Here is a 72089-nt window from a genome sequence, read left to right as displayed (position 1 = left end):
CACGTAGTTCTACGTCAGAAAGATCCCTCTTATAATAACACTGGTCTGAGTAGTGTATGATAGTCCCTCAGGGTATGTTAGTTAGGCAAATTGGAAAAATGTGGATGGGGCTCGGTATAGTAGAGCAGTAAACTTAAAACGGAAGGGTAAAACTTACACACTAGCACGAATATAAATGATAAGCGTACGTTACTTCAATAGTGATACTGCCAATAATACGAAGTGCGGCGTTATCACTGTCAGTGCGAATAAAGTATTTCTTGTGATAAAATAAACAGTGAAAAGCTGATTTAACACTCAAAACTAGACGGCTCATGTGATGTTAAAATGTGTCAACTTTTCAATGAATGCATTTACTAGTGCCCGCTATCGCATAGAGACTGCATTTCACTAAAGTGCATCACTGCATCAGCTGCTATCGATCCTGATACCCGTTGCAACTGCTACGCTATCCGTAGCCATGCCACAGCTGTGGCCGCTATAAGCTGCCATTGGTATTCGCTGTCCCAACATCAGCTGGCCCAGCTGCTATCGATGCTGAGATCCGCTGCAATTAATGCGCTATCAGTTTCCATGCCAGAGCTGTGGCCGCTATCCGCTATCGCTGGTATTCACTGCACTGCTACTGCTTCTGCTAAGGGAGGACTACAGTAGTCTAGAACTATTATAAGCGGCTTCGCCTGAAACAGGTGCTTATATAGGTCAAATAGCATATTTTAAATTGCAAGGTATATGATACTGTCGACCGTGCTTGGGAAGCAATCATATAACGACCAATCAGAGGTCGAATTTTTCGTTTTGACAAGGCTTGACTATTTTCAATGGTAAAATAGTTTGAATAATAAAATTACAATTATCTTCATTTGGGAAGAATCTTAGAAGATTTTCCAATCTATTGCTGCAAGAACGGAGAATATACATCGAATACTAACCGATTTATTAGCATTTGAAATTGGACATATTTTTCACTTTTTTCGGTTTTAGATTTACATTTCACTTCCCTATGTATCCGTACTTCCGGAGAGAATTATTCTGCTTCATAATATTCGTGCATTTTGTTTTCTTCTTCTGTTAGCTTGAATAGCTATAGAAACAAATGTTAGCAGCGCGAAAGATGTGTCCTTAGATTCGAAGGCTTCGAACAAGCGGTTTCAACGATAAATTTCCAGCCTGACGACAAAAACATTTTCTACTAAAACTGTGCGTCACCCATCTCATGCTTCAGCCCAGAGTGGCAAGAGTGGCCTTAGAAATTTCTGTTCTGTTCGTTTGAATTGTTCTAGTGTTACCTACCGTTTAGTAAGGCTGGCGCAAGATTATTTTGGAGAAACCGCTCCTACATCACAACACCTATGTTCATCTCATCGCTTTTATTTAATTGTCCAGTTTACCGTCGAATTTAACAACTTTTTTCCAAATTGAAACTTTCGACCACTCGACTATATCTAAAGTCGGTAAACGGCTGATGTCACTTGACACCCTAGTGTGGTCATCCACCTCTGTTCAGCATCTCCTATTCCAACCTCCAACAAGGTGCCGACCGGGATACGAGTAACCCCCAGTAGAAACTTTGGTTGTATGCTAACTAGGAAGGGGAGGGGAGGGGGTCGTACGTGGCTATCTTCTAATGTTAAGGGTTGCGTACAACAGCGTCTGACCCGGATCTGGCGGCTGAAGCATGAAAAGCGGTGCCTCAACAGCTATATCCAAGACGGTAGTTCCGTCGCGAGGCTAGGTGTCGCAGCCCTAGTAAGGTAGCATACCGAATCTAAAGTACTGCGAACAATCCAGGTAATATGAAATAGCGATCGGGAAAGGATTATTGGAAACTCGGTACTTGGAATGAAGGACTCTACTCGATCCGGCACGGGCAGGTATCCTTGCTGTGGAGAGCTGTGGAGGGTGAATTTGGAGGTCGCAGCTATCCAGGAGGTGCGGTGGCCAAAACTCCTATAGTCGAAACTTCATTTGAGTACCACATCTACTTTTAGCGGTGTAAAAGTAGAAAGAGTAGTCGGTTTCATGCTACTTGGAAAACACACTGTGTCATCAGATGGAGGCTGATCAGTAACCGTATATGCGTGTTGAAGATTGAAGACAATTTTTTCAATTACAGCCTAATCAATGTGCACCCACCGACTAATGATAAACCTGATGACGAAAAGGAGGAGGAGTTCCATGATCTCCTTGAGAAAACATACAATGAGCTCCCAGAACATGACATCAAGATCGTAATCCGGCAGGAGGAATTCTTCTGCTCCGTAATTGGTAGAGAAAGCTTCCACTCTACCACGAATGATGATTGCCTGAAGCTTATTATTTTCGCTGCAGCCAGAGAAATGGCTATCTGTAGCACTCACTTTTCGTTAGCACACCTGGATGCACCCAAATGGGGTAGCCTGCGCACAGATCGATCATGTTCTGATCGATGGTTGGTTGCCACTTTTCAGACGTTACAGACGTAAGATCGTTCAGAGGACCAAGCGTTGACTCGGATCACTATCTCGTGGTATTCAAGATCCGTGCCCGGTTTTCCGACGTATTGGAATCAAGAATAACAAGAAAGAGATGGCTGCAGAGCACTCGCATTGAGCAATTTGGAGGAGACCTGAACGAACAGTGGAGACATATTCACAATACGATTCGTACCACAGTGCGAGAAGTATTAGGTACAGCTGCGACAACCACGCCAACAAGTGGTTTGAGGCTGAGTGCCAACAAGCGACGGATGAAAAGAACCGCGCTAGAGGTCACATGTTGGCTACGGCTGCGATACATCTGAGCATAGGTAGATATCGAGCAGCTAGAGCCGCTGAAAAAAGACTCCATCGCCGATAGAAACGTCAGCATTGGGAGCGTTCTACAAAAAGATTAACGGAATCAGGACTCGAAACGTGTCTGCTCCTGTCATGTGCAACGATAGAGATTACCGATAATTAGAGGTGTCTAGGCATTGGAGGCCACATTTTAATATGCTGTTGAACGGTGAGGAAGAAAGAGCTGTCGGAAGGAGAAGTATTGACTTTGAGAATGATAGACAAGCTGTGAATCCACCAACCATGGACGAGGTTAGGAAAGCAGTTGAAGAGCTGCAGAACTGCAAGGCAGCTGGGAAGGACGGCACTCCCGCCGGATTTTTCAAAGTTGGGAGCGAACAGCTTTACCGTGCCATTCATCGGATCATAATAAAAGTATGATGAAGAATTGTCCTCGGATTGAATTAAGGGTGTCCGATCTACTGAAAAAAGCCACCGCCTGGACTGTAGCAACCATCGGGGCATAACTCTCCTCAATACCGTCTTCGTCTACTCTTCCGCATCCTGTTGCATCGACTGAGGCCGTTGTAGGAAATCTTTGTTGACGAATACCAATGGGGTTTCAAGGGGTAGGGGGGGGGGGTTGATCTACCTTGGATTTTAAATTATATTCCGAGAATTCAACTTGCAGACTTCAAGGCAGCGTACGACTTAGTTAAGAGAAATGAGGTATGGCAGATGAAAACTAATTAGTCTCATTCGTGTCACCCTTAAAGGTTCCACATCAAGCGTCAGGGTAGCCGTCGAGACATCGTACGCTTTCGTGACTTTGGATAGTTTAAAGCAAGGTTAGAGGCTGTCAAACTTATTGTTCAACATCGCATTAGAAGGCACTATACGGTGAGCTGGAGTGCAAAGAAGCAGCACCATCATGGGAAGTTTCACATGCTCCAAGGTTTTGCGGACGATATCCACATCATTTGTATTAACCGTATAGCGGTGGGAGAGGCCTCTGGTCTTCTCAGAAGACAAGCTGCGAGAATTGGGCTTGTCATAAACTCTGCCCAAGACCGAGTGATATGGCGAGGTATTCTTGATTCGGAACTGGATCGATAAATCGGTCTATTGCCGCAAAAGTAAAATTAAAGTAAGTTAACTTTAAAAAAAGAAAAATATGATGATAAATTAAATAAATAAGAACGATGAGGTGCATGTAGGTGTTGAGAAGAACAAATTGTTCACAATGTACTTTTATCACTGGAAAAATTGGCGTGTATCGTCACGAATTGATTTTACGCCAGCACCTTAAAAACCCTCAACACTCTCATTGGGGCATCGGAAAACCATTCGTAACGTGCAGTCAAGGCGTGATTGAACGTTACTGCGAAAATCGAACGGTAGTAAAACTGCAATCAGAAAGGATGTTCTATTAATGATCAGGATCACAACCGTATTGTTAAAGCGTTTACGCGGAATCCCAATGCTTCGGGCAGAGATGTGGCCAAAAAGTTGAACTTGTCCAAGTCTTTCGTTCAGAAAGTCAAGAACCGGCAGAGAATGCAAACGGACAAAGTGCAGTAGGCTCCATATCGTGACGTACTGCAATGTTACGGGCCAAAAAACTGTACATCCAGATGCTGACGAAGTCTCATCATCTCGTTGAACCTAGAAATAATATATTTTGAATCTGTTGGTTTTTTTTGAATGCTAATCACGATGTACTGCTATGGTGAGCATTTTTTATAAATTACACAAAAAACGCCACACATAAAATTGTCGTACTAGCTAGCTTTTTATTGCTAAACGTGAAACAAAATTTAAATTTTTGGGAGAAAATACAAAACTTAATGTCGGTTATCAGCAGATTCGACATATGACATTTTTATGATAACTGGTTGAGAGATTTGTTCGATTTTTATAGTTGTTTAAAATTATTTTGAAAAGAAATAACATTAGATTTGATACACGGTAAAAACCATTTTTTGCCTTTCTCCTAGAAAGGTATAGCAATCACTGGAAAAACCAAAGGTATAAAAGTGCTCCAAAGTGTTAATCTCGTATATCAATCGACTTAGTTTGACGAGCTGAGCATTTTCTGTATGTGTGTGTGTGTGTGTATGTGTGTGTGTAACGCTCTCCCAATTTCACTCGATTTTCTCAGAGGCTGGACCGATTTTAATGAAATTAATTGCAAATGAGAGGTCTAGTTGCCCCATAAGACACTATTGAATTTCATTGCAATCGGATTTTTAGTTTAGAGGTTATGTTCAAAAATGTGAAAATCACGAAACATCATTATCTCAGAAACTACTCAACCGATTTTAACAAAATTGGTTTTAAATGAACGAACTACTTAAAAACCCTTTAACTTTTGAGTTTCATGAAGATTGAACATGCGGTTCAGAAGTTATTTAAAGAAACGTGTCCTGGAGAGTGTTTAATCTCACTCATGTTTCTCAGAGATGGCTGAACCGATTTTCATAAAATCAGTGTTAAATGGAAGGTCTAGTTACCCCATAAGACGCTATTGATTTCTTTTGCAATCAGACTATTACTTTGCCTGTTATGTTTAAAAATGTGAAATCTAGCTATGAAAAGGAACATATTCCGAAGACTACTCAAACTCACTCACTTTTCTCAGAGATGGCTGAACCGATTTTCACGTAATAAGTGTCAAATGAAACGTCTAGCTGCCTCATAACACCCTATTGAATTTCATTGTAATCGGTCTGTTACTTTGTCTGTAATGTATCAAAATATGAAAATCACGAAACTTCATTATCTCACAAAGTACACAACCGATTTGACCAATATTGGTATCAAATGAACGGGCTAGTTGAAGGTAAATTGATGAATTTTATCATGATTAAACACGTGGTTCAAAAATTGTGAAAAGAAACATGTTCCGGTGACTTTTCAAATTCATTCGTTTTCCCAAAAATGGCTGGACTAAATTCAACAATCTGAGTATCAAATGAAAAGTTTGGCTTTCCTATAGGTTCCCATTTTATTTGACTATAATCGTATATTTATTCCAACCGTTATGTATTAAATTATAAAATTAACGAAAGTCAATTATCTCAATGATCACACGACTTATTTGAACATATCTAGTGTCATTTGAACAGGTTGCCTCTCAAACTTACAAGTAAGAAATTTCATAGCAATTTGATATGTGGTTCAAAAGTTATTAAAAGAACCGAAATTCAAAGACTATTTAAAACTGTAACTGCTTTGATATGGCCTCAACAAAATTTAAATTTGGTATTGTGCTATTCGTACGTTCCCGGTACTGCTCGTGATTGAAGTGTACAAAATTCTTCTTCAGCACGAATATTTTACTACTAATTAATAATTTTTTTAACTTTTTGCCTTTCATTTAGAAAGGTTTGCAATCACTTGCAAAACCGAAGATATGAAAGTACTCCAAAGGGCCGAATGGCATATGTCACTCGACTCAGTTCGACGAGCTGAGCATTTTCTGTATGTGTGTGTGTGTGTGTGTGTGTATGTGCAGATTTTTATTTTCACTCACTTTTCTCAGAGATGGCTGGACCGATTTTAATGAAATTATATGCAAATGAAAGTTCTAGTTGCCATTGTAATTGGATTTTTATTTTAGAGGTTATGTTTGAAAATGTAAAAATCACGAAACATCAATATCTCAGAAACCACACAACCGATTTCAATAAAATTGGTATCAAATGAACGGGCTATTTTAAAATCCCTTAACTTTTGAGTTTTATCTAGATTGAACATGTGGTTCAAAAGTTATGAAAAGAAACGTCTTCTGAGAACTGTTTAATTTCACTAGTGTTCCTCAGAGATGGCTGGACCGATTTCCACAAAACCAGTGTCATATGAAAGGTCTAGTTACCCCATAAGACCCTATTGATTTTTTTGCAATCGGACTATTACTTTGCCTGTTATGTTTAAAAATGTGAAATCTAGCTATGAAAAGAAACATATTCCGAAGAATACATAAGCTCACTCACTTTTCTCAGAGATGGCTTAACCGATTTTCACCAAATAAGTGTCAAATGAAAGGTCTAGCTGACTCATAACACCCTATTGAATTATACTGTAATCGAACTGTAACTTCGTCTGTAATGTACCGAATTGTGAAAATCACGAAACTTCATTATCTCAGAACTGAGGGTTAACTGATGAATTATAATTTACCACGTGGTTTCAAAGTTTGGCTGCGCTATACGTTCCCATTTCATTTGATTATAATCGAACTAAGCAACCGTTATGTATTAAATTGTTAATAAAACAACGAAATTCTATTATCTCAAAGATTACAAGACTTAATTGAACATAACTAGTGTCATACGAACGAGTCATCTCTCAAACTTACAAATTACAAACTTCATAACTATTTGATATGTGGTTCAAAAGTTACGGAAAGAAAAGAAATTCAAAGGCTATTTAAAACTATACCTGCTTTGATCAATATATGTGGCCACAATATAATTTAAATGTGGTATCGTACCATTTGAATGTTCCCGGTATCGCTCATTACTTTTATTCCGCTATTTATTGAACATTTACATTACGTCAAATTTCATATTTAATACTTATATTACAACATCATTATTTTAGAGCCCAAAAAGTGAATACACATTTATTGGATTGAAGCGTTCATGTAAATCTACCGACCGATAGGTGGATTAATTTATTTATGGTGCAGAAGGCTTTAGTTGATAAAGATATTGTTTTGTGCTACTCTAAATTTATTAGAATTTTCAATATTTTTTGACAAAATTTTGCGTACTGCAACAGGCTTTAGAACATATCCTTAGTGTGATTATCATATTTTCCCATTTTCAAGCTGGCATAGTTTTTGGTACCTCTGTCTTCAAAGTATTTTGAATACCAAGCCCATCAAACTTGTAGTATTAGTCACTGTTCTAATCGCTCAGCGTCGCAATATTGGACCTCGACTGCTTGGCTGGATGGGCCATTCTCATCGCGACCGGAAATGTACCACATCATCCGTACACATCTATATTGCTTCATTAAATTTATGATCGCCGCAAATCCACCGAATAATAAATGAAGATAGCGTTATTCATTTTTATTCACCAGTGCTCCCACTTGCCGAAACAAAAAAAGTCGTTCTGCCTAATACCGCCAGTATCGGTACAACGGATCCAGAGCATCTATCGTATTTGCCAGCAAGCAGTTGGTGAGATGCGCTGTATGCTTGCTGCCTAATGCATAAGCCAGAGTGTACCTACCAGCATCAACAGCAGCGGCCAAAAAAAATTAATGTCCCCAGGGCGAAATACGCGCAACACAACGTCGGTATACGCAAACACACTGGCCCAAAAGGTTGATTTGCAACTGGGCCGGCACACGGTGCGTTCTGTTCCTGGTCCGATCTGCCGCAACGCAACGCAACCGAACGGAACCAGGCGGAATGAAAAATTAAGCTCAAATCCTTGCTTTTTGCCCATGCGGATAGAGAGCCAGTTTTTCGTCGCATATTGCTGCAATGTTATTGGTGCGGTGGGATGTCATGTTTTATGCTTATGATGATATGGATATCGGGTGGTTTGCTGCTACTCTCTCTCTCTACCTCTCCGTGCAAATACTGGTAGATAACCGGACCGCTTAGGTTGGAGTTGCAGTGCAGCTGCTGCCGCAGTTTCAAATGTTGGTCGTTTGGAAAAGTTGTGTGCATGGTATGGCTGGGGATCTTCTAACTGCCGGCCGGGACGACCAACGCAACGATGGGATGCCAGCCACGGGTCAGCAGCGATGGGACTAAGAATTATGGCTCGCCGAAATAGTCCTCGAATTCACGACGCGGTTCAAAAGTTATGACTGCCTGGGGAGCCGCGAGCGTAAGCGAAAATGGTCATAATCATTATGCCGTCATGTGGTCGCGGTTGTCGTTATCATACGTACCTACCTTCCCGCTAGCAGAACGCACACGGGACTGGAGTAGGAGGAGGAGTAGGAGGCGCTGGGAGTGGGAACATCATTACTTACTGTTATTATTGTTATAAGCAACATCTAAACTCTTAACGCATCATGTTTATGGACTGCAGGGCGAACGAGGGGATATCCTGTTGGCCCGTGTGCAGTGCAGCCAACAGGAAATCTGTGCGTTGATCTAATCCATCCGTAGGGATGCTCGTTTTTGACCGAATGAAAATTATTTTCCAATGCATGGTCATAATGTCCCCTCTCCTAATCGGATCACACTAACACTAAGTTGTAAATAATTTAAAAATTGTTTCATAATTGCTTATGTAATAGAAAAATTGATGAAAGTGATAAAAAGCAAATTTGTTGAATGTTGAATGATTTTAGTATTATCAGATGAAAGATTTGGTTTTCGTGCCACGTCGACTTGACGTTAGCAACACCTTTTCAAAATACAATGAAACATGTGAATGTGGAGTTTTTTTTTATAAATCTCTATATCTGAATAATGACAAAAAATAGAGAAATTTTTGGAAAGATTTTAGGAAATTATCTCAATACTCATTTGAAAATGTTGAAGAAACTAATTTTGTGATGCAACTAAAAAAATTGATTTCAAAATCATATCAAATGTTGCAAATGCTGAAAACAATGGTACATTTGATTTGATCTTAAATTCAATAATAAATAACTGAAATACACGCAATAGTTTTTGTTCCTATACTATCTGAGAAAAACTTTACTATATTTGCTGTCAGCGATGTTCAAATCAGAGAAACTTCAGACTTTCAAATCGCATCTGATTTCCACAGTATAGTTCCGCTGGAACATCTCCAATCCTAGAGAAAAAAATGGCCGCTTGGCAATAGCAATAGGGGAGGAATATAGCAGCAACGCATTCGTTACTTTGCCAGCTCAGCTCCGTTGTAAGGCTCTCTCTCTCTCTCGCAACGCGCAATCGGGCCGTGTTAAGGGGCATCGTAAAACTGTGCGTTTACATCCACTGGGGGAGTGATCATTTGGCATGGAAACGAATAATATTGGAATCGTAAATCAAAACAATTTGCGACGGGGCCGGTGCGCGGTCCGGACAACACGTCGTGTTTCCAGTGGCGTCAGGAACTGAAATTGACCACCATCCAGCCATACGGGTGGTACCGCTTGGAATGTGGTGAGGTTAGAAGTGGTGGATGGAGGGGTGGTAAGCAATGATACCGCCGAGTGTCATCTCGGCGGAAATAACATAACAGCAACGGCAGCAGCAGTATACATCGCGATATGGAAGACGATACTCGGCAGCATCGCATAGCACGAGTAAGTCGTATAACCAAACTAAATGGCGTCATAACTATTCCTGGCGCCGGAAGCGAAAAATCATAATTTCTCATACTGCTTCGAAGGATATATTGTTTATATCTTTGTTTTTACGACCGTTTGTTTTTCCAGCGACGACGACGACGGGCCAACGGCAGTGGTGCTAGTTTAGTTTGGAGGGAAAGGTTTTATTATTACAATATAGCATCTTTATTTCGGTCGCTGTCATGGCGCAGGACTTGGCCGATAAATCCTGGCAGTTCTGCTACACATGTCTCCATTGGTCGATATATCAACTGCTTTGGGAAATAGATCTCTATTTATGAAATATTACTAAAAGCATACCATAAATGTTTACGGTTTGTTCGGTACTACCTACCAGCGCTTTCATATGATGGCCAATTTTCCTCATCCTTTCAAAGCACACCATTCTGTGCGATATAGGGAAAGGCGAAAGGACCTAGAAAATCGCTGAGCAATAAACGATTATATACCAGAATAGAATCTGATAAATAAATAAACCCCTTAGCGTTGGTAGTAGCAGCAGCAGCATACCTTTGGAATGAGGCCAGAGGCTGTGTCAGCATGGCAAGGCAAAACAAGGCAAGAATATATCCCAGGAGACAATATCGAACGTGCTGTAACATCCCCTTTGGATATGTACCTCTGCATGCACGTTTGTGTGTATGTGTGTGGGTATCCGTGACCATCCGAAACTCGCTGTATGTAGTTATGCTACCGATGTTCAACGTCAGGGCAGGCATGTAGTCGTCCACGGAGAAGCTGAAAACTTTGTATGCCGTGCCGACTGAACAGAACGGGCGGAGTGCGGTCGTGCCGCTGTGTGTTTCCTCGGAACCGGGAGGCGCAGCATAAAACAGAAAGTACCCGCCTCCGGGCTATTTTCCTACATATATCGCCACTTTCTGGGCCGCGCACGTATGTTCCGTTCCTAATGCCGTAACGGTGTATTCGTGAGTGAGTCTGTTTGCGCGCGTATGTGGGTTTCGCATTGGATCAAGGATTTGTCCTTCTCCGGGAGGCTGCAGCTGTGTACATTCCGGTCGAGGGTTTATTTGTAATACTGTATAAAAGGACCCTGGACTGCCAGGCGGAATGACAATGTTGCTACCGAGAAACATTCGAAACATCGTTCTACTTTGTGCCATAGAAAGCTTTATACGTGTTTTCGGATGCGAACAAGCGCTGATGGAAGCGAAGGCTCTTGCTAGTATGGAGGACAAAATGACAACGGTGCCTTTATTGAATACTAGTTGAACATTCCCGGCGATGCTCGGGATCAAAGGCTTCAAAGATAGATTTTTTTTATATTTCATTGCTGCATTAGCTCAACTCACTTCGAAAATATAATTTACATCTTATACTTCATCATCACTTTAAGTAGGGTGTCGAACGTCTTCGTCAGTGGTTTCCTTCGGACCTTTTTTGCATAAGATTGCGCCAGTAAAACTACCGAAGAAAACCACTGACGAAGACGTTCGATACCCTACTTCAATATTCTGAGAACGTGCAGAACGGAAATATCCATATTGGATTGTTTTTTGTGATTTTGGGCTGATTAACAGAAACTGGAAGTCACCATTTTGGATTTCAAAATGACGTATGGAGTTCCATTTTCGAAAGTATTAAAATTGTTGGCCAAATATCACTTTAGAAGTCATAAATTTGCATGTTTCATGTAGTTTTGTGAATAATATATCAAATTTAGTAATCAGATACTTATTATTTTTCTTCAAATGTCTTTTCTGAACGTTAACAAACATTTTAATGAAAAAAAAAATTGTGTCATCGCTATAAAATGACGTATGGAGGTCTACTTTCGGAAGTATTGAAATTGTTGGCCATATATCACTTTAGGTTATTTTCCTGAAACCGGAAGTCGCCATTTTTTAATCCACAAAACTTTGTAGAAAATAAGAAAATAAAAGATTTTTAATGCTTAAGCTGCCTCTTAATCGATATTCAAACAAATGAATCGTAACCGTTCCTGCAGCTAAATGTGAGTTCTAGTTTGAATTATCGCAAAAAAAGTAAAACAGTAAGATTAAGAGCTGAATGCATTTCTGGTTAAAAGCTCTCTAATAAAAATCAAATTCAAATTCAAAAGTACAAAAGTAAATCGAATGCCGTAAAATGTAACTATTCACAAAACTACGAAAACATCAGAAATGTAAAATGTTCATGCTCGAGACATGGGTTATTCTGCAAAAAAAAATTGTAGATAAAAGAACAACGAACATTTTATTGCAAAAAAAAACAAATCATTGAATTTTGATTCAGAGTCGAATTGCGCATAAAAAGTCAAAGTTTCGCATGGAATCGTATAAAAACGTATAAATTAAAAAAAAAATATTTTTCGGCGATTTTCTGTATTCTGTATGCTGTATGTGGTCCTCGTGGCTCTGTGGTTAGCGATGTCGATTGGCTCCCACACGGTTGTGATATCGGGTTCGATCCCCGATCAGGTCGAGAATCTTTTCGAACTGCAATTTTTCTCGACTCAGCTCTGGGGCACGGTGTATCGTTGTTCTTATCCTACAACATGCAAAATGTGCTAAAACAATATCGATAACGAATTTTCTCTACTAATCTGGTTGATCGAGAGCGCTATTAGAAGGATGCAATATGCAATGCAATGAAAATGCAATAGAAAATCATCTTCAAACATACATTTTATATTTTAACATAAACAAACATTTTAATGAAAAAAGAATCACATGTCATCGCTTTAAATTTTGATTTAGAGGCAAATTCAGCATTAAAAGTCAGAATTTTGCATGTTTCACGCAGTTTTGTGAATAATATCTCAAGTTTTAGTAATCATATACATTTTATTTTTCCTCAAATGTCTTTCCTGAACGTTAACAAACATTTTAGTGAAAAAAAAACATATGTCAACGCTTTGAATTTTGATTTAGAGGCTAATTTAGCACAGAAAGCCATAATTTTGCGTGTTTTCGGTAGTTTCGTGCATAATATCTCAAGTTTTAGTAATCAGATACTTGTTACTTTTCTTCAAATGTCTTTCCTGAACGTTAACAAACATTTTAATGAAAAAAGAATCACATGTCATCGCTTTGAAATTAGATTTAGAGGCGAATTCAGCATAAAAAGTCATAATTTTGCTTGTTTTACGTAGTTTCGTGAATAAAACCTCAAGTTTTAGTAAACAGATACTTGTTACTTTTCTTCAAATGTCTTCCTGAACGTCAACAAACATTTTATTGTAAAAAAATCACATGTTATCGCTTTAAATTTTGATTCAGAGGCAAATTCAGCATAAAAAGTCATGAAGTTGCATGTTTCACGTAGTTTTGTGAATAATATCTCAAGTTTTAGTAATCATATACTATTTATTTTTCCTCAAATGTCTTTCCTGAATATTAACAAACGTTTTAATGAAAAAAGAATCACATGTCATGGCTTTAAATTTTGTTTTAGAGGCAAATTCAGCATAAAAAGTCATAATTTTGCAAGTTTTAGGTAGTTTTGTGAATAAAATCTCAAGTTTTAGTAAACAGACTTACTTTCCTTCAAATGTCTTTCCTAAACGTTTACAAACATTTTAATGTAAAAAGAATCACATATCATCGCTTTAAATTTTGATTTAGAGGCAAATTCAGCATAAAAAGTCATAAAGTTGCATGTTTCACGTAGTTTTGTGAATAATATCTCAAGTTTTAGTAATCATATACTTTTTATTTTTCCTCAAATGTCTTTCCTGAACATTAACAAACGTTTTAATGAAAAAAAAATCACATGTCATGGCTTTAAATTTTGTTTTAGAGGCAAGTTCAGCATAAAAAGTCATAATTTTGCAAGTTTTACGTAGTTCTGTGAATAAAATCTCAAGTTTTAGTAAACAGATACTTGTTACTTTCCTTCAAATGTCTTTCCTAAACGTTTACAAACATTTTAATGTAAAAAAAATCACATGTCATCGCTTGAAATTTTGATTTAGAGGCAAATTTAGCATATTTTTGCTTGTTTTACGTAGTTTTGTGAATAAAATCTCAAGTTTTAGTAATCAGATACTAATTATTTTTTTTCACATGTCTTTCCTGAACATTAACAAACATTTTAGTGTTAAAAATCATATGTCAACGCTTTGAATTTTGATTTAGAGGCAAATTTAGCACAGAAAGTCATAATTTTGCGTGTTTTACGTAGTTTCGTGAATAATATCTCAAGTTTCAGTAATTAGATACCTATTATTTTTTCTCAAATATCTTTCTTAAATATCAACGAACATTTTAATGAAAAAAGAATCACTTGTCATCGCTTTGAATTTTGATTTGGAGACGAATTAAGTATAAAAAGTCATCATTTTGCATGTTTTACGTAGTTTTGTGAATAATATCTCAAGTTTTAGTAATCAGATACTAATTATTTTTCCTCGAATGTCTTCCCTGAACATCAACAAACATTTTAGTGAAAAAAGAATCATATGTCATCGCTTTGAATTTTGATTTAGAGGCAAATTTAGCACAGAAAGTCATAATTTTGCATGTTTTACGTAGTTTTGTGAATAATATCTCAAGTTTTAGTAATTAGATAACTATTTTTTTATAACTAATGTCTTTCCTGAACATCAGCGAACATTTTCATGTTAAAAAACCTACATGTCACCGCTTATTATTTTTGATTTAGAACGATTCAAAATGATGATGATTACTGTACACCACAGAGACTAAGGGAATAATATCAATAAGATCAAGCGTTACGGAATTCCATTTTTATATAGTAGATGTCAGAAGCAAGCACTAATTCGATTGTGACGAGAGATGAAAGGATCTGCCCCGGTTGACAACAGCCGAGAAAGGTTGATGTAATTAAACATTTTTCATATTATCTCACTTTAATCAGAATCACAGTATTAATGAATTTGCCTAATAATTTTGGTTTTTCAAGAAGTCAGATGTATTTTAGGATTTTTGCTATCGTACCGAACATATTGAATATTCTTCTCAAGACTAGCATTTGGACCTATAAACCGAAAAAAAATTGAAAACGTAGTATGAATTTATACTTGGACATCACTTACTTGAAAAAGATATGCATATCAAAAAGAGCAACAAAATGAATTTGTTTATTTGTTCGTTATTGAGTCATTAAAACTGAATGCTAACATTTTTCACTTTATGATAGTACCAGAAATCATTTCACAATTTTTAATTTAAAGTACGTAATCAAAATTCCGAGCACTTTTTGGGTCTTGAACTGAATTTCGAGCTTTTGTGTCTCAAACTTGTTCTGAAAACAAAAGTAATTTTTCAGTGCAACTTGTATTCTGTGGTGATGAATCGCTCCTGGTTTCATTTGATTGAAACTTTTTCGTCATTTTGCGAAAACAAGATGTGTATGTTTTCATTTTGCTCTCGTTTTCACGAAGCTTTCACACGAATTGCAGAATTTTTCTCTTCTGAAAATGCCCAAGCATTCCGACTTTTTTTATCATTCATTCGAAAACTCTTCTTGCGCTAATTTGTAAGAAATTGTACGCTAATCTATATATGTTGCGTATGTATTAGTGTGGTACTATGAAAGAAAAAAGTTTTTAACGATTGATTTTTTTATGTCCATGCAACATTTTTGACAAAAAACACAGCTAAATTGTCTACCCGAAAACATAAGGAAAAAAACTGAGATAACCAGTTTTTTAAATCCGTTTTTGTTTTTCAAATGAATTTTTTTCATTTGATATCAAATTCAATTTTTCCAATATTGTTAATCAAAATTAAAACATTTCCTAAAAGTAGTCCTATGAAAATTATTTATTTTCGTTAATAAAATAAGTCGATTCATAAAAACAGGGTTTAAAAACAACAACCCAAATATTAGACAAGACATATTTTTGAAAGCTGAAGTATGCAATATGCGGATTTTTTCATGTTTCCGTGGTGTAATTTGCAAATAAATACTAGTTTTAATATTTTTTCTGAAGAAACACATAAAATTGGAGAGATAAATGAAAATTTAGAGATTTGCATGAAAGCTTTGTTTTCGTTGTATTTTTTTGCAGTCAAGCAGACAAAGCAATTTTCAATTGACAATTATCAGGGTATAGAGACGCTGCGACCCGTCGCTTTCAATCGAAAAACATTCGTTTCATAATTGAGCACTTTGTGAGTCAGATTAATAGCGTCACTCTCACTTGACGATTCTAAATTGGAAATAACTATGAGCGCTGACGGAGACAGGGGGCTTCCATACAGTACTTCACTTATATACAGGAAAGAAGGAAGAAAAGACAATCATGACGATATGAAACGGAAGACGCCAACACCAGTTTCATAACCCGAAATGGCTTCAAGGCGTCAGTGTCCAACAGTAAAGAAAAACCTCCGAAATATTGATCGGAACTTGCGTCACGTATTCATTGGATGCCATTGCCGTTCCAACTGCAACTTGCGGTGTGAGAAAACTATCATCAAATGACATGATACGGTGCTAATTTAAAATGACACGCTGAAGAAAGGACAGCAGCAAAAATGTTTATCGTAGTTCGATTACAGTAGCCGAAAGAATAAATGAAATGAAATTGAAACTGTTCGAGTCGAAATGACTGAGCGAAATATTCAGTTTCAGTGTTATGTTTCAAAATATCAGGGCCATGCAGTCAAGTACTTTCCATTTGCTGTTAAAGTTTTTGAAATCGGTTCAGCAGTTCAAAAATTGTGTGTTTTTAAGAACGCCTCTTCATCATCGGCTTTGTAGTTTTTCCTAATTTATCAGAGGTGAAAAAAGCGACACAATAAAATATAGATAATTGCGGTGGAACAGTTGCGCATTTTTATTACCTTTATAAGAAATGTAATTTCGTATATAAAAAGCTCAAGTAGCTGTTTTGTAATAATGTACGTCAATCCAGCAGTAGGATGGCCCAAAATGAAATGGTATCATGTCGGAAAACCACTTTCAAATGAAAGCTTAGTTTTTTAAAAAAATAATAAAGATATTATAACGGTAATTTTGGGAAATGCTGTTCTAGGTTGCATATTCAATTCCGGGGTGCCTTTTCGCCGCATGCAAGTTTGTCGAATAGTGCAATGCTCTAATTCTTATATCCGAGGTGCGAGAACCCATATTCAGCGCAATACTCACCATGAATATTGGCTGAATATCCCACTGAATCTGGACTCTAACACTAGAGTTAGAGCACTGCTTTTTTTAATAACCATATAGCATTACTTAAGGACTGCAAGTTTGTCGTTCATCATCTTTCATAACTGTACTTGTGGTGCGAATTATTGGCTCGCAACCAATTGAATGGAATTGACACCCCTAAATTGAATATGCAACCTTGATGCTGTTAAGAGGGTACACAATACATTTAAAAAAAGACAGATTTTCAAAGTTTTTTTTTTTTGATAAAAATACTTTTAATTTGATTAAAATTTTGGGTTCTGAAGTAAATAAAAGTAGTTTTTTTTTCATAGCAACTCAAGGTCCCAAGCATGTATTACATTCCTTTCAATTATCCAAAAAGTTGATTTTTTGAATAACTTGGCATTTATTCGTTTAAAGTGGGTACCGTACATTGAGCCATATTAAGTTCATTACTGTTAAAAATGAGAAAGAACCGAAGACAGAAAAGAGCTATCTCTAATCTCAATTAAGTAATTCGTGATTAACTGCTATAAAAAATGCATCTTGTTTCGATTTTTACGTTAATTTGTTATGACCAATTTAACACTACACAACAAAATCGAAAAATAATTGACGGATTATAGTTTTTTATCCGTTCCTGTGAATTTTGGTGCCGCTAGCAAGCCGCAAGTGCATCAAAAGGCCGTAGAGTAATTGTTGGGTTTGTCGTTCTTGGGTATGCTTACTGGGAACTTCAATTAGGTCTTTAAACTCTTTACGCACTTCCGACTTGGCTAGGAGCAAGCTATTAAAGCTAAGCTAGCTCGGAAAAGCGTAAAAATTTCAGAGATCTAAAAGAAGTTTTCCTGTAAGCATGAGCGCAACTAAGGAAAATTTCTAGGGGGGGCTAGTTTTCATGTATGTAATTTTAAAAAACAGAAAAAGGGGTTTTAATATGCTTATTTAATAACGCTTAAAATAGTGTCGTAACAGCAGAAAAAATCACTTCAAGATAGAATCTCCGAAGATGTACTGAATATCTTAAACACAGCGTCAACGCCAACCTCTTTCAGCAACACTGATTTGATATTGAGGATATCCAGGTTTGGTAAATGGCTGGGCAGTGCTTTTTAACAGCACACCTGTCTAGTACGGGAATAAAATAGACCTCAGTGTGGTTCAAGGCATAATGCCCTATTCCTACCTCCACGTGTTACCGACTGGGATACGAGCAACCAAGGGACAACCGTTGAACCGGTGGGAACTTGGTCGTATGCTGACTAGAAAGGGGTAGTTGTTCTCCTTAGAGAGCAGCTCTTCTGAACCCCACGGGCTAGGGGCGGCTCAAACAGCGACTGATCCGGACCGAACGGCTGAACTATGAAATGCGGTGTCTCGCCAGCTACACCTATGGCGGCAGCCTCGTCGTGAGATTAGGTATTGCAGCTAGTAAGGCACCCTAGTAAGGCAGCATACTAAAATAAACATACTACGAAGAATCAAGAATTCAAAACGAACCGGAACAATAGGCAATGACCCAGCCGACGAAATAAAGATGGCGATTAGAAGCTCGGTACATGTAACAGTAGATCGCTCAACGCCCTGGATGTCGACTGGATTCTGCTGGATCAGCTAGAATCCCGCCACTTCGACATCGTGCGTTCCAGGAGCTTTGCCTGAAAGGAGAGAAGGTACGGAGGATTTGTGACTGCAAAGCACAGTACCACCATAGCAGTGGCACAAGCAATGAGACTGGTAGCGGTTTTATAGTGCTGGGCAGGATGCAGAGTCGTGTGATGAAGTGGCAGGCAATCAGCGGCTGGTTGTGTTTGTTGAGAATAAAAGGCTGGTTCTTCAACTACACTATCCCAATGTGCACTGCCCTCACGCAGTAAGACCTGATGCAGAGAAAGAAACGTTCTACGCACAGCTGGAGAAACTTCACGATAGCTGCTCGCGTAGAGACATCAAGATCGTCGTTGGTAACATGAACGGAAGGAAAGACTTATATAAGCCGGTGATCGCCGCAGGCTGTGCGGGCCGATCACTGATCGCACAGCCTGCACACCGTGACGAACGACAACGGCCAGCTATTCACCAACTTCGCAGCTTACCGCGGGCTGACATTCCAAAGTCCCTTCTTTCCTCGACCAACGTACAGCAAAACAATTGACCACGTTTTCATCGACGGCCCGTCCTTCTCAGACATTACATACGTACGCACCAATCACTGTGCTGATCGGACATGACCACTTCGATACAAAAAACTACAAAACCCTGATATAACCGATAGCCCTCTACGTAAGCCTTCTTGGTGTTTTCAAACGGAAAGTGCTGTGGACTATCTACGGTGGAGTACAAACGGACGACGGATAACGGTGCGACAGCGCATGAATCATTAGCTACAAGCGCTGTTTGGAGAGAACCCCATTGCACACCTGGCGAAAGATAATTGGTTGTGGTGGACCGGTCACGTCGTAAGGATGCCGGACGACAACCCTGTGAAATCACTTCTCTTCAGCAAACCCTACCGGCACCAGAAAGTAAGGGGCGCAGCGTGCATGATGGCTCGACCAGATCGAAAGAGGCTTGCGAGTGATGAGACGTCTGGGGAACTGGTGAAACACAGCCCAAAACCGAGAAAAATGGCGACAACTTCTTGATACAGCACGAGTTACTACAGCTCTTGTCTGACTGGTAAGATGAGTAAACGAGCTAGGTTTGAGAATCGATCCTGGGTGCAGAACTAGCTCTTAGCCAATGAATGACGACATCTCAGTTTGTGTTGATTTTGATGCTCTGATAAGTAGTATGGAATGTATTTATATAGAATACAATCATTCTCTGGGAAAATTCTAGGGGGGCGCCCATGCCTGTAAGTAAACATAGAAACGACAAACTCGGCGAGCAATTACTCTGTGCCCTTTTTACGCACTTCCGAGCTTGTTAAGCACACAAAAATTCACCGGAACGGTAAAAATAGCTTCAATCTTTCATATTTTTCTAGTTTTTGCTTCAGGGTATAACCTGTGTTGACCAGCGTAATAATTGAATCAATTTTAAAAAATGATATTTTTGATGAGCTGTTTTGCTTTTTACGTTTGTGTCTGTCAGTAGTTTATTTTTCTTTCATTCATCGGACTTTGAATCAAAAACATAGTACAGGTCGGACTCGATTATCCGCAATATCGAAAAAAAGTTCACTCCGGATAATCGAATTTTCCGAATAATCGAATCGAATCACAGAAAAATCATTGAAATTTGCAATCGACGAACCTAAAGCAATTGTTTTTTTTTCGTTATTTTACTAGTATGATGCAGTGGCGTAGCCAGAAATTATTTCCATGGGAAAAAGAAGTGAAACCTTGAGAAGCAGAACAAAAGATTATGGATTTCACTTCTTTTGGACTTGTCTCAAACATACCGGAAGGTACAGAAATGTCAACAAATATCCCGGAAGGGATAGAAATGGTAAAATTTCAGAATAAAAACTAGAAACAAACAGAAAAAAAGTTATTCCGGATATTCGAGTCCAAAATTCCGGATAATCGAATCCCGGATGAACGAGTCTCCGGAAAATTGTGTCTCCGGATAATCGAGTCCGATCTATAGTCTCCTGCTGCCCCGAGTGGTCGTTTCGCCTGAACATGTATCACCGTTACAAAACTACAATTTTCCTTTGCTTTTTTTATTCTTTCGCGAGTTCCAGCTCGCAGGACCTTTTTTTTAGAAAATCGCACTCTGGCCGCAAAATTTTTAAAAAAATATTACTTCGAATTTTCAGTTACATAACCTAAAAGTAGAATAGCAATGATGGAGGTTATTTTCTGCAGAATGAAACTTTCTCAAAAACGACGTGAGGCTCGCAAATTAAAGCAAATCCGTTCAAAACTATACTACAAACAGCCTACTATGCTTCAAAAAGAAAAAAAAGTATATCTCATTGTCACCCTTATTCAAGAAACACTTTTTCCCGCTTATTTTCGTCGACAGCGACACCAGTCGCGGTGTTTTAAACTGAAATTTGTTGTCATTCTTTGAGACTTTTTATATACCAAATATCTTCTAAGGATAGTATGTTAATAAAACCAGCATTTGCAGAGTAATTTAAGAATGTTCATGATTTAGAGCTCTCGTACCTGGTTAACCCATACAGGAAAAGGAGATGATGGGGAAAAATAAGATAAAAAAATGGAAAAATTAAAAAATGAAATGTTGAAAAAACGAAACGATAACACAAAAAAAGAGAAGGAGAAAGATGAAAAAAGATGAGGGAAAAAGAAAAAGATGAAAAGATTAAAAAAAGAAAATGAAGAGATCAAAAGAAGAAAAGATTAAAATGCAAAAAAAAATAAAAACTGTAAATATGAGAACATGTAAAGAGCAAAAATGAAAAACGAAAAAATAATTATTAGACAAGATGAAAAGTGTTGAAGAGATGAAAAATTGAGAAGAAGAAAAAAGGAAAAGATAAAAAAATAAAAAGACAAAAAGATGAACAGAAAATGAGTAAAATAAGATAACAGAAATGATAAGAAGATGAAAAACTGAAACGATGAACAGAAAATAAGATGAAAGTCAAAAAAATAAGAAGAAGAAAGCATGAGAAGAGAAAAGGAGAAAAGGACGAAAAAAAGTTGAAGAGATTGATTATAAGACACGACCGCAGAGGTAACGTAGAATACGACAGCCTGTCTTATGTCAATGTCTTTCTTGGAATTGGTTTGGGAATACACTCAATTGGGGTTAATTAATTTAATAGTCTCTTTGCTCCAGATGACGTTCACCTCTGTAGCAGGCACCCCGGTTTCACTTGCTGCCGTATCCAAAACAAGAATGAAATTGAATTGTTTTGTGGCTGTCTTTTGTATCAAGTTGCACTAAGATATCTTAATTAAAGCAGTGGCTATGAAGAGGATATAGACAAGAGCAAATAGTGCATTCTCCATCTACGATATAACAGTTCAAATAACAATTTTGTGCATTTTACGATAGCGTAGATAATTTTACAACAGATTGCTGCAATTAGTAAGACTTGCGCGAAAAATTATGTGATTCAGGCTCACTAGCTCAGAAATTCTTCAGATAAACCTTGAGGTTAATTGTGTTTGTCAATGCCATTTATTGACAAGTGAATATTTTTTCAACATGGCAAATTTTTTATTTAGTTTTGGATGATTTACAGTGATAATTAAATTCTACATAAGGTGATTTATAAGAAATTATGTATAAATGGAAATTTCAATCGCTATACTGCTAGCCACACACGTTATATAGCAAGCCACACACGCTATAAAGCAAGCCATGTAAGCTATATATCAAGCCACACAAGCTACTGACATGCACATACACGTTATAAACATACACCCACGCTATACAGCTAGCCACGCACGCTATATAGCAAGCCACGCACTCTAGCCACACGCTCTATAGACGCTAAATAGCAAGCCATACAAGCTATAGACATGCGCAGACATGCTAGACATGCACACGCTATATAGCAAACCACGCACGCTATACTGCTAGCCACACACGCTATATAGCAAGCCACGCATGCTAGCATACATACGCTGGATGATGGTGGCTTCTCAAACCACCTGACGGTGCGAGTCTCTTTCAGTTTCGGGTTGTATTCACACAACGATGTCTGAATCGGATTACCGCTGATGGGGTCCAACTCAGATCGAAGGGAAGCCGAACTGAAAGAGATAAGAACTGCAGCTAACCACAACCACCGCCGTTGTTGCCCGCTGCTGATCCACTTCGCCTACTGCCATCGGTGTTGATGTCCGCTGCTGCTGCCTGCTGCTAGTGAACTGATTTGCTTGAGGAAAAACAGTCTCTTATATAGCCCGAAGAGTGCATTCCCGGCTAACTAGGTACACCATTCTGTCGTCCTTTTTAGGGAAAGGTAGCAAGCGACCAACCAATAGTCGACATTTGCGTTTCGACAATGTTCAACAATTTTCAATATTACAATAGTTTAAACAATCAGATTACAATTTTCTGCATTTGGACGGGTGCTTAAATGATTTTCCAATCGATTGCTGCAAAAATGACAAAAATCGGTTGCAAACTGACTGGGAAATTGAACAATTTTTGTGACGCTCTACGTCAAAAATATAAAAAGAGGAAAAGTTGAAAAGTGAAAAGGGGAAAAGAGGAAAAGAGAAAAAGATGCAAAATGAAAAGATGAAAAGATTGAAGATGGAAAAGAGAAAAAGAAGACGAGTCAAAGGGGAAAGATGAAATAATGAAATGGTGAAACGATGTCTCATAAAAGGCTGGTTAGTGCGTACTTTCAGTACTTCATGTACTTGCAAGCGTGAAATAGACCAAATAAAAATTTATATTTGTTAATCTAAAAAAAGAGCTGTCAAAAAAAGGCTAAACAATAACGATCGTAGATATCCAACACAATGACGAATATGACTAGGTTTCTACGAGAAGATTTATGACATAGCAACGATAACTTTTTCCAGTGTACCTCAAACTTTGGCTGAAGTTTTGGGAAGTATGAAATAATAGTTTTTATTTTTTTAAACCTTAAAAGAATAGAATAGACTCCCTACTTTGAAATAATTGAAAATTAAAATTTTTCTTTATAAATTACTAATGAATGGTTATTATGGTGGTAAGATATCGAAAAACAATTGACATCAGAGTTCAGGCTTTAATATTCCATTATTAAAAAGAAAACGACAAAAAACCAACACACTGCTAGCAAAAACATGGGCAATATTGCTGAAAGCGAGGAGTCAAATTGACGCAGACTATCTCTTCAGCATTAAACAACAATTAAACAATTAAATAGGTGCGATAACGACCAACAAATCAGTTAAAAAAAAACAGATAGTGTTGGAATATTCAGAAATATCTAATTTGTCAAACCCAAATCAAACATCCAAATCATAGCAAGTAAAGCCAAGCACGCGAAGCGGAAAATCGCTTGAAGTCTCAGAAGTACACTGGTCCGTTTATGAAACATTTTTCCGTCCAATCATGATTAACCCTGGTCCGATCATGATCAAAAAAAACACGATATATTTCAATGAATTTACGTCAGATTTGCTATGAACTATTATTAATATATTATAAATTATTATTTCTGTAAGACCTCCTCAGTTGGTCTCGAGGTACGATGCTGGCCCAATAAACCAGTCGTCGTAGGTTAGAGTCTCGGTTCGAAAGAGACTGTTAGTGTCAGTAAGATTATAAGGCTAGCCCCGCAATTGTCCTGTATCATTATACAGCTGGCTGCTAAGTCTGTGCATGTTTAATAAAAACAGAAGGTCGAGTTCCAAATCGGAATGGTGCACCAAGGCTGCTCATCGATCCGATTCAACAAGTTTCACATATACGCATTTAAATCACATACAAACCATAAAAAAACAACCTGCAGAAGTAATTTCATGACCTTTGATACCTATATTTCAAGGATTTTATTCAAATGTTTCTATGACTATTAGAAGTCTCAAGTTCCGAAATGATAATTTTATTCAAAATCGAGAAAAATGGCTTGCTAAAATGAATTTGTGCATATTTCTGTTCAAATACCGGGTTTGCAAAAACTAGAAGAACCCATTGAAGCACTGTTATGACTAATCTGAAAATGGATAATATGTCGAATCCATTTATGCCAAATTTGTCCTAATCTGATGCGAATTACAAAAGGTTGAATGATTTCAATACTGTTTTCCTAATATCAGCGTAAAACTAACGAATGGTCAATCGAAAGACAAGCGTTTTTTTTTTATTTTTCGGTTCGGCTTGAGATACGAAATGTTACAATTCAAATTGAATCATCCCAAAGAATTGAAATTGTTGTTTTTTGCCTAAAGTTGAAATTTGAAAAATTTAGAAACATTTATTGAAGTGAGTAAAAATTTGCCCCAGCAGTTTGGAACGTTTTTTAAAGCTCCAATAATCGACAATTCGAAATGTTGACAAAAAAATAAATACACAACTATCTATAGACCGTTCCGATAATTATAAATACACTTACGATCGCCCGTCATTTCAAATATTCGTGCAGTATTCAGTATTCGTGCAGTATTCAACCAAACGTTGGCTGCGTCCTGTTGTTTACATCCAAAAGAAACAGATACTGTCATTTTTTCTAACATTTAGTGCGAAATTTTGAGAATGCGTGGCCTTTCTTCCGAGCAAAGAAAGCGAATTGTGCACAAATGGGGCGCCGTGAGTGGTCTTTCTATAAGAAAATTAGCCAGAGAAGAAGGTATAAGTGTCGGAGCAGTTCAAACCGCATTGCGGAAGTATTGTGAAGAGTGCACATTTACTGATGCCCCAAAACGTGGTAGAAAACCCGGGCCTGTTGATCCCACAATGGACAAAAAGGTTAAGGAATACTACAAGCGGCATCCTTCAGTATCAGTACGAGATGTGGCGAGAAAGCTTGAAACCTCGGCGAGTAACGTTATGCGTGCCAAGGGAAGAATGGGTCTGCAGACCCGTCGGAAGCAGAAGCAGCCAAAACGAAATCCAAAACAAGCTGAATCTGTGAAACCGAGAGCTCGGAAGCTTTATGACAAACTTCTAACCAAAAAAATAGGGTGTGTTATCATGAATGACGAAACCTACATAAAACTGGACTATAAGACTCTGCCAGGACCGCAATTTTATACATCACCGAAGGGAAAAGATGTCCCTGGACCAGTGAAAGCATTTTACACCAAAAAATTCGGCAAGAAGGTAATGGTTTGGCAGGTCATTTGTGAATGTGGGAAAATATCTCGTCCATTCATTACGAATGACACAATGAATGGTAAAATTTACGTGAAAGAGTGTTTGCAGAAAATGTTGTTACCCATGGTTAAGCAGCATAACAGTCCTCCAATCTTTTGGCCCGATCTTGCTTCCTGCCATTACTCTAAAGATGCACTAGGGTGGTATAAAACAAATAATGTCACATGTGTCCCAAAGAAGATGAATCCTCCAAACTGCCCTGAAATTCACCCTATTGAAACTTTTTGGGCTTTGACCAAGGCAAAGCTGGGGAAATATGTCAAACCAGCGGACAATGTTGAAAAATTTAAAAAAGATTGGCTTAAAGTGGTAAAAATGGTCGGAGAACACACTGTGCAAAAGCTTATGAGTAGTGTTAAGAGAAAAGTTAGAGAACTCGCGTATCCTACGAAAAATAATCCCAACTTGAATTGAAACCGGAAAGAAAACACTCATTATCTATATTTCAGAATAAAATGACCCGAAAAATCCTGTATTTTTTGTTTTATTCAAGAAAGAAGATGTATTTATAATTTTCGGAACAGTCTATAGAATGAACTGACAGGAAAAATCCATTCATTTGTATAGCAAGATGCTAGTAACTCGACACAAATTGAGCATTTCAATCCGAAAACGAAATTTATTTGATAGATTTTGCTCTGATTGATAATCAGTGTCGCTGAGACAAAATTATCGATGAAGAACATTTGGGCAGCGGTATCAAATCTATTGGACTATTAACGGGGACAAAAATTTACCAGACATTTTCCATCTAGTGCAAAGCCTTTTCTCCATACTATCGATATGAGGATTAACAAACGACCGTTTTATGCAGACCTTGTGCACACAAAAGAGCTAGAGCTTTTGCTAACATTGAGTCAAAGTTGTGCTTTGGCTCAATGAAAAATGTTTCCGTCTGTGCCTAACGATGTTCACACAAGATAAAATTGTGGAATATATGATGCTCCATATCGTTATATGTATCAAAACATAACAAACCATAGACGCCATCATCCCGAATGAAAAGAGAATTTTTGATGACCGTATAATGTTAAATCCACATGAGGTATCCTTTTGTGTCTTTTCACTGACACACTGGTGTTTGTTTTTCGTTCCGAACAACACACGCCTCGATAAATACGGTCCACTAAAGGAGTATCGCAACACAATGGCAGACTCTTTTATACTTTAATTGTCGAGCATGTGACAGGGAAACAAAAAAAACACTCACGAGTAGCGGGTAAGCTTGACCGGTAACATAGCAGTCGAATGCTATTGTGCATTGCAAATGACTGTTGTACTTCATGCAACAATAATTGTACCTAACTAACGCTTCATAGGCCCCTCTAATTGTCTGTGTCCATCACCTTTTCCCCACTTAGCAAACATGATGCCATCGGCATTCGCAGCAATAATTCATTATAAAGTGTGAGTTCATTTAGTGTTATCGCTTTTCTTGATAGTTGTAGTTGAAAGAAAGGGTTAGTCTGCAACAGTTCTCTTCTCGTAAAATTTTACTTTGATCATAAAGGGGTGAAGCTACCAGTAAATAAAAGAATATTTTATAAATTGCACGCATTTGTTTTAGTTAACTTTATACTCTTTTTGAATAATAAAAATGTTTAAAGTGATTGTCAGGTAAACATATTAGTAATATTAAAGGTGTAGTCGTTGAATGAGGACGGCCGCAGGAAGTAACAACACACTTTTTATAATGAAAATCGATAAGTATTAGTAGTACTAATTTCTAGATTTAAGGTTTGACACAAACTGATTCGCAGTGTCTTTTGATACTTTGTCCAGCCTACAGTTTTCGTTTATACCAATCCATAATCTGAGACGGTCTTTCATGATCAAGCAATTTTAAATTCGAGAGACAGTAGAACTAATAAATCAAACAATTTGAAACACTATAATTTCCTTATTTATATCACCATAAAATGAGCTGAAAATGCATATTTTTTTTTCGATTTTAACATATTTTTTTAATGTAAGATATATTTTAAAGAATTATTCAGATCCAGATACAAACGATACTGGCACAGCCTGAGGTTTCGTAAAAAAACACCAGGTTCATGCCACAAATAGCCACTGAGTCTATTACCGCACCGCCTTGTGGCTTGGTGCAGTACAACAGCTCGCAATTCGGATTGTCACATTCGAGCTGTGCCGCTCTACCGGAGTGCCATCTGACTTCTTGGGTCTGACAGTCTGACAGCGTAGCTCACTCTCCAGAACCGATGAGAATCGTAGACGTCCTGACGACAATTAGCCCGAGGATTTATGTTTTTTCCGAGCATGTTCCATCCATTCCCCAGTCTCGGTCGTTGGGCAAGCTGCTGCTGCACTTCTTCCACCCCGCCGCCGTTGTTGGCGGACGACTGTGGAGAACAAGTCAGCGCCGGTTCGGTCGGTAATCGTTTCGAGCCTCGCGGACAATTTCGGAAACTTTTCGTCCTCGACCTCTGCGACGGGGTTGCCACTCGGAAACATTTTCCTTTTAATTCCATTTTTATTGAAATTTTGTCGCTCTTTCTGTACACTTCAGCTGGAGAAAAAAGTATACGCTGGTGTTCCATTATCTTGGGGGGTGGAATGGGATGGCATACTTAGGTGATAAAATTTCTCCATTCATCTGGAATGCTTTTCCCATCAGCATTCTCATCACCATCAGCATCAGCATCAGTGAAGGCTTTTAACTGTTTGCTACTCCTGTTCTTTTTCTTTAGGACTCATCGTCGCACCGGCAGTCGTGGCACCCAACATGTGTTCTGTTGCCACAGGGGAATCTCAATCAAAGCGCTAGCGAGGCACTCATCTTTTAAGTACCCAGCAACGACGTTATCTTCGTTCCGAACTGGGATGAGCCAAAATACTAGGATCAGCAAACCGTACGTGCATGGGCGAGAAAGCGCACGTATCAATTAATTCATTGCCTTTTCATTAAAATACTGTAAAATAAACATAGTAGTATAATGAGCAATTCAGCTAGAAAAAATTCAATAATTATTGTCATTATCATCACAGCTTATGCACGCCTTCGCAGGTGCGTTGGTGCTGAACGAGAGACAAATGTTGCTAAGCTGTGGGGTCAAAGATATACGGCATCCCGAAGACATTTGCATAAATATTCATTGCGTAAATACTGTGGAAGTAACTTTTGCCGGATAATATTTTGAAATAAATATTTTTTTTTTTGAAGATTTTTGCCACGTGTTATTTAGTATCTGCTTTTACCACGAAAAGCGTTTTGTGTTATCATAGTTAAACGTATTTTGTATCATAAACTTGATCGATTATTCAATAGCTTTAATGCAGGTTTCGATTGCAAAGTACTATGGAAACGATCAGAAAGACTTTTAAATCACAGTTCGGACCCTTGACTCGGCGCCTTGGATACCGCCAGACAAATGTCTCCTTCTTCATCACCTGTATATACCTTATTGCTTTGAGATGCCCTATCTCAACTACTATGCTTCATCACAACTACGCTACTAGGGAGCCAAGAGTGAATAGTTCAAAACCATGAGAATTTATGCTGCACGGATGAAGCTGATCTATATGCCTAGCATGCCGGCCACTTAAATTCTATTAAGGAATTTATCAATGCAAAGAGAACATAATCTATAGATAATTATAACCTTCAACTGCTATTCGAGATTACAATGTACCAATACATTACAATGGGCTTCAAATGGTGAGTTGACAACCTGGAAAGAGCGACCGACTTAGCTCCGGTCCTCACAAGTTCCTATCTATCGTCTCCACGAGTCTTATGATCACAATAGACTGCCAGCTGAAACATGGACACAGCTGGTTGGCGTAGCCTTCGCAATGTTGTCAATCCGGCAATAGCTCAGTGAGAAGGTGAGATACGACCATTGGCGCGCTAACCACATTCCGGCAGCAGAGGAAATACCCAAGCAGCAACATTTGTTTCGATTATGAGCTTTGTGCATCAAAGCAACAAATTCTTATGCGAAACTAAGTTGCAGAGCCGCTCTACATTTAAGTTTAATTGCAAAATTTTCGTTGTTTCAACACAAGTTTAACGAATTAAACAGTAATGTGCATGGATCATAACAGTAACTTAGACGGAATAGCAATTACATTGCGTTGTGGTCAGAGATGCCAGATGTTTTTGGAAACTGTCTGCAACTGCTCGAAAAACCGTAAAAATGTACTCGAAATCTGAAAAAAATCTACCCATGATCCGAAAAAATTTCGCTTGCGCAGGCAAAAGTCTGTCAAAATCTGCACACATTTTAAGAAAATCTGCGCAAATATAAGGAGACTCTGACAGAAACCGTGGAAAATCTGCAAATATCTGCAAATAAATAAAAATCTGCACACGGACTCCAAAAATCTGCGTTTTGCAGACAAATCTGCAATTTGGTATCCCTGGTCTGGTACCATTGATGACGATGACGCTAACGTCTTCAGACATTAGCGTCATAGACCTTTCTATCTGCACTAGTATTAGTGGTCGATTTCACTAATACAAGTTTAATTTTGGTTGCAAATAATCAACACGCTGGTAGTAACAAAAAATTTTTCTCCTGCCCCGAGTTTTTATTCAAGTTGTAAGCCGATTTTTAGTTTTATTTCATCTGGTTTTCCACTAAAACAAAGTTTTCTAAAACAGGTAACACTAATGAACTAGGATTCATAAGTGCAATATTTTTCGAAATTGAATATCAGCTGATTTTTTGGTTGAAAACAAATCGATTTTATTAGGACACAGACTAAGCCTGTATTGGTGAGATCTGGCGTAGAAAGCTCTATTGCCAAGGACGATAGCTACTGGACGGCATCGAAACAATAACGTCTGATAAACAAATTCGCAGTTTGTTTTCACTTTGGCTGCTGTCTTGGATAGCAACACAAACAAAGCAGCATTTGGTCCAATAGCAACGGATCGGTTCGTTGCTATTGCATTGCATTGCCAAACTTTAGAATTCGTTGCTACTCGAGAATTTTTCCTTCCCTGAGTTGTTATTTTTCAAGAGTAAATAGCAACGCTCGGTGTGGTTATTTTGTTGGTTTTCAAGCCAGCTTTAGCAACCGAAATATAGCCACTGGTGCACTTGCTCTGACATAACGAATGACGTTAGTGAGCTGATAACGTCAGGTAAATATCGTTATCGTCGATAACGTTAATGTTTGAAGACGCAATCGTCATCGTCAGTAACCATGATGTATATAGACATGGTGTAACGATATGTCAAAAATAAAATCGGCCATATTGGAAAAAAATGCCAGAGAGTAGGTTTGTTTATAAACAACAACGCATCTCGTAATATATCATTTGGATGCATTTAAATTATGAATATGGCAATGCTACATACCTTGGTACCAATCTTCATTGATTCAAGAAACAATTTCCAACTTAAAACACCTGAATTTGCGGTACTCAATTGCCTAGTTAGTAAGGATATATCAACAAACACGAAAAAGTTATTCGCTGTTGCATAGTGATGCTTCGTCTCCAACCCTCCAAAGTGGAAAAACGCTTCCTCACTCCACGCCTACTTTTTGGTCAAACCGTTACACCATGTTCTACTCATCATGGTCAGTAACGATAGCAGACGTTATCGGTATCGGCGATGACGATTATCGACGATAATCTATCGCATCAACAAGTCTGGTTGTGGTGAACAAAAAGTTGTCGGTATTTTATTCCGATTTAGAGACCCACCCACTCTTGCGTTGTAAAGATAATAAAATAACATGCTCTGTAAAGAATTTATGTTTATTATCACAGTAACATTTCTGTAAGTGAATTGACCGTCTTATCACGTGAAGGCATGGACATCAATATGATTACTTTACTTTACTTTTAAGGCGGCAGACCGATTATCGACCCAGTGCCAAATCCAGAATACGTCGCCATGTCCCTCGGTCTTGGGCTGCTATCCTCCAATCGCCCCTAACACCTATATCGCGTGCATCCTCGTTGACAGCACACATCCAACGAGTGCGGGGTCTACCCCGAAGTCGACGACCTCTATCGGGATTCCTGCTAAATATAGGCTTCGCTTGACGCTCATCCGGATTGAACGCAAAATCCTACGCTCAAAAACACCATGAGCTCGCCGATCAACCTTTTTCAGCGTCCATGATTCATGGCCGTAGAGAGCCACCGGAAGAATCAGTGTTTCATAGAGTGCAAGTTTAGTACGGATTTGCAGACTGCGGGACCTTAGCTGGTTACGTAGTCCGTAAAAGGCCCTGTTTGCGGCTGCTATTCGCCTCTTTATCTCACGGCTAACCTCGTTGTCACATGTCACTAATGTTCCCAGGTAAATAAATTCATCGACTACTTCAAATGTTTCCCCATCTAGCACCACCGCAGCACCAACCTCCGACGGACTACCACGCACTCTGACAGCCACCATGTATTTCGTTTTGGCAGAGTTTATGACGAGCTCTAGTCTCGCAGCTTTCCTCCTGAGAGGTCCGAAGGCCTCTTCCACAGCTCTACGGTTGATACCAATGATGTCGATATCGTCCGCAAAACCAAGAAGCATGTGCGACTTCGTAATGATGGTGCCGCTTCTCTGCACACCAGCCCTCCGTATAGCACCTTCCAATGCGATGTTGAACAACAAGTTCGACAGGCCGTCACCCTGCTTCAAACCATCTAACGTCACGAACGAGTCCGATATCTCACCGGCTATCCTGACGCTTGATGTAGAACCTTCAAGGGTGGCACGTATCAGCCTAATCAGCTTTGTTGGGAGGCCATGTTCAATCATAATCTGCCATAACTCATTTCTCTTGACTGAATCGTACGCTGCCCTGAAGTCAGATGGTGGGTCTGCAAGTTGTATTCTCGAAATTTATCAAGGATTTGTCGCAAGGTAAACATTTGGTCCGTCGTGGAGCGTCCCTCTCAAAAACCGCATTGGTACTCGCCAACAAAGGTCTCCTGCAACGGCCTCAGTCTGTGGAACAGGATGCGGGAGAGAATTTCGTACACGGTATTGAGAAGAGTTATGCCCCGATAGTTGTTACAGTCCAGGCGATGGCCTTTTTTGTAGATCGGGCATATGAGACCCTCCAACCAGTCCGAGGGTAATTCTCCATCAGACCACTCTCTTAGCATGATCCGATGGATGACACGATACAGCTGTTCGCTCCCGACTTTGAAGAGTTCGGCGGGAATGCCGTCCTTCCCAGCTGCCTTGCAGTTTCTCAGCTCTTTCACTGCTTTCTTCACCTCGTCCAAGGATGGTGGATCCACAGCTTGACCATCATTCTCAATAGTCATCCTGCTCCTTTCGACTCCACTGTTTCCCTCACCGTTCAACAGCACACTGAAGTGTTCCTCCCAACGCCTGGCCACCTCTGTTTTATCGGTTATCAGGTTCCCCTCCCTATCGTTGTACATGACAGGGGCTGACACGTTTCGATTCCTGATTCCGTTGACCTTCTTGTAGAAGCTCCTCGCATCGTGCCTGGAGAAGCAACCTTCCGCCTCCGCAAGAATACGCTCCCAATGCTGTCGTTTCTTCCGGCGATGGAGTCTCTTTTCAGCGGCTCTTGCATCTCGATATCTACCCATGCTCTGACGAGTCACAGCCGTGGCCAACTTGTGACCCTTGGCACGGTTCTTCTCTTTCGTCACTCGCTGGCACTCAGCGTCAAACCACTCATTGGGCGCAGCTGCCGCAGTTGGACCCAACACTTCTCGCGCTGTCAGAGTTGCCAATAAAATTTTTATTTAAACTGGAAGAATGCTAAAGAAAAAACTGGAAAAACTGGATTTAAAAAAAAAATTAATGAATAGCATAAAAAATGCAATAGAGCTTCTCTGTGATGGTTACAAATTCCAATGCTAGTTTAAATATAGCAAAAAATCACTCATTTCAATCAGAACTGTTCTGTTTCGGGTTTCCTTTTCTCTTAATTTTATTGTTATCTCCTATAAATTTGAAACTGTCTAATCAATTTATCTCAAAATCATGAAAATGAACTTCACTTCAACTTTCAACTAGAGTACTGATGCAACATTTTTTCACGTTACATCTGTGAAGTTTAAGTTCCGACTATCTGTGAGTTCGCTATATTTTGGTATCTAATTATACGAACATATTTTAAACTGCTACGCAACAGAAATTATTTTGAAGAATGCCGCCTGTATATGACATTTTTGAGATCGATTGTTTTTATTTTTAAATAACATATTAAGCTACCATTGGAATTGATTTTTTCCACGATCTGGTAAAATCTATCCGTTAGTTTCTGAATAAAGCTTATCTTACTTTCCTTTTTCATCTCATCAATGCTTTGTAGTTTATATTTTGGCCGTGTTTCGTGCGAGAAAATAGAATAGGCTGGAAACGTAGATAAGAACTGTTACAATGATTTAACACAACATTTACACATTTAACACATTTACGTTCTAAAAAGATTTCCGAAAACCAATCGGAGCTTGAGTACATGAAAAATCTGGGTAAAACTGGGAAATAAACAAAAAAACTGGAAAATTCTGGGATTAAACTGTTTGACTGGATCACTCAAAATAAACTGGAAGAATCCAGTTTAAACTGGAACATTGCGCGCTGTAGTGCTGATCGAACTGTGGATGTGCCTCCACTGTACATTCAGGCTCCATTCAACTCCTACCTCAATCCGTTCATCAACTTTCTGCGAGTACCCTGCAGCCACTCCTTCAGTTGTTAGCCGCTGGATGTTCAACTGCATCCTCCTCGTTGCCTTGGATTTCAACACGTTGGGCAGCCGGGCGCGGATTTTGGCTACTACGAGATAGTGATCCGAGTCAACGAACGACCTCACGTCTGTAACGTCTGAAAAGTGCCGTCCATCAATCAGAACGTGGTCAATTTGAGAGCAAAGCTCTCCAATCGGGTGCATCCAGGTGTGCTTACGTATGTTCCGGCGTGCAAAATAAAATCTACATATAGCCATCCCCCTAGCTGCAGCGAAATTAACAAGCCTCAGGCCATTGTCGTTCGTAGTAGAGTGGAAGCTTTCCCTACCAGTTTCGGGGCGAAAGAAGTCTTCCTGCCCGACCTGTGCATTTGCATCTCCGATGACAATCTTTATATCGTGTCCTGGGCACTCATTGTATGTCTTTTCCAGGAGCTCATAGAACTCCTCCTTTTCGTCGTTCCTTTTCGTTGGTCGGTACGTACACATTTATTCATCATCTGTTTTCCAATTAGCACGAAACCGACTCCTCTTTCTGCTTTCACGCCGCCGCTATAGTAGATGTGGTACTTAAATGAAGTGTCCGCAATAGGATCTACTGCTCGGAATTCGCGTTCTCCCGATTTCGGCCATCGCACCTCTTGGATAGCTGCAACCTCCACCTTCGCGTTCCACAGCTCTCTAGCCAGGATACTTGCGCGTGCCGGTTCGAGTAGAGTCCTTACATTCCAAGTACCGAGTTTCCAATAATCGTTGTCCTTTTTCGTTCGCCTAGGTCCATGCCGATTATCCCGTTCCGTATTTATATCTGGATTGTTCGTAGTACTTAATATTCAGTATGCTGCCTTACTAGGGCTGCGATACCTAGTCTCGCGACGGGGCTGCCGTCTTTGATATAGCTGGCGAGACACCGCGTTTCATGATTCAGCCGCCCGCTACGGATCAGACGTTGTTGTACGCCGCCCCTAACATGGGGAAACAGCCACGTACGTTCCCCCTTCCCAGTCAGCATACGACCAAAGTTTCCACCGGGGTTGGTTACCCGATCTCCGCTAAGGTTACTCGTATCCCGGTCGGCACGTGGAGGTTGAGATAGGAGTTGCTGGACAGAGGTGAATGACCACAATAGGATCTCAAGTGGCACGTGTCCAACCATTCACCAACCATGTCATAGTATTACGTAATTTCGTATTTTGTCAAGGGCTGGTTCTACGTTCATCCACTTCTCTGTAGATGTTACGTTCCCAAAGCCACCGAAGGGGCACCCGTTCAGGGGGCACGTTGCCGTCAGAGCCTCTGAATCAAGCAAAATTGATCTTAACATCTCAACCAGTGTCCGATTGAAGCGTTCAGCAACCTTGTTTTGCTGTGGGGTTTCTCGATTTGTGTGGTAGTTGCATTGCTCATCAGACAAATATTCGTGGCCCGAATTATAGCTATTGCTTCACAGTTCTTAGTTTATGAGCTTAATAGTATATATTACAGCGAAGTGCGTCCAGTCGTGCACGAAACAAAATAACGCGATCCATCCTATGCCGACGATCCAAGGGAATACTTTCACGACGGACATGTGACACATGTCACACACCAACAAACGACTCCCTGCACTGTTTTGTCATAGTACATGTATCGCAGAATCCTATCGAATTCAGCTTCATTACACAATCAGTGGTGATCTCATGTTGCGTAAGGATGTGCAGTGCTTGTTTTTTTTTTTTTTTTTTTTATAAAATATGGTTTATTTATCATTGTTTGTAAATATTACATCAAATATTGTAAAACAATTAAATAGTTAAATTTAATATGAATTCTAGTTCGCTTACATCGATTCTATTATTAACAGTATTAATAAAGTTGATGTATTTAACTAAAGCTTCTAATATTCCGTTTCTTGTGGCCATCGGTAAGTTTTCCAGAGTTGGGCGAAGTTAATCATCGAAGGACGGCCTATACCATCCTCCCAACATCGTCGCCATTCTCCGTTGTATATACGCCCACGCTTCAGCCACTCGGGTGCACTCGTAGAATTTGTGTTGAATCGATTCTATGCCTACCGTGCAGTGCTGACAGTTAGGATCGTTGGCCCGACCGATTATATGCATCAGACGGCGATGTTCTGTTTTTTCATTGATCAGCAAATATAGGTCGCTTCGGTAGTGAGAGTTGAGTCTTCTTGAAGAGATATTTGTCCATATTTTCCTCCAGTTTATGTTTGGTTGATTTTTTTCAACCCTTGGTAATCCGGTTTGATCCAGGTAGAAGCGATGAATTTCATCGCTGGAGGGGTTTTGTTGGATCTGCTGTGGAAGCAACGGAACTTGTTGAGCAATTATTTTGAGGCACGGCAGGTCCGCCGGAGGAGGGATATTTTGAGTCAGTAGGGTATTATAGAAGGGAAGGGAACCGATTTCTTTCAGGTGACGGTTGATCAGCAGCGCTTTACATTTGATTGCCGGTAGCTGAAGTTTCAAACCACCCTGCTCTCTGTCGCGCGCCAACTGATGCATAGGAACTCGTGCTGGCAGCCCACGAAATAAGAAAGTTCCCATTCTCGCTGTCAGCTTTGCTGTGTGCGCACATTGTGGTGGAATCACTTGCGAAATATACCATACCTTCGACGTGATAGGTGTTCAGCAGAATAATTTTCTGCTGCAAATTTAGAGAACGCATGCTATGCATCCATACGAGTTGCGATATTTTGGATACTAAGGCATCCCAGTTGAGTTTCACCATACTTCGCACTGAGTTGGTGAAAAATATACCCAGCACTTTCATCTTATCGTTTGTCTGCAGTCCTGGTGCCGTCAGTGGGTTCCCATTGAAGAAACCAATGTCGATTGCCACTGTTTTTTGCCTATTCAATTTTGCCCCAGCTGCGATCTCGAAATTATCAAACAGCTGATATAGTCGATCGATTGTCTCTGTGGATGTGGCGATCACAGTGATGTCATCAGCATACGCAACGCAGAGGTCTCCACCACAGACACGCTCCAATCGTGTGAGTAATGGATGGAGATATAGGACAAACAGGAGCATTGATAACGGATCTCCCTGCCGTACGGAGCGTTCGATTCGAAAGGGTGGTGACAAGTGCCCGTTGACTAGCAGGCGAGAGGATGAAACAGCAGCAATGCGGGAGAGCCATCCGACGAGACCCTGGTTGAATCCCAGGTAGAGAAGGGTTCGGTGCAGGAACTCATGCGAGACCCGATCGAACGCGTGGTCGAGATCGAATGAGATCATCTTTCCTCTTTGCTTTCTCGCGATCAGCTGGGCCATGCGATCCTTGAGAGAAAGCGTCGCTTGGAATATGGAGCAGTCGGTGTTTGCACACTTCTGCGCGTCGCTCAGCACTCGGTGTGTTTGGAGAATGTGTTCCAATCGGGTCTTCATCACACGGGCGAGAATCTTGTAGTCCACGTTGAGCAGGCTTATCGGTCGGTACGCTCTCGCTGTCTCATCACCACCACGCTTTTTAACCAACACGATTGTACCATTAGCGAATTCGGGCGGCAGCTCATTCGTCATAGCCTCATTAATGACGAAATAGAGCTCACGGTAGATGACGTCAAACGTTCTTAAGTAGAATTCTACCGGTAACCCATCGATGCCCGGTGACTTGCGTTTTTGCGACGTTCGAATTGCATTTTTTAACTCGTCGATGGTGATCTCTGCCATTAGGGCAGCGTTGTCTTCGTCGTCCTCGGGTATTGCTCTGTCGGAATCAAAATTTTCCGCTCCAGCCGGTCTTGCCTCACCAGCCGCATACAGCTCTCGGAAATATTGGTGCATGTGCTGTTCGATATTATGGGATCCGTGGATTTGCTCACCACGTTCATTTTGCAGCTGTGTGATGGTGGTTTTTTTCCGATGTCTATCCCCTAGCTGGAAGGTGGAAATACTCTCGCCGGCAACAAAAGTTTCATTAATCCGCATGAAGTTTTGCGCAAAACTACGCTGTAGCGTGAGCATTTGCGCTTTTATACGATTTATGGTTACTATCATGTTTGGATTTTGGAAGTAGTCATCGTAAGCGTGCCTTAGTTGGACGTAGAGCCGTTGGTGTTCAGCATTAAATGCACTGAATGCTTCACTGGATTTCCATCGAAAGAAAGATTTTATTTTTGGCTTCGCGTATGATATCCACCACGTCAGCCAGCTGGGGAAATTTCTCCGTTGCCGAGTCCAAAACTGCCATCGGGTTTGCAAATCGCCGATGTTTTCGGCTGTCAAAAGGTGGGGACGGAGTGACCAAAAGCCTCGCCCTTGTTCACGACCGAGATGGGGAAGACAGATGCGCGCTGTGAGGGCTTTGTGGTCTGTAAAAGAGCATACATGCGTGGCCGCAGTGCGCAGCTGCTCGATCAAACCAGTGCTCACATACATGCGGTCAAGTCTGGATGCTGCATTGTGCGTGACGTAAGTAGGTGCGGGTGTTGCGAGGTGCAGTTTCAGCCACACATCATGCAACTGGAGCTGCTGTACGGTTGCTTGGAGAGCGGGGCTTGTGTTTACACTCGTAGAATCGCTCGACCGGAGCACACAGTTGAAGTCGCCGGCGAGGATGACGTGTTGCGTGTTGTGACGAAGGTAGTAAGCGATCGTGCCGTTGAAGAATCTCTCCCTTTCCGCACGGACAGCTGTACCAGATGGAGCGTAAACGTTGCAGAGAGTCGTATTCTGCACCCGCAGAGCAGTGAGGCGGCCGTCTAGGCTCTTCTCCACGTGTGAGAAGTGTATGTGGTCCTTCAGCGCGATTGCCGTTCCCCGTCTTGCCTGGTCCACATTGCAAACCACGTTATAGCCGGGGAGGGAGAGTTGTTCGTTCTCCACCTCTTGGAGAAAAACAATGTCAAGTTGTAGCGTTCGTAGAAAGTCCGAAGAGAGTCCAGTTTCGTGGCATTGGTGATGTTGTTGATGTTGATAGATGCAAGGTTGTAGCTGGAGAACTCAGTCATTAGGACGGTCGGCTACTCTCATCCAGCATCGTCTCGTCTTCGTCGTTGCTGTCGATCTCATCCACACGCGCCTTCTTGCATTTACGGTTGTGAGGCTTTCGAACTTTTTGGGAGGAATTTGAGTTGATAGACGAGTCTGTTTCGTGACCGTCGGTCTTTCCACTAGCGGCTTTGCGTGTAGCTCCGCTGTTAGTAGGAGGCTGTTGACCTGTAGAGGGGGTCAACGGCCCACTGCCCAGGGGTTGAATCGTGCCTGAGGTAGAAGCTAACTAAGGATAGTTTTGCTCGCTTACAGATGGTGGTGGTAAAAGTTGTTGTTGTGGCCGGGAAAGTATTTTTGTCGGCGGCGGCATGATCGCTTGTGCAGAATAGGTTTTTGGCCTAGCTACGGTAGCATGGTTCTTGTTGGAGTTGGTGGGCATTGGAGTGCTGTCGATCTGAGACGTTCGTTGCGACGGTGTCTGCTTTGTGGCATCGGCATATGACTTCTGTACAAGCAGTTTTTTATTCTGCACGCACGTTGCCCCTATGTGGATGAATTCTCGGCAGTGTCGGCAAGTTTGATGTTGTCCGTAGTATGTCACTTGCGTTACCTCACCATCGATGGTGACCCATGACTCGATGTTTCGTTTCACGATCATTTTCGCTATACGTACACCAGTTGGGATACCGGGAAAATTTACGTCTGCACCATTACGTTGTTCGCGTATTGCGTAAACATCACCATACTTCCCTAGGAAGTCAGCGATTTTTTGGTCCGACACATCTTCGGACAGATCGTATAGCTTCACCTCCACAGCTCCATCCTCAAGCGTGATCCTTAGTGGATAACTTTGGCCGTCAACTGAAATTTTGTGTTTGTTGTCATGTTCCTCGCAGATTCGTTGCGCCAACGCCAAATCGTTGACCTTCACGAACGAAACCCCGAGGGCTCTGCTGTTCTGGATTCGTAGCACTTCATCTTGTTTCAGACCCAGCACGGTCGCACAGAAATTATGCACTTTTGCATTGTCCGGTTTTTTTGGTATGTTCGCAAAGTCTATGCGAAAAGTATTTTCTCGGCGGCCCATCGCGGAGTCGTTAAGACGCGAAAGACACGGAAACGGCTCGGCGATGAGCAGAAGAGAAAAAAAACACAGCCTTCACTGAGAAAATATAGTTTGTGTTCGACTTCCACGGAGCGGTAACAAAAAACGCGTCTGTTCGGCTTGGAAGTTGAGCGCTCACTGGTTGACAAGTCACCTTCTTCCATTCTCGCTCCTGCGATCTTGAACTGTCGGACAAAATCGTCATGAAGATTCCCTCTTTCTTCCGTAATCTGAATGCCAACTGCTTCCTAAATAATGTTCGGCTTGAAACGGATTTTTTCGCAAAGGTTTCTTCTAGAGTCTTGCATATTCCAGCTGTCGTTTACCAAAAATTTTATCCGCTACAAGTCCAATGAAGGCCCAAACACAATGGATACGTTGCAGCTGCGCTTGCGACAATTTGACAGTTAGCCATTACAGTTTCTATCAAATTAACGTCGACGCAACGCAAATGTATCCATTGTGTTTGGGCCTTGAGAATTGACTTGGTTTTTCTGCCAGGGAAACTGGTTCTGCCAGCACTGAAGAAACTTGAACTGCATCCAATTAAAGCCTAACCCGGAAACACCAATTTTCTAAATTCCGTCCGGTCAGCTGCCATCCCAATGATTTCACGTCTTCTTCACAAGCGCTTATCAACTTCTCAAGGCCTACTTAGCAGTGCCTACTTATGTAAAAATGATGAACGGGGGTGGTGCCAAATCAGTTTTCGCCTGCAACTCAAATCACCCTTCGTACGCCACTGCCGAGTGAACACGATTTTACATCATTTAATTAAAATTCAGCGAAAGAAATAATAAAAGTCATGATTCAGCATTACTATCGAGATTTCGGATACATTTTGCTGAAAGTTAAGTTGAACCGAGATTTACGAAAATATGTGACAGCTAAATTTTTTTTAACCGAGCTGGTGCCGTTCTCTGCAGTAAATTTTCATTGTGCGTATCAAAGGAACACAAATTGCTATCTTGTTGCTAAAATCAAAAGTGACTTTAATTTTTTTTTCGGGAAAATTTGAACTTTTTTGTATCCTATTTCTTCATGATTAGACTACCATCAATATTAAGGTAATCTTTTGCAGTTTTTATTTAAAAAAATCACAGGAAGGTTGTATGCAAAGCCACGACCGCAAGGTTGAAGTAGAATACTTTTACAAGAGAGATAACCCGGCTGCTTCTTGCGTGTCAGTCATTTTTTTCTAGTAAATAAACGTTGACCGTTCATTGGCAGTATTGTAATTTCTTTTTGTTTGATATTCTGAATGAAGTTCATTGAATATTTTTAAATTTTGTGCAAATGAGAAATTGAAGTGCTGCCGAATTGTAATATGCACATTTGATACGTCATCATTAAACGGAACCGGAACAAAGGCTACGGTTATGCAGAACGCGAATGCCTGCGCGATGCGATTCGCCTTACCGTGGTGAAATGTACAGCTCTTTTTAAGGCGAAGTAGAGCTATACATTTCAACACATTTCGTCTTGCCGAATCGCATCGCGCCGTTATTTGCGTTCTGCATGTCCGTAACCAAACACTAAGCAACGCAAACACGTAATAATAGTCAGAGTATGCATGTAGATGAAGATAATAAACTTTGGATTACAGCGCAAAACGAGAATATATTAGGGGTCTCCACATCGAACTCATATACGAATACGCAGCCGTAAACTGTGTATCTTCCATTACTCGTCAATGGAGGTGAGTATTTATACGGCTGGGTATTTGTTTACGAGCTCGACATGAATACCTATATTAACTCTTCAAATATTCATTTGTGTTCTTCAAATTTCAGTTGTTCAATTTAATATCCGATGAAATGTCTGTTCATTATTTGATGAAGCTCTTATATAGGCCAAATGATGCATTCCCAATTTACTAGGTCCATAACTCTGTCGACCGTGCTTGGGAAAGCGCGGTATAACGACCAATCAGAGGTCGAATTTTGTGTTTTGCCAAGGCTTGAGAATTTTCAATAGTACAATAGTTCGAATGATAAACATGCAATTTCATGCATTTGGTAGGAATCTTAGAAGATTTTCTAATCGATTGCTGTAACAGCGAAGGAAATCCATCGAAAACTAACCGATTTATTAGCATTTGAAATTGGACATATTTCTCACTTTTTTCAGTTTTAGATTTTCATTTCACATCCCTATGTAGCCGAACTTCCTGAGAGAAGTATTCTACTTCAAAAATTACATTTAAAATAATGAGCTTCTTTAGATAATCATATTTTGATTATTTTAAACAGATTCGATTTTTTTAAACAGAAACTATCTGATGATCCAGGATTGCATACAACAGACGGCTGTCTACAGTGGCGCTCTTTATCTTGGCGTTTCAACTGTACACCAAGGTGGTTTTTCTCCCTCGACTACTAGATTGCAGCATGTTCGTAAGAAAATTAACGCTGCCCTCTATCGGCGAACAGCAAAAACAGCACATTATTATCGTTTTTTACGTTCAAACGTGATTTTTTACATGACAGATGACACTTGTTGGCAAACAGTCGGTTTTCTTGCGTTTTCGTGTTGCAACTTGGTCGAGAGTTTTGCGCCAATATTTTGTTAGAACATTCTTTGTTGTTTTTGGGTGAAGTAGGAGTTCTGTTGATTTTAGTTCGTATTATTGTGCAACAATGTTAAAAATACAAACGAATCGTTAACCAGAGAAAAGTTACTTCACAAGTTAAGTTTAGTTTACGTTCAGTATCTGGCTGACAATGGCAGCTTCGGCTACTGGGAAAATCAAATCCGTTGCTGTGAAAGATTTTGTGTAAGCAGTCGTAAATTTGATTATGTTTCTGTTTTTACTCTACTTAAATATTTTATTTAGAACTTACGATGTTGCAATTTTCTATCCGGATGAACACCTTAACATCATCATCGGTCCCAATGGGACTGGAAAATCGACGATCGTTGCAGCAATCGTGCTTGGAATGGGCGGCCACTGCAAGTTGCTATCCCGCTCCGGGAGTGTAAGAGCCACATCTAAAGCAGCAAATAGTGATAATGAAAACTAACAGTATGTTGAAAATTTCAGATTGAAGATTACATCAAAAACGGTAAAGAAGTGGCCAAGATCGAAGTGGCCCTCTACAAAAACGACAAACGATCCATTGTAATGTTCAATCGAACGTTCGATCGAAATGGAAAGGACCGATTCGATATCGATGGAACTAAAGTTCCACACAAAGAGTTCCTGCAGCGGATTCGTAAGCTTAACATTCAAATCGATAACCTGTGCCAGTTTTTGCCCCAGGATCGAGTTCAGGATTTTGCGAAAATGAATCCACAGGAGATACTGTTGAACACGCAGGCATCCGTCTGCGAGCCGAGAATGATTGAAGTGCTGGATCAACTTCGGGAAAAGCGGAAGGAACAGAAAAATGTCACGAAGTCGACGGTTGATCATGCGGCCAAACTGAAGGAAGCCGAATCGAAAAACGAGGAGCTTCGGGTGCAAATCGAGGTTATGAACGCGCGTAAAACGTACGAAAAAGAGGTGGAAATTTGCAATGCCCGCAAAGCTTGGTTGGAGTACGAAAAAATTTTCCTCGATTACAACGCGGCGAAAGATGATTTGCAGTTAGCAAAAACGTACGAATAAATTGAAAACATCTATCTTGTTTGTTATGCTTTATTATACTTCTTTTTTTTTAACAGGCTAATGAACGCAAAGCAGAAAATTTTGGATCCACTCAAATCGAAAGCTGTTAAACTTAACAAAACTAAATCCGAGCTTAGCGACAAAATCAAACAAGAGCAGTCGGAAATTTCGACACATTCCAGCCAGTTGCATCAGATGGAAACGCGAACCGAGCAAATGGAAGATCAGATTAGCAAACAAAAACGAGATCTCCAGGACGCTATTTCGCAGGCAGCTGACCGGGAAAATGAACTAGAACAGGCACGGAAAACTTTGTCACTGGCGGTTCAAGACTGCAAGCAAGCTCTTCAGGATAGAGGATCAGAGGCAGATCAGGAAGCGCGCAAAAGTGAGCTTGTAAGCCAAATAAACCGACTGAAGCAGGAAAGTGACCTGCTGATTAGTCGGAGGAACGAGCTTAATCAGAAGATCGAGAACGACATTAAACCGGAGATGATTAGCGTGCAACGAAGAATCGAGTCACTTGAGAATGTTGCACAGGTCAAGCTGAAGCTGCTGCAGTCACAATTCGAAAGCACCTACCGCGCTACGTTATGGCTAAGAGAGAACCTGCAATTGTTCAAGCGAAAAGTCTATGAACCCATGATCCTAGAGTTGAACGTGCCGTGCAGTGACAATGCAAAGTTTCTGGAGAATACTATTGCCAAGCGAGATTTGATTGCGTTCACCTGCGAAGACAAAGATGATATGGCTCTGTTCTTGCATAAAGTGCGCAAAGAGATGCGGCTGGAGGATGTAAACGTGGTTTACTCTGAACCAGCAAATTCACTACACTACCAGCCAAAGATTCCGATACAGCAAATTGAGTAAGTACGGAGTTTTTTTGCTATTAAAAATGTTACAATATAAGTCACCAAACTTATCAGGATTGGAGGTTGCATATCAGGACTAACGGATACGGTTTAAAAGTTGAACGAAAGCATAACTTTAACGCACACTTCATGATTATCAGGCGGATGGGAAAGAAAAGCCAAAAATTGTTTTATGTTATGTGCTATATTTAAATACCGTCAAACGGGGCGACTTTTCAGTTTCGATTCATCATATCTTTTTAATGAATGATATATTTTTTTGTTGTAACCTCACCTGCGAGTTGACTTGCAACACTTGATGAATTCAATGAAATAATAACTTTAAAACAACTTGATCATGGAAATTTGGGGTACAGAGTAATCCTGTAGTGTAGGAGAAACCAGAAAAGATGATTGTGGTTCTGGCGAATCAGTTTCCTTATACCAAAGTTTTATTTGTGAGATTTTCGTAAGTGCAACTTCCAGCATGCCTTTTGCGGGTTTTGACCATGATTTCCGATGCAAAAAAAATCTGTGACCCAAAAACATCGAAAAAATAGATACCAAAGTAAACAATCAATTTCAAACACTTAAAATGATTATAGGTCAGCAGCTGCCCATAATTCAAAAATTGGCTAATATGCCATTTTTACCAAAATCGAGAAAACAGTTTCGCGTGATGATGAACACCCTAAACAAGGTCCCTACGAAAGCCGATTGTCAACAAATGCATTTGAGAAGGCAGCAAATGAGAAACAATTTTGGCTAATATCCACAATAATTGAGAAGTTGGCTAATATCCAATATGTTTCATCCTGTGGCTTGTACACGAACCAGTGTGTTATTACTGTACTTTGTTTCGTCTAACTTTCGAAGGTGTGGTGTAGCCTGGTGGTCACTGGCCTCAGGTAAGGGATCGTAAGGCCCTTGCATCAAATTTCACTTTTCTTTACGAAGAATATTTGATGCAACAAGAACTTATTCGTTGTACCGCAAAACCCAATGGTAAAAGCGTGACTGTTTCTTTCTGTCATGAATATTTATATTCTTAGAAATGCTCTTTGATTAGAGGTTATATTGAAGAGAAGATACGAAAGCCGATTGTCAACAAATGCATTTGAGAAGGCAGCAAATGAGAAACAATTTTGGCTAATATCCACAATAATTGAGAAGTTGGCTAATATCCAATATGTTTCATCCTGTGGCTTGTACACGAACCAGTGTGTTATTACTGTACTTTGTTTCGTCTAACTTTCGAAGATGTGGTGTAGCCTGGTGGTCACTGGCCTCAGGTAAGGGATCGTAAGGCCCTTGCATCAAATTTCACTTTTCTTTACGAAGAATATTTGATGCAACAAGAACTTATTCGTTGTACCGCAAAACCCAATGGTTAAAAAGCGTGACTGTTTCTTTCTGTCATGAATATTTATATTCTTAGAAATGCTCTTTGATTAGAGGTTATATTGAAGAGAAGATTTAGATTTCGCTTTGGATTTAATGAAAAAAAATAGGAAAGTGGATTGTGAGATTATCATGAATTAATAATGTTTTTGTATTGTTGCACGAAATAATTGTCCCGTCGTCCTTTTCATCCTCACTCGGGCTTCCGTATTGTTTTATTGAATTTGGAGCCATTTTTATCACCAACGAGCACGATATAATTCACATCGTATGGATATTAGCCAAATTGGACACCGGTGTGTTTACTGACCTTTCGTTAATAATTGAAAAAACGGCTACTGCGTGAAAAATACTTGGCGGGTGAAATTTTCCTGCAGATTTCTCTGATTCAACTAAACGGCAAGGTTCCAGCATATATGAAGGGTGATATACTCAATAAAAAGTTGACATGGACAGTCAAAACATTTTGTACCGACAAAAAACTTGAAAATGCGTTTTTCTCGAATTGATGCGTATGGCATATTAGCCAATTTTTGAATTATGGGCAGAGCTATTGCAGCAGCCCCGTGAACGATCAATTTTCAGAAAATTGATTGCTCCGAAGCATTAATAATAATGTTTAATGTTATTACTGCACAAATGTATTCAATATAACATGCAGAATTCTTAGTGACAGTCAGTTTCAGAGAAATTATTCACATTTTCTCACATGTATTGGAGATTTCCGATGTTTGAAAATAGGCTAAAAAATTAGGTTGAGTATTTATGCCCGAAAATACAAAAACAAGGGTATCATTTTAACCAAAATAATACACAAGTACAATGAGTATAATGTGAACAATATATGTGTATTGCAAAAGCTGAAATATCTAACTGCTACTAAAAAAACATACTCAAGATATGTTTTAGCTCTGATTTGTTTATAATTTTTTTTTCAATCCAGCGCTCGTGATATTCTTAGTTTTTATTTTATTGAACATTATAAAGCACCTTTTAACCATAATCAAAAAATTTCAATACATTTCTGAAAATAAACAGTCATTCCTTTAAATATTATTAAGGAAATTTTCACGTTATCTATTCAAATATTTAAAAGCTTGGCCTAATGTAAATATAGTAATACCACAGATAACAGACATCCAAGCTAGAACAAAAAACTCCAGAAATCGTGTGTAAGATTTCAAACTTTTACTCGTTTGGAATGCTAACGACATCTTTCTGCAACTTGCGAAAGCGCTGGATTACAGTCAAAGCTGCCAGACGCATGAACATTATCACAGGTTATAGAGTCGCTGTTTTTGCAATGATATAATACTGATTTTGTAAGGTGGGTGTTTTTTTTTCAAATCAACATTAAAACAAACATATTTATCGTAAATATAAGCTGGGAAGGAATAAAATTGTCGATTGTGTACAAATTACGACTGCTCGAAATTTCTACATTAAAAACCGCAACCCTTCTTATTGCGATAATATCGATAAAAGCTGTAAAACTATCGATTTTATCAAATCGTTGACTACTAAGTGTTCTTAGCGCCACCATACTGCGTATTGCGACATGCTAAAAAATCGTTGAATCTTTTTACACATGAATCGAAACTAGCTTGGATGTCTGTTATCTGTGGTAATACCCTTCTTCCCAGCCATTCTTTTTGGAACGAAAAGCTCTAGAATTATAAACAATTCAAGTTTAAAATTAGGGATATTCGAAACATGTAAAAGTGGCCAAAGCGCTCCTAGCCACTAAGGCACTAAATTCTATATATAACACAGTGTCGGGTGATGGATTTGGAAGTAAATATGATTAATAACCAATTTCCCAAATCTTTTATTCATATATATATATATATATATATATATATATATATATATATATATATATATATATATATATATATATATATATATATATATATATATATATATATATATATATATATATATATATATATATATATATATATATATATATATATATATATATATATATATATATATATATATATATATATATATATATATATATATATATATATATATATATAGAGTTATCGCAAAGCCTGGTGGAAAACGTTATTTTTCGTTCTTCCTTCTGGAGTAAATATATATAATGCTGAGTTTTTATCCGACACCTAAACATGCGACATAGAGCTGTCCATGTGAGATGCATGAATACTCGAGTTATGCCGCTAATTGTCAGTGACTGTCCTTGGGTCGCGAATGCGAGACGCAGACGTTTAAATTTGAACGGCAAGTCGGTAGGAATAATTGGGATACACGGGATTTATGCGACTTCTCCTTTGTAGTTTCCTGTCAGAATTGTCGCTTCAATGACATTTGCCATTAGCTTTTTTACCACAAGCCTGGTGCCATTGCACAGTCGAAGTTGATTGATATTCCGCAACATTATAATAACCAATCTTCAACCGCAAATTGTGAGGGGATAGGCCGGGTAATTCTAGTGAATTCAAAAGTTCGGTAGGATAACACACAACGTCGTCTTGGTTAGAGACAGAATCCACCGATTTTTAGGAATGTAGTTGGCCGTTAATTTTATTTTGCATTATGATGTTCAACTCATTTTTTTTTAAAATGTTTATTTGACACGGCACGATACAATTTATGTTTAACTGAGCCAAGAACATTTTTTGTTAAATTCTAAATTAGCAGGGAAAAGAGGGAGGCCTTTTTTTTATTCTCGCGGCCGACTACGAGCTAGTGGGGATTTAAGGTGAGAGGAGGGGTGTTACAATTTTGTTTTTAATTATTTTATATTACAGAATGTATTCATTTGTACGTGGCTAACAAATGATGTTCTATTTGAGCAGTTTTGGTCTGAGGTGTCTGCGTAAACATAGAGATGCCGAGTCTTCGTTTGAGTGTCTCCAGCCGGGTGTATCATTCTCTTTCAGTTTGTGACAGAAATTGTATTCTAGCAAATAGATAAAAGAAATCAAATTTTAATGCCAGCATTTTTTTATAAACCCGTATAGCTATGTCATGGAGATCAACGCTTCCCAGAATGTCTCTAACGGGTACGTTCGGTTGTTTTCCTCGGGCCCGAAGGGAATCTATAAGCTCAGACCTAACACCACAGTATTCGGTACACGACCAAACAACATGCTCGATGTCATGGTAGCCATCGCCACAAACGTAGTGATTACTGTCTACAAGCCCTATACGAAAGAGATGCGTGTTTAACGTATAGTGATTGGACATAAGTCTGGACATCACGCGAATGAAGTCCCGACCTACATCCAACCCCTTGAACCATGCTTTCGTCGATACCTTAGGAAAAATGGAATGTAGCCACCGTCCCAGTTCATCTGAGTTCCATGATGATTGCCAACTGTTGAGTGTTCTCTGACGCAAAATGCTATAAAATTCATCATAAGCAATTGGTCTTACATAAATATCGCCATCAATAGCACTCACCTTAGCTAAAGCGTCAGCCTTTTCATTGCCCGGAATGGAAGAATGAGAAGGGACCCACGCTATGGTAACCCGGTAATTTTTATCTGTTAAAGCACTTAAAAACCGCCGTATTTTCCCCAGGAAATACGGGGTGTGCTTCACAGTCTTCATCGATCGCAGAGCCTCAATGGCACTGAGACTGTCTGTGAAGATGAAGTAGTGGTCTATGGGCAGGGTTTCGATGATCCCAAGAGAGTACTGAATGGCAGCAAGTTCTGCGACGTACACGCAAGCAGGAGCATCGAGTTTGTAGGAGGCGGTAAAATTTTCGTGGAAAACACCGAAGCCAGTGGACTCATCTAGATTAGATCCGTCAGTGTAAAACCTTTTATCATAACTAACATGTTTAAACTTATTGGAAAAAATTTTAGGGATCTCTTGGGGTCGCAATTGATCCGGGATACCAGAAATGTCTTGTTTCATGGTGGTGTCGAAGAATATAGCATTATTAGAAGTATCTAAAAGTGCGACATTGGAGGAATCGTATGAAGAAGGATTAATATCTTGAGCCATATAGTCAAAATATAAAGTCATAAATCTGGATTGAGATTGGAGGTCGACCAACCTCTCGAAATTTTCAATTACTAATGGGTTCATAACTGTGCATCGAATTAGCAACCGGTAAGAGAGATTCCAAAAACGATGTTTCAACGGAAGAATACCCGCTAGCACTTCAAGACTCATCGTATGGGTCGACTGCATGCAACCCAAGGCAATACGCAAACAACGATACTGTATTCGTTCCAGTTTGATCGAATGTGTGTTTGCTGCGGAGCGGAAGCAGAAACACCCGTACTCAATTACAGACAATATCGTTGTTTGGTAAAGCCTTAGAAGGTCTCCTGGGTGGGCTCCCCACCAGGTTCCGATAATCGTACGAAGAAAATTAATCCTCTGTTGGCATTTTTGTGTCAGATACCTAATATGACAAGCCCAGGTGCATTTAGAGTCGAACCAGACCCCGAGATATTTAGCGACTAAAACCTGAGAGATCGTTTCACCCGTTAGTAGGAGCTGCAGCTGAGCTGGATTATGCTTCCTAGAAAAAACGACCAGCTCAGTTTTCTCCGGAGAGAATTCGATACCCAGCTTAAGAGCCCATTCAGACAAATTGTCTAAGGTATCTTGCAATGGTCCTTGCAGATCGCTAGCCTCGCTACCAGTAATGGATACAACGCTATCGTCTGCAAGTTGCCTTAGCGTGCATGAATTTGCAAGACATTTATCGATGTCATTGACGTAAAAATTATATAAGAGAGGACTTAAACATGAGCCCTGGGGAAGACCCATGTAACTAATTCGGGAAGTTGTCGAATCGCCATGTGAGAAATACATATGCTTTTCTGACAACAAATTGAGCAAAAAGTTATTCAAATTTGGTGAAAGTCCTTGCGAATGAAGTTTCGCGCTTAAAACTTCTACAGAGACAGAGTCAAAAGCCCCCTTAATATCCATGAACGCAGAAGCCATTTGCTCTTTTCGAGCAAAGGCTAGTTGAATTTCAGTAGAAAGCAACGCTAGGCAATCGTTCGTCCCTTTGCCCCGGCGAAAGCCAAATTGAGTATCTGAAAGTAACCCGTTTGTTTCGATCCACTTGTCTAACCGTAAGAGGATCATTTTCTCCATTAATTTCCGGAGGCAAGAGAGCATCGCAATCGGCCTATATGAATTGTGATCAGAGGCAGGTTTCCCGGGTTTCCGAATAGCAATGACTTTTACCTCCCTCCAGTCATGCGGAACAATATTTAGCTCAAGAAACTTGTTGAACAAATTTAACAAGCGTTTTTTTGCAGAGTCGGGTAGATTCTTCAACAGGTTGAATTTTATTGTATCTAACCCTGGAGCCTTATTGTTGCACGACAGGAGAGCCATTGAAAATTCCAACATCGAAAATGGAGGCTCTTCCGTAGTTACTATAAACGCGTCGCGAAAGGTTTTCTGTTCCGGTACAGAGTCCGGACAGACCTTTTTGGCAAAATCGAGTATCCAGCGATCTGAATACTCCTCACTCTCATTCGAAACGTCACGGTTCCGCATGCGCCTGGCGGTATCCCAAAGAGTGCTCATCGCTGTTTCCCTCGACAACGCGTTTACGAACCGCCACCAGTACCCGCGTTTTTTCGCCTTTACTAAGCTCTTTATCTGCCTGCCCAGTGCCTCGTACTTTCGTAGCAGGTTGACAGTGCCGTACTCCCGGTGGTCCTTATACGCCGCGGACCTTCGCACGTACAGCTCAGAGCACTCTTTGTCCCACCATTTGTTGGGAGGGCGCTGTCCAATCGTTACCCCGGGTATCGGTTTCGTCTGTGCTTGAGTCGCGGCGTCGATTATCAAGCCAGCTAAGAACGCGTATTCTTCCTCCGGAGGAGGTTCCTCGTGAGTCTCGATAGATTCCGCTATAATAGACTCATAACGCTTCCAATCAATATTACGTGTAAGGTCGTAGGAAATATTGATTGGGTTCGGGGGAGTTGAACCATTGGCAATTGATATAACGATTGGAAGATGATCACTACCGTGGGGATCGTTGATTACTTTCCACTGGCAATCTAACGCTAGTGATGTCGAGCAGAGGGATAGGTCAAGCACGCTTTCACGTGCTGGAGGATTAGGTACACGTGTCGCTTCCCCAGTATTCAAAAGTGTCATATTGAAGTCGTCGATCAAGCTACAGATTAAAGAAGATCGGTTGTCGTCGTACAGCGACCCCCATAGCGAACAGTGAGAGTTAAAATCTCCCAAAATCAAAAAAGGTGCGGGAAGCAATTCTGCTATATCAAGGAGTTGCTTCTGTTCAATCCACGCGGATGGGGGAATATATAACGAAACAAGGCAAAGGTCTTTTCCTTTCATATTCGTTTGAATGGCAACAACTTCAATATTCGAGATCGAGGGGAGGTCGATTTTGAAAAAAGAATAGAACTTTTTGATCCTTAAAAGTACCCCTCCACCGTGTGGGTCTCGATCTCGACGAATGATGTTGAAATCGTGGAAATTAAGTTGGTCATTTGAATTGAGAAAAGTTTCACAGAGCGTGAACGCATCACAATTGTATGTGTTTATCAAATGTGAAAATAAATCGAATTTGGGGATGATACTTCTGCAGTTCCACTGTAACACAGTGACAAAATTCCTAACCTCTTTCGACGTATTAGTCATCGAAAGATACGATAGCTGAAATGAGGGGCCAAGTTGCTGTGAGTTGCTTCAAAAAGGTTTTTACTGTAGGGAGAAGGGCAAGAAGAATGTTTTGAAGGGGATCTGGTATGTTGAATGTTTTAAATATCCAGTCCACAATATCAGAGAATTTTATGAACCCTGTTTCTTTTATGTCTTCTGATCGAGAAATGGGTGCACGAGGGGTTTTTGGTGCCCCAGGAAGCCGTGGGTACTCCTGGTTTGATTTGAAATTAAAACCGGGGGGTACTTGCTTCGGGTTTTCTGCACCGCTTCCTTTCTGTGTTGTCTTATTGGTCATTCCGCTAGGGGTTATCTTACGACCTTTGCGAGAAAGATTAGGAGAGTTGAGCATTCTCCTCTTCCTAGATCCCTCTGGCAAGGCATAAGAACACCCTTCGACGGGATCGTCAGATGTACCCTCATCGGTAGGCAAAAAGGGAAAGATGTTTCTTGTCGAGGGTGGCTCAGCCCTCTTAAGCATTTCTGCAAAAGAGCGCTTTGATCGTTCCTTAAGGGAACGCTTAATTTTTTCCTCGCGCTGTTTGTACGCGGGACACGCCGAAAGGTCATGCCGAGTTCCCTCGCAGTAAAGACACTTTTCAGTATCCTCACTGCAAGCGGTCTCAGCATGATTGCCTCCGCACTTGCTGCAGCGTGCCTTGTTGCAGCAGTAGGTGACTGTATGACCTAACTGCTTGCAGTTTTAGCAATGCATGACCCGCGGTACGAACAGGCGTACAGGCAGACGAACCCTGTCCAAAGAGATGTAGTTCGGCAGTGCGGATCCGGCGAATGTTACACGGAAGGAGTCCGAAGGGAGGAATTTCTTCTTCCCTTCTTCGATGGATACTGAATGATATTGCTTGACATCCAGTATCTTTACATCTTGAATCAGGGGGTTCTTGAAGCAGCCAACCCCGTGACGCAAAATGTCATCGACCGTGAGGCTTCCTTCGGTAACCACACCGTCGATCTCCACGTCCTTGGCAGGGATGTACACGCGGTACTCTCTCGTGAAGAGCTCGTAGCTAGCAATTTCGTTTGCTTGCTTCAAGCTACTCACGACAACTCGCAGTTTGTTCGGCCTCACCTTCGTAATCTCGGTTACGGCCGAAAACTGTTTTGCCAGGTCCTTGCCTATTTGTATAATGTTAAGAGGCTTCTTTATGGGCCTAAAGTAAACTACGAACGGACCTTTCGAAGCATCTGGGTAAGCTTTCACCCGTGTTGCCGGTACCCTTGGTACGGGGCTAGGTAGCGGGGAAGGTAGAGGGGAATTTATGGGGGAGATCTCAATCTCTTCCCCATTTGTTTCCACATCCAGGAATAGTTGCACCTGCATGTCGTCCATTTTGCGGGAGCGTTACGCTCTACCGCACACAAACGATAAATATTCGAATGTGGGGGGGTGGGGCGATCAAGTAGTTGATATTAAATTTTAAAAACAATTTTTCAAACTACAATGGATCAAAATAAAAAAAAAGACAGTAATACTAATACTAATAACAATAGTAATAATAATAATTATAACAATAATAATAATAATAACAATACTAATAATAATAATTATAATAATAACAATAATAATAATAATAATATTAATAATAATGATAAAAATTCTAAAGTGAATACTTCACCGAACGTCTAAGTCAAGACCTCACGGCTGATAGTTGGATTAATCGAGTGTCTCCGCAGAACAAACAATGACGATCCAGCTTCGTGTTGTGACACAGTGGCTGTATCGTACACTCGACCTTGTAGATGCCACTTGTAGTTGACTTCCACTCGCTCGATCGTATGATGGTCCGTGCTGCTAGCGGGGTAACAGCGGTGCGGGAGAATTATTCTTGCTGATATATCAGCTGCGTATCAGATCACTGGCGGGGTAGCCTACCCCTACCAGTGTGCAGAAGATGTTTCTCCCGATATATTGCAGGCTATTGTTTTTTTTTTCTTCATCTATAACAGGCTATTGTTATCGCACACAAGAACTAATCGAAAAAAAAAACCCCCGTACGATAACTCGTGTATTGTTATTTTGCGAATCAAACGGAGTTAAACAATTTGCGTCTAATCAAGACGAAAGCAAAACAACGAATGATGATGTTCAACTCATCTACATCTTTATTTTTGGCGGCAAAAATCGCACGTTCGCTTAACCAGGAATGGTTTTCATAATTTTGCGCGATTTTCGGGAACATTTTATCGATGAGTTCAGTCTCAAAATCAGTCAGCTGACAAAAATCAATGGGGAATGTTAAATAGCCGGTTTAAATGTCGACATAGATTTTTCTATTCCCTGTATCTAACAACTGCTTCGAAAATATTACAGTTGATTGGTCGTTTTGTAATGCAACACGCATGTTTAACTGCGAGGCGCGAAGGTACATACCGTACATACAGACGTTTGAAATGAAATGGTTAGTTGCTAGGTAATATCGAGATACACGAAACTTCGAAATTTTCGCTTCAGTGACATTAACACTTCATCTGTTTTTTGAGGCAGACCTGTTGCTTCAGCACAGTGCAATTGAAACTTTGCAACATTATTGTTTTCAATTCAACATTCAACGACTAATTGTGAATCCAAAGATTTGTAGGTATGCTATAGTGCCTATTTAATGAAACATAAACAAAAATCAATGTTTTTTGAGGAGCAAAAAACTGCACGTTCCTTTTACCGGCTAACATAATCATTACAGCATGAGCAAATAGGATCTAAGTCAGTGTGCATTTTAGAGAAAATTGCACAGATTGATTAGATCCGAGCAATGGAAAATCAAATCATCGCATTTGTAGTGTTATTCTTGTTTTATCTTTTCGGTAAACTGATGCATAAGACGATTATTTGCAACTTTGCTTGAATAACCCAAGAATGTGATTGTATTGTATAAATCAAGCATATGCTCTTAAATAAAATCAAAGCCACGTTGAGAGTATTCACATGCATTTCGAGTTTGTTTTTGCAGTAGTGCTACCACGCTAAAGCTCATTTGCACTAAATTTATTCGTTCTTGGCTTTCGTGCTACATCAAAACTACACTTTTCTCTACCGCTGTAAAATGTGTAGTAGGCAGCGAAAACGAATTTCACATTATATGTGAATCGTTAACAGGTGCTTGTTTACTCAACAACGATGCCTCGACAACGACGCTACAACAGCTTGTCTACCGCTCATAGCCTGCAATCATAGTAATCTAATGACGTTGTTCTTGGAGTAAAAGGCGGGAAAACGCGAAAATAGATTTTATTTTTTTTATAACTTTATCAATCGATTATTTCTATTTTTATGGCTTATTAACTCGTCGGAGATGAAGACAAAACAAACACAAAAAGAATCATTCAAATCCGTTGATTCTACTTCGAGTGAAACGCCGTTTTACAGACACCAACTTATTTTTATTTAATAGAGACAAAGAAGAAGATTATTTAGCAGATGATGTTATAAAATGTCGATGTATTATTTGCCCAGTTTCCTTGTACAAAGACATTTAATTGCTATTGAATTCTATCAATCAGCTGAAGCCTATGTATAAAAGCGAAATGTTGTTTTGCAAAATCAATATGTATGCCAATTTGTTATAAGCCTTAGGGAAGTGTTGATCAAACGTCATGGAAGTAACAACTAAATATATAAAAGTCATTTTGGTAAACTAATTGATAGTTAGGAGAAAACTGAGTCTTAATATCATTACCAAGGGTTCTCGGCTGTTTTGCTCGACAGAGCACTTTTGCAAGCCAGAATACTTAGCGGAGCATCTGTATTTTTGAATCATAGAGTAAATTGTGGAAGTTTTTCCGCACTGAAGCAAAAATTCAGGTGCTCCGCCGAATCGTTTCGTTTAATGAAGTATTTCGCCGAGCTACACAACTGAAAAGGTTTTTTGAGGTTGGTTAATGTTTGTATCAAAAACTGTGCAGAGCATATGCGAAAGCTACGCGTAGCACGATCTGGGAACCTTTACTATTGGGTTGGGGAAAAAGAAATGCCATGTTTTGTCAATAGATGGCAACACTTAAACATATCTTGTGTTATACTTATCGCATCGGGTCATACTATACGGCTATTTAGAGACGACAATCTGTGCTACAAGTGACGTTTTGACAGTGTTGTGATCGTACGTTTCAGTCTCAAGTTATAGCGTGCCAAAGATGAAGTCCACCAAGCAAAAAATTCGTCATGTTTTACGTTTTTATTACCTGAGAGATAAAAATGCAACGAAGGCGGTCAAAAAAATGTTAAGTTTATGGGCCCGATACTGTAACGATTCGCACAGCACAGCGTTGGTTTGATCTGTTCTGGTGTAGTGGCTGTCGAAGATACACCCCGTACTGGTAGGCTAATCGTCATAGAAACCGATAAAATCGTGAAAATCATCCAATCCAAATAGACCGGCATGTGAGCATTCGCTTGATTGGCCAGGAGCTGAATATAGACCATAAAACTGTTTGGAACCATTTTCAGAAGATTGGATCCCAAAAAAGCTGGATGTTTGGGTGCCACACGAGTTGACGCAAAAAAACCTCTTAGACCAGCGGTTCTCAACCTTTTTTTATCTGCGTACCCCTTGGCAATATTTGGCAAATCAATTGTACCCCTGGCTGGGAATGTTCTCGCAAGGTCTAACCAAATGGATACGTTGCGGTTGCATTTGCGGCAATTTGACAATTAGCCCATACATTTTCTGTCAAATTAACGTCAACGCAACGCAAACGTATCCATTGTGTTTGGGCCTGCAGAGTGGGAGAGAGCAGTGGTAGATCATGTTGTGGTAGTCTAGTTTAGGCTTCAATTTGAACTACGATTTGTTTGATTGCTACAGTCATGTTGTAAGAGCAAATTTGAACAACAAATGAAGTATTATAAAAAAATGCTTTGTCCGCCATTACTTTTTTTTCGCGTACCCCCTACATCGCAGCGTGCCCCATTGACAGATGCTATGTTATGCGTATGAAAAGTGGTGGTGATATGCTATCTTGTTTACACACACGCTGAGATGTCAGCCCTTGAAATATGGCGAGATGCCAGCTACCTGATTTAAACTCAAATAACTCAATATTTTTTCATGAAAGTAGTACAAACCTGTATATGTTCTAAAAAGATTCATCTTTCCCCTTTTCAAAACTACTAAAGAATGTTACACTCAGCAAGACCTACAACCTACACTAGGTCACTTCAAAAGTTCTAAATTGCGGTAGCACAGTTACCCATTGGGTATTTTGTCTTGAAAATTTGAACAAACGGCATGACTCGAAAAGCAACACCGTGAAAAATTAGGTGGATGTTCTATTAGTAATCAGGATCACAAGCGTGTTGTGAAAGCGTTTCCGCGAAATTCCAATGCTTTGGTCAAAGATGTGGCCAAAAAGTTGAATCTGTCCAAGTTTTTCGTTCAGAGAGTCAAGGGCCGGCAAAAGGCTCCAAATCGTTACGAAACTGTCCACCCAGATGCTGACGAAACCACATTGCCTCATCATGGATTATGAGACTTACGTCAAGGCGAACTTCCGGCAGCGTTCGAGGCTACTGTTCTTCACTGCCTAGAACAAGTGTGCCTTAACAAGGAATCTAAACATATAAAAATGCAGCTCTGTCTGTCTGATTCATATAGGCTTGGAAACTACCGAACCGATCGGCGTGAAATTTCGTATATAGGGGTTTCAGGGGCCAGGAAAGGTGACTAAGATAGTTCGAGACCCCTCCCTCTTCTGCAAGGGAGGGGTCCCATACAAATGAAATACAAATTTCTGCACATCTCGAAAACTAACCAAGCAAATAGAACCAAATTTGGCATGTCGATGTTTTAAGGAGTAACAAATGTGTCCATGTTGATTCGACACCCTTCCCTCTTCTGAAAGGGAGGGGTCCCATACAAATGGAACACAAATTTCTGCACATCTCGAAAACTAACCAATCAAATGGAACCAAATTTGGCATGTGGATGTTTTTAGGAGTTGCAAATATGTCCATCTTGATTCGACACCCTTCCCTATTCTGGCAGGGAGGAGTCCCATACAAATGAAACACAAATTTCTGCACATCTCGAGAACTAACCAAGTAAATAGAACCAAATTTGGTAGGTGGATGTTTTTAGGGGTAACAAATATATCCATAATGGTTTGACACCCCTCCCTCTTCTACAAGGGAGGGGTCCCATACATATGAAACACGAATTTCGCACAGCTCGAGAACCAATCAACCAAATACAACCAAATTTGGTATGTGAATGTTTTTAGAGGTAACAAGTATGTCCATAGTGGTTCGACTCCCCTCCCTCTTCTGTGAGGGAGGGGTTCATAACAAATGAAACACAAATTTCTGCTTATCTCGAGAACTTAGCAACTAAATGGAACCAAATTTGGAAGGTGATTGTTTTTAAGGGTAACAAATATATCCATAATGGTTTGACACCCCTCTCTCTTCCATAAGGGAGGGGTCCTATACAAATGAAACTCAAATTACGCACAGCTCGAGAACCAATCAAGCGAATATAACCAAATTTGGCAGGTGAATGTTTTTAGGTGTAACATACATGTCCATAATGTTTCGACACCCTTCCTTCTTCTGGCATGTCTCCGAATACCATTTCGAAATCCAAAATGGCGACTTCCCGTTTCTGAAAAATAGCGGCAAATGACCAAACACCACCCAACATGGATATTTCCGGAATTGTTATGATGCACTGAAGCCACAAATCGACCTCAGACAACATTTTGAATTGTAAGATGGCGACTTCCGGTGTCTGGAAAACATCCGAAAATGACCAAATACCACCCAATATGAGTTTTTTTTTTCAACCAGATTGACGCTCAGAAGCCAAAAATTGCCATTTTGAAATCCAAGATGGTGACTTCCGATTTCTGAAAAACAGCGGCAAATGACCAAATACCCCCCAATATGGGTATTTCCGCAATTGTTATGAACTGAAGCCACTGAAGCCACAAATCGACCTCAAACAACATTTTGAATTGTTAGATGGCGACTTCCGGTGTCTGGAAAACAGCCGAAAATGATCAAATACCACTCAACATGAGCGTTTCTTTAATCACGGAGGCCGAAAATTGTTCCCAAATCCCATTTTGAAATTCAAGATGGCGACTTCCGATTTCCGGGATTGTTATGATGCACTGAAGCCACAAATCGACCTCAGACAACATTTTGAATTGTAAGATGGCGACTTCCGGTATCCGGAAAACAGCCTAAAGTGACCAAATACCATCCAATACGAGTATCTCTGGAACGAGAATGAAGCTGAAAGTTGACCTCAGACACTATACACACACTCCGGTTTCTAAAAAACAGCCAAAAATGGCCGATTTCCATACAATATGAGTATGTTCGGAGCCAGAATGATGCACAGTAGGTTAGAATCGACCACAGACACCATTTTAAATTCGAAGATGGTGACATCCGGTTTCTGGAAAACAGCCGAAAATGACCAAATAACACCCAATATGGGTGTTTCTTAAACTAGAATAACGCTCAGGGACCAGAAATTGTCTCCAAATGCCATTTTTAAATCCAAGATGGCGACTTACGGTTCCTGAAAAATAGCCCAAAGGATCAAATACCACCCAATATGAGTATCACCGGATCCAGAATGATGCAAGGAGCTATAAATTGACCTTAGACAACAGTTTGAATTGAAAAATGGCAACTTCTGGGAAACAGCCGTAAATAACCGAATACTACTACATATCGATATGTCCGTAATCGAAATGATGTTGAGAAGCATTGACCCTGGACACCATTTTGAATTAGAAGATGACCACTTCCAGTTTCTGGAAAACAACGAAAATAACTGAAATGCACCCAATACATATCCGGAATAGAGGTCATGTACAAAAGCCAAAAGTCGAGGATGTTTTCATTCCGATAAAACCAATCATTTTTAAACGATATAATCCAATCGCAAGGAATGAATGAATTTGAAATGTTTTAAATTATTAAATTAAACACTAAAATAGGCGGGACGAAGTTTACCGGGTCAGCTAGTAGAAAATAAGAAAGCAGAAACTTTCAAAGTTTGCCATGCAATATTTGGCGAGCGATCTACTCATATGGCAATAGGAGTGTGTCGTTCGTGACTACCGGGACTGTAAACGGGGAGATTTACCTCAAAGAGTGTCTAAAGAGAAGCGTCTGCTTCCTCTCCACACGAGCGTCCTTCGATTTCCTGGCCGGATCTAGCTTCGTGCCATTATTCAAATTATATCCCGATGTGGTACGAAGCCAACGAAGGCACTTACATTACATTACTTCCTGTAACGTAACGATTTTTTAAATAAATCGGCGTTACGAAATGCGTGGTACTTAGAATTGATGATTACTGAAATGATTTCTTTGGAATGAAAACCACTGCAAGAGCGGATAAATATTCTTTATTTACCGTGGTGCAGGTGGTCTTGACGGTGTCAGTAAAATTTTTTTACTGAGACGATCGATCCTTAAAATGTGAGAAAATATTGAATGCTGTCCTCTGATGAAACCGATTCTGACGATTCATCAGCGGGAACACCTTATGCCAATCCTGGGGAGTCTAGGAAGAGGAAAAATGTTTCTTCTCCTAAACTTCCCCGTAAAGGTCCTAAGATTTCCCAAAGTGTAATGAAAAGTACGAACAAACCAAACAGTGCTGCGGAAAAACCGAAGCAAACTCCTCCTGGGCTTGCAAATTTAAAGTCCCAGAAGGAGTTCCCAGCACTGCCAGGAACATCTAAAACCCCAGTTGTTCCTTTTGCACATCCAGTTGATGAAACAAACTCTGGATTAGTGAAATTTTCTGACATTGTGGACTGGATTTTTGAAAATTTCAATGTACCCGATCCAATTAAAATTTTTCTTACAGCATTCCTCCCAACAGTTAGATCATTTTTGAAGCAGTTGACTGCCCAATGGCCCCTCCTTGCAGCGATTGTATCCTTCGATGCCTAATTCAACTGCGTATATGAAGGATTCTATCTCTGTCTTACAGTGGAATTGTAGAAGTGTTTTAACAAGAATTGATTCGTTTAAAGTTTTGATAAATAAAAACAAATGCGATGCATTTTTCCTTTGTGAAACTTGGCTTACTTCAAATATTGATCTCAACTTCCATGATTTTAATATTATTCGCCTTGATCGAGACACCCCATATGGAGGAGTACTTTTAGGGATTAAAAAGTGCTATTCTTTCTATCGTATTAACCTCCCCTCGATTCCAGGCATCGAAGTTGTCGCATGTCAAATGACAATACAAGGTAAAGAGCTTTGTATTGCCTCAATATATATTCCTCCCAGAGCACAGGTTGGGCAACGGCTGCTCTTTGATTTAATAGAACTTCTTCCCTCGCCACGTTTGATTTTGGGAGACTTCAACTCTCATGGTGTGGCTTGGGGTTCCCATTACAATGATAACCGCTACTCTTTAATCTATAACCTTTGCGATGACTTCGACATGACTATTTTAAACAACGGTGAAATGCCACGTATCCCGAAACCTCCAGCGCGCCCAAGCGCTTTGGATCTATCCTTTTGTTCGACGTCGCTACGGTTGGATTGCACATGGAAGATAATCCTCGATCCTCACGGTAGCGACCATCTGCCTATTCTTATTTCAATTACAAACGGGTCAACTTGCATGCGACCAATTGACATTCCGTATGACCTCACACGGAATGTCGATTGGAAGTTATACGAGGAAATGATTTCAAAAGCGGTCGAGTCGATTCAACATCATCCACCACTTGAAGAATACAACCTCCTCGCGGGCTTGATTCTCGACGCCGCGTTGCAAGCCCAAACGAAGAAATATCCCGGCGTAACGATCAAAGAACGGCCTCCCACTCCGTGGTGGGACCAAGAGTGCTCCGATGTCTACACGCAAAGATCCGACGCGTTTTTGGCCTTCCAGAAGGGAGGTATACCCGACGACTATATACGGTACTCGGAGCTTAATACCAAGCTTTAAAGCCTGGCTAAAGCAATGAAACGCGGATATTGGCGTTGGTTCGTGAACGAGACGTCGAGGGAGACATCGATGAGCACTCTTTGGAACACAGCCCGATGGATATTTGATTTTGCCAGGAAAGTATGTCCGGACTCTGTTCCTGCGCAAAACTTTGTTCGCGATACGTCTCCGGGTCACGACGCGATAGAATCACCTTTTACGATGGCAGAATTTTCAGTTGCCCTCCTTTCCTGTAACAATAACGCGCCTGGGTTAGATAGAATCAAATTCAACTTGTTAAAGAATCTACCCGGCAATGCCAAGAGGCGCTTGTTGAACTTGTTCAATAAGTTCCTGGAGCAAAACATTGTACCGCAGGATTGGAGGCAAGTGAAGGTGATCGCCATCCAAAAACCAGGGAAACCAGCTTCTGATCACAACTCTTATAGGCCGATTGCAATGCTATACTGTATCCGGAAATTGATGGAAAAAATGATACTCCGTCGTTTAGACCATTGGGTCGAATCAAATGGTCTACTATCAGATACTCAATTTGGCTTCCGCCGCGCCAAAGGGACGAATGATTGTCTTGCGTTGCTTTCAACAGATATTCAGCTGGCGTACGCTCGCATAGAACAAATGGCGTCTGCGTTCTTGGACATTAAGGGGGCTTTTGATTCCGTTTCTATTGACATTCTTTCGGGTAAACTTCACCGACAAGGATTTTCTCCAATTTTGAACAATTTTTTGCACAATTTGTTGTCCGAAAAGCACATGCATTTTACGCACGGCGATTTGGCAACTTTTCGCATTCGCAACATGGGTCTTCCCCAGGGCTCATGTTTAAGCCCCCTTCTTTACAACTTTTATGTAAATGACATCGACGAATGTCTGGCAAACTCATGCACGATAAGACAACTTGCAGACGACAGTGTAATCTCTGTTACAGGAGCCAAAGCTGCCGATTTGCAAGGACCATTGCAAGATACCTTGGACAATTTGTCTGCTTGGGCTTTACAGCTAGGTATCGAATTCTCTCCGGAGAAGACTGAGATAGTAGTTTTTTCTAGGAAGCATGAACCTGCTCAGCTTCAAACACAATTAATGGGTAAAACGATTTCTCAGGTTTTGGTACACAAATATCTTGGTATCTGGTTCGACTCTAAAGGCACCTGGGGTTGTCACGTGAGGTATCTGACGAAAAAATGTCAACAAAGAGTGAATTTTCTTCGTACAATAACCGGACAATGGTGGGGAGCCCATCCAGGAGACCTTATAAGGCTTTACCAAACAACGATATTGTCTGTTATTGAATACGGGTGTTTCTGCTTCCGCTCCGCAGCAAACACACATTTGATCAAACTGGAGCGAATACAATATCGTTGTTTGCGTATCGCCTTAGGTTGCATGCAGTCGACCCATACGATGAGTTTGGAGGTCTTAGCTGGAGTACTACCATTGAAAAACCGCTTCTGGCGCCTGTCTTCTCGTATTCTTATCAAATGTGAGGTCTTGAACCGTCCCGTGATTGAAAATTTTGAAAGGTTAATCGAACTTAATTCTCAAACCCGTTTTATGACATTGTATTTCAATCACATGTCCCAAAATATTAACCCTTCTTCGAATATTCCAAATCGTGTCGACTTATCAAACACTTCTGATTCTACTGTGTTATTCGATACATCCATGATAGAAGAAACTCGTGGAATCCCGGATCATTTACGCGTGCAGCAGATCCCTAAAATTTTTCCAATAAATATCGAAACATCAACTGCGACAATATGTACTACACTGACGGATCACTTCTTGATGGGTCCACTGGCTTCGGTATTTTCAATAACAATTTAACCGTCTCCCATAAGCTCGATAATCCTGCTTCTGTTTACGTCGCAGAATTAGCTGCAATTCAGTACACCCTAGGGATTATCGAAAAAATGCCCACGGACCATTATTTCATCTTTACGGACAGTCTCAGTTCCATTGAGGCTCTCCGATCGATGAAAGATGTTAAGCACTCTCCGTATTTCCTGGGGAAAATACGGGAACATCTGAGTGCTTTATCCGAAAAATCGTATCAGATTACCTTAGCGTGGGTCCCTTCTCACTGCTCGATACCGGGTAATGAGAAAGCGGACTCTTTGGCTAAGGTGGGCGCAACAAACGGTGATATTTATGAAAGACCAATTGCCTTTAATGAATTTTTCGCATTTGTACGTCAGAATACGATCATCAGTTGGCAAAATTCTTGGACCAAGGGGGAACTGGGAAGGTGGTTCCATTCCATAATCCCCAAGGTGTCGACGAACCCGTGGTTCAAGGGGTTGGATGTAGGTCGGGATTTCATTTGCGTGATGTCCCGGCTTATGTCCAATCACTATAGATTTGACGCGCATCTCCGTCGTGTTGGGCTCGGGGAGAGTGGTATCTGTGCCTGTGGTGAAGGTTATCACGACATAGAGCACGTTGTTTGGTCATGCCCTGTACACCGTGACGCCAGGTCTAGATTAATAGCTTCCCTGCAGGCCGAAGGTAGGCAGCCGACTGTTCCTGTTCGTGATGTCTTGGCGAGCCGTGACCTATCCTACATGTCCCTTATATACGTTTTCCTGAAATCCATCCACGCCCCAGTTGAGTCCTATCCCCTTCCGCCTACATCCAACCAAACGACAAGAACACGTTAAGACCCCGGATCCGGAAACAGCAAACAGACCCGCACGATACTCTCAAGGCCCGATGGAAACAACCCAATATGCCAGTCCGTAATATCTTGGCCCAGCAGCGGAACAAATTTAATATGCTGCTTACCTATGGCAGTGAAAACCATCAAACAGCAAACCTGTGCTTTTAATGCAAAATATTCTAGCTTTAAGTTAGATTTAGTTTCAGCTCGTAGTCGGCAGCGAGGATAACAAATTTGCTTTTAGTTATTAAGATACTTTAGAAAGTAAGCTACCAGATATAATTGGCGCCGTTAAACATTAAATTGTATTTGTGCCGTGTCAAATAAACTATAGATGAAGAAAAAAAAATCCCTATTTCAATAGCTAATCTTTTTTTAATAAACCGAAAGGTTCTACGTTTCTATTCACGCACTAGCTGCCAAGGATAAAACTGATTATACTAGTTGTATCCGCTTGATTAAATTGCGCGCCTCGTTACGGCCGCTTAAGCCAAACTTAAAACTTTATACGCGTTTATCTCGGAATGGTGTTTCTCAAAAAATGACTTTGCTGTGTTTACGATTGCGGTGAAACTACTGAACCGATTTTTTTTTCATCTTTTTTTAATGTTCGTTATTGATTTCCCCGGTCGTTGAACAATCGGTTTTTGATACACAAAGTTTAACTTTGCCGAAAAAAAAAACATTTTTTTGTCACAATTTTCAGCGCTCAAAACATGTTTTTTTTCGGGAAAAACGTTCCAGTTTGCACTGAAAATGAAATACTTATCAAAACGATCGTTCAGATACCCGGCACACTTCTGAGCTAATGGTGCTTATTACGGGAGTCACTTCACGGTGAAATCAGAGTGAAGTAAACAAAATCCTATTACGGGACTCACGTAAGTGAGAAAAACGTCGCGAAGTGACATCTGCCGTGGAATCTGGGTTATTATAAGTGTCATATCAGTGAAGTGAGAACGGAAAAAGCGACGTTTCGCGTGGAATTATTTCACGACCTTTTGGAACGGTGAAATGATTCAACGAAGCTGCCATAAGTCTTAAAGTTGATTGATTTGTGATCTAATGGTAAATATTGGATTTATTCTCCAGTAACGAAGCGAATCAGAGTTTGATCCGTTCCTTAAAGCGGTCAATTTTTCATTTTTTTGCCCGATGAAAAAAATGCAAACTAGTTCAGGAAATTTTCGATACCGAAAAAAACATTTTTTTGATGCCGAATGTCTTGGAAATGCAGAACACGTCAAGATCTGGTGTTATCTAAAAAACCGGGAAAAAAACGACTTTCTGGGACTTAGACGGTCAATTTTTCATTTTTTTGCCCGATGAAAAAAATGCAAACTAGTTCAGGAAATTTTCGATACCGAAAAAAACATTTTTTTGATGCCGAATGTCTTGGAAATGCAGAACACGTCAAGATCTGGTGTTATCTAAAAAACCGGGAAAAAAACGACTTTCTGGGACTTAGACATTTTTGAGCTGGGAAACAATCTCATTTCACTTGTCCTATTCTCAATTTCACTTCACTGTCAATCTCACTCCACGGAGGTGATTTTTGTCACCTCACTTGAGGTGGAATCGGGAATAGGTCTTAAAAAGTGAAGTGAGCGTGAGAGTGAAATATATTTCACCGTGAAGTGACTCCCGTAATAAGCACCAATGAAATAAGTTTTTTGATTTCAGCTAGTCCGTGGCGTAGCTTTCGTAAACACCGCAAACCTCTGCCAGGAAAAGAGTTTCGGGGAAACAGCCATTACTCCCCAAATAATTAATTTTTCTAATGAACAAACGTGTTCTGTTGTTCTGTTGTTTTTCAACGCCATTTTGTTTTAAAGTTAAATATCGAAATTTTAGGAGTTTGTCCACATATTAGCATCTTCTTACCCATCTAAAAAAAACAGATCTTAAATCGGACAAAAACTGAGCTCAAAACGGCGATTCTTTGAAAACGGGTTTGGCATGGTTTTAGTATATTTCACAAAACGAAATAATCTCAAGTATGTAGAGCATGAATGGTATGCGCTAATATCTAAAAGTGGTAGCAAAATTATGTCTTATATTGAGTAAAATACACTTAGCTTACTAAGGTGTTGTCAGAAAGTGTGTCGATAGTTCGGAAGCATCCGTAGTTAGTTGAAGTGCATTAAACCGGAGAAAAAAAAATGTCGTCCAACCCTGCCCAACCACACTGCTTACAAAAACAAAGTCGTGGTCCAAACACTGGTTTTTACGAAAAAAACGTAATGATAAAATGCGCGTTTTCAAAAATTTACTGTTTGGTCACTATTTTTGATATTTTGGTTACTAAAGACACTACTACTGTGAAAGTCAGATTCAATCCACTCTTGGTTTGCGTAATCACGTAATAAATTATTAGGTGAGCGATTTCCGCTGAAACCGTCCCACTGATGATGACACGTAGTATTTCAAAAGGTATATTTATATGTCTAAATTATTAGAAGCAATGAAAAAATAAGAAAACCACTTTGTTTTAGAATGTAAAAACGTTATATTTTGAGCAACTCATGATCTTTTCATTAGTCTGTATCTCCAACATGTTTCATTAAACCCACTGCAAACAGCGTATCGTTTTTAGAAAAAAATAATAGAGCTTTCAACGATTCTTACTCTGGTAATCATGAACCAACAATTACTGCTTTGTGACGCGTAACATACTTTTTACTTAATATGAAGTAGATGCGATCTTCACACAGTACCAATTTAGTAATTACGCTAAACATGAAACTAAAATTCCTTTCTCTTCTTCTCCTTCCAGACGCTACGGATTCCGGTCATACTTGATCGACATGGTCGAGGGACCCTACCCAATTCTGAACTTTTTGTGCGAACTATACTACCTGCACAAAGTTCCAGTTGGTGTGGACGAAACGTCAAAATATGTCTCCCACATTCCGGACGAAATTCGGCTGTTTTTCACCCCGTCGAACCGGTTCGTTATCAGCAAATCGCGATACACCGGCGAGAAAAGCTCCCGCTGTGACAATCTGCACACGCTCAATCTACTGAACAAGAACGTGGATCCCGAGGTGCTGGAGGAAAGAAAACGGGCCCTGCAACGGCTGACGAAGGATTGTGACAAGATTCGCAATCATCGCAACCAGATTGAGGACCAAATCAAAACGGTTCAGAACAAGGCCTCGGAGTTGAACATAGAGCGACGCAAGCTGGAGGAGAAATTTAACAACTATCAGCAGTTGAAGATCAAAACCAAACGGGCGGAGCAGAAATGTGCTGACCTTAAAGCTCGCCTTGTCGACGTTAGCCAGGAGAAGGCGAAATTCAAGGAGTCCTGCAAGCGCGCCATTAATGATTTACTTCAATTACAGAGAAAGAAAATTGCGGTTATGGATAAGTATGTGATGGCCACTGTGAAGCATGAGGCTTACAAAGTGAAGCTGAGTATTTTTCTTAACAAAAATGCAGACTTGGAAAGTGAAATCCGATCGGCAGAAGATGCGGTGGATTCGGCAAAGAAGAGTTACGATGCGGTCAATCGTAAATTCGACGATTTGAAGGAGCGCTTGAAGCGCAAGCAGACCTTTGCGAAAGGTCTCACCAACAATGTCACGCCTACCAATGACCAATTTCCCTACAAAAAAGAGTTTGAAGCGCTGCCGGCACAGCTGGAGGAACTAGCGAATCATATGGACGAACTGCAGGCCCGTATTGATTGTATGGCACAGGGCAATGGGAACATATTGGAAGAATATGAGACCCGCTGTAAACAAATCGAGAAATTGCGAGAGGAAATCGAGAGAACATCTAAAAGTACGAATGATCTGGAGATTGAAATGCAAAAACTTCACGACGAGTGGTATCCTGCGATTAGTCGGGTTGTGCAGATCATCAATGAGAATTTTACGCGCTTCATGAGCTCTATGGGATTCGCCGGCGAAGTAGAGATTACTAAGAAAGATGATGTATGTACAGAAATTTCTTTCCTAATTACTTCTGGAATGAACTCTATTTGGTTTAAACTTTCATTTTTTTGTATGCTAGCGTGATTACGACGAGTACGGCATTCAGATTCGTGTTAAATATCGCAACACGGAGAAGCTGCAGACGCTGGACCGGCACGTGCAATCAGGTGGAGAACGGGCAGTTGCTATCGCCATCTACACACTGTCGCTGCAGCACATCACGCACGTCCCATTCCGTTGCGTGGACGAAATCAACCAGGGCATGGATCCACGTAACGAGCGCAAGGTCTTTGAGATGCTGGTCGACGAAACCTGCCAGCCCGGCCAGTCGCAGTACTTTTTCGTAACTCCGAAGGTAGGAGTAGGCATCTGAAAACAAAAATTGAAACAGGTTAATTAATTCCGCTACCACTTGTTACAGCTTCTTCCTAACCTCAAGTACAACGATTTAATGAGTGTATTCATAGTGCACAACGGTAAATTTATAGACGACTCCCATGTGTTCATTCGAGACGAATTGCAAGCCGACTGTTGAAGCTGGGTAGTTTTCGTTCACCGCATACAGCATTATTCTGCAATGTACATAACATGTACAGGTTGAATTCCAGTAAAATTTTTGATTAAAAAAACCTTCGAAACCCACGCGCGCCTTCGAAAAAAAATGGCGGATGGAATATTTTAATGTTAACATGCTCAAAGGTACAATTAAACTAGAGCCGTGATAATGTAATTGAACTTTCTAAAAATAAAGCTAAACATGTCACATAGATATAGGGTGAGTGCATGTGAGAGAAAAGAAACTAGATTAATAGCGACCGTTACAGATCAATCCACCGCGCTAAACAAGAGCAGAAATTAATTTCTCCGCTGATGTGTGGCAGCCCGCAGGTGTATGCGAATGAGTGCTTTCTTGCTACCAAGCGCCCGTTGGGACCTCGTCAGCGTTGGCGAGGAGCTAACTAGCGCCTCAGGGTTGGCTTTCGTCCACACATTTCTCCAGATGTTCTTTTTTTTCGTTCAACTATTTTTCTTAGAGCTTAGGTTGATTATAATTGGAACACTAAAATTTCTTCCTAATAATTATATATTAATAATTTCATAATAACTGATACACCCCTGGCATTGAATTTCAATCAATATCTCAGATACTTTGTCACCAAAGTTGTGCTCTCCCCTCTGCACTCGCGAATCTGGCTAAAGCAGCTTCTTGTGGTAACATTTCATTATTATCCGCTTTTTCCTCTCCTTCAGATGTAATTAGCACTGAAGTTCACCCGGCCAGGTTGGTGCGTGCTACTCCTAGGCCTGCTAGCGCGCAGCCGGTTTCGGGCACCCTGCGTTAAGTATGTACCTACGTCTCTTCGCGTCAGGTCAATAAAACGCACGCGCATACACACACGCACAAAATCCGGTCGACAAGCACCGGCGGTCCGTTCCCTGCGGGTAATCGGCTTGGATGTCTGCCCTCAATTGATTCTACTATCGCACTGTGTTGGCCGTCTGCTATTACTTACATTGTGGAGTGCCGGACGGATGGAGGCCAACCAACCAATCGATAGGTGACACTCTTGGCGGTTCGATTTCCATTCGCATACCTCTGACACTGATGACGCTTCAGGCGATAGAAGAAGCGCAGCGCGCTCTATTGCATCCTGGGTTCGCGGTTGTCTGCTTAGTGTCGGTGGCGTTATCGTTGTTCTGGAAAAGGGCGGTACGTCTTTCGTACGAGAAATACACTTTCCGCTGGGCTTCTTTTACAGAACTGCGACCACGGGGTACACGGTGTTTCCACACACTTTTCCGGGATGTGTCCGTTTCCGTGCCGGAATCTGTCATGTGCATGTGGGGTGCAGCACCGCAGCGTAAAAATAATAATGATTAAACTCGCGCGACGATGCAGTCGCCATTGCACACCGATCTCACACTTTCGGATCGAATCGGTTAATTATTGACATCTTCCGGGGATGCTCGCTGATCGAGAGATCGTGCAACAATTTGCACCTGTTTTGCCACCGTTGGTAGGTACGGTTGCAGCGGCCTACCAGGCAGGGCGAGGTACGGCGGGCTTTAAATAGGAGGAATTTGCGTCAGTGATTTCACGATCACCGCTCGCTGTAGCAAGATTTATGATGCCAGAACACGGGATGGCGATGACAACCGGTAGCCGGTGGAGAATCCGTCAAGTTGAAAAATGATCGTACCGTGTTTTGAGAAAGTTTTCAAGCAAATTTTTTCGTTTGCTCGAACATGCTTTCACGGTTGTTTTGAAACGAAGTGTTGAAGGTGTTGAAGAATTGAAACGTGTTACTAAACTGTATCCGTGTTATTTTTTTTTTACCCTAGACAATATTGAGCTCACCATGTTATGTTACATCATGACGAAAGACGAAATCTACATTAACGTCAACTTTTGTCATTTTCCTGGCCAGTAATAATTAA

At 40.3% G+C, this 72089-nt stretch overlaps 1 protein-coding gene across 1 annotated transcript; it reads left to right on the top strand.

Annotated features, from left to right (window-relative positions):
- Positions 1–43094: 43094 nt before the first annotated feature.
- Positions 43095–70419, top strand: LOC129723099 (structural maintenance of chromosomes protein 5). The gene is made up of 7 exons (XM_055677066.1): positions 43095–43360; positions 43421–43562; positions 43628–44184; positions 44251–45060; positions 68486–69650; positions 69730–70005; positions 70072–70419. Exons 1-7 carry the CDS (start codon positions 43308–43310, stop codon positions 70183–70185), a joined length of 3117 nt encoding a protein of 1038 aa, XP_055533041.1. The 5' UTR covers positions 43095–43307; the 3' UTR covers positions 70186–70419.
- The last annotated feature ends 1670 nt before the right edge of the window (positions 70420–72089 follow it).

This window comes from Wyeomyia smithii, chromosome 2 (assembly GCF_029784165.1).
Source record: "Wyeomyia smithii strain HCP4-BCI-WySm-NY-G18 chromosome 2, ASM2978416v1, whole genome shotgun sequence".
NCBI lineage: Eukaryota > Metazoa > Arthropoda > Insecta > Diptera > Culicidae > Wyeomyia > Wyeomyia smithii.
The sequence above is the reverse complement of the archived record's forward strand: the minus strand, read 5'-3'. Positions and strand labels throughout refer to the sequence as shown.

What these genes read in the sequence shown, in the direction of transcription:
- LOC129723099 (XM_055677066.1), top strand. Translation starts at nt 43,308, where the DNA reads ATGGCAGCTTCGGCTACTGGGAAAATCAAATCCGTTGCTGTGAAAGAT. An exon ending in TGCTATCCCGCTCCGGGAGT is followed by an intron (nt 43,563 to 43,627) that starts GTAAGAGCCACA and finishes TGAAAATTTCAG; the next exon opens with ATTGAAGATTACATCAAAAA. An exon ending in AGATTACTAAGAAAGATGAT is followed by an intron (nt 69,651 to 69,729) that starts GTATGTACAGAA and finishes TTTGTATGCTAG; the next exon opens with CGTGATTACGACGAGTACGG.